Source organism: Notamacropus eugenii, chromosome Y (assembly GCF_028372415.1).
Source record: "Notamacropus eugenii isolate mMacEug1 chromosome Y, mMacEug1.pri_v2, whole genome shotgun sequence".
Classification (NCBI taxonomy): Eukaryota; Metazoa; Chordata; class Mammalia; order Diprotodontia; family Macropodidae; genus Notamacropus; species Notamacropus eugenii.
In genome coordinates this window covers 9,820,994-9,893,082 of record NC_092880.1, presented here as the reverse complement: position 1 = coordinate 9,893,082, position 72,089 = coordinate 9,820,994, and the positions used below count along the sequence as shown (strand labels likewise).

At 36.1% G+C, this 72,089-nt stretch overlaps 1 pseudogene; it reads left to right on the top strand.

Moving 5' to 3' along the window:
* The first annotated feature begins 45,337 nt into the window (after positions 1-45,337).
* LOC140516592 (olfactory receptor 4A47-like) lies at positions 45,338-46,289 on the top strand (annotated as a pseudogene).
* Positions 46,290-72,089: the final 25,800 nt, after the last annotated feature.

The window sequence follows — 72,089 nt, the reverse complement described above, 5'->3', positions numbered from 1 at the left end:
CATTGGACTTTAGAATATTTATAAAAATTCACCAGATAATATGGATGGAAAGGGACATTTCCAGAATCTGAATGTCAGCAAACTGTAGTCACATGAAAATATGAACAAGGAAAAGAGAGAAATCATCAGATTATAGATTATAATGTAGATATATTATAGATTATAGATAGATAATCTATCAGATTATAGATAGATTATAGATTACAAGAAGGTAACTTGGGGACTACTGAGCTCAGTTCCTCTTTTGAAAGATGTGGAAATTGAGAAATAAAGATGTATAAATATATTCTTCAGGAACATAAAGATAGTGTCTAAGGTCAAATTTAAACCAGGTGTTTGTGACTCTGGGCTCAAAGACTAATCATCATTATTCCATTCCACCCCTTGATTCGATCAGAGCATGGAAGGAGAAAATTAGTATGATATTACGTCAGTTAGGTGAGGTGGAAACAGATTATAGAATGCCTTGAATGCCAGGTTAGATACACGAACTTTGGTAAGAAAACAGAAACCACAGAAGGTCTTCAACCTTTACTCATTTGTTGTTTAGCCATTGCTCAGTTAAATCCAATACTTCAAGACCCATTTCAGAATTTCTTGATAAAGATATTGGAATGGTTTGCCATTTCCTTCTTCAGCTCATTTTACAGTAGATGAGACTGAGGAAAACAGGGGTAAGTGACTTGCCCAGACTAATACAGCTATTAAGGCTGAGGCCAGATTTGAACACAGTTTTTGCTTCCTCTTCGACCTAGTACTCTACGCACTCACCATCTAACTGTCCACTAATCACAACTAATTTTAGAAACAGAAAAGAAGCCTTTTCTCATTTCATAGTACACTAATCTAGAGATATACAGTAGGCGTTTAATCAACGTTTATTGAACTAAGGAAGGGAAATGAATGCAAGGGGAGGATAGGGGATGAAAATAGAGGTAAGGAAAGAGAAGTGAAGATAATAAGTGCCTCCTAAATTCCAGGCATTGTGGTAAAGATAAACATCATCATCATCATCATCATCATCATCATCATCATCATCATCATCATCATCATCATCATCATCATTATCATCATCATCATCTTCATTATCATAGTTAGCATTTATATAGCACTTAATTTCTGTCTAGCACTGTGCTATTCCGTATACAATTATAATTTCATTTTATCCTCATAACTGTCCTGCAAGGTTACTTCTTCCTTACAAGGAAGAAATCTGATACCAGAGATTAAGTGACTTACCCAGGGTCACATAGCTAGCAAGTATCTGAATTCAGATTTGAATTCAAACCTTCCTATTTTAAGCAAATTAGGGGAATGTAGAATAGTTTGCCTGTCAGATCTATGGATGAGAATAGAATTTATGACAAAATAAATGATAGGGAACATTATGAGATTTAAAATGGATATTGTTAATTATATTGAATGAAAAAGTTTCTGCACCAACAAAACCAATGCAACCAAGATTAGAAGGACAGTAGAAAGCTGAGGGAGTGCAGGGAGGTTATAGTAAGTGTCTCTTATAAAAGCATCACTTCTTCAATTTATTAAGAACTGATTTAAATTTCTAAGAAGTGATTCCTAAAATGATAAATGGACAAAAGATATGAGTAGGCAGCTTTCAGATGAAGAAATCAAAGTTATATTATAGCCACATGAAAAATATGCTGTAAATCACTGTCGATCAGAGAAATGCAAATTAAAACAGCTGTGAGGTACCACCACACATAGTTAGAATGACTAATATGACAGAAAAAGAAAACGATAAGTGTTGAAATGTATATGTGAAAGTTGGAATATTAATGCCCTCCTGGTGGAGTGGTGAGGTGATTCATCCATTCTGAAGAGCAATTTGGAATTATGCCAAAAGGCCTGTAAAACTGTATATATCTTTTAATCCAGCAATATCATAACTACGTCTATAGCCCAAAGAGATAAAAAAGACAAGATAAAGTATTTGTACAAAAGTATTTATGGCAACAGTTTTGGGTGACAAATAATTGAAAAATAAGGGGATATCCATCAATTAGGAAATGACTGACTAAACAAATTGTGACATGTGATTGTAATGGAATACTATTGTGCTATAATAAATGATAAGCAGGATGATTTCAGGAAGAAAAACAAACCTGGAAAGACTTATGTGAACTAACACAGGAGAACACTGTACACAGTGATATCTGTGATAATCAGTTGTGAATGAATTAGCTATTCTCAGCAATACGATGATCTCAGGTAATTCCAAAGGATTCATGATGAAAAATGCTATTCCACTGCAGACAAAAAACTGATGGCATCTAAATGCAAAAGGATGCTATTTTTGAATTTCTTTTTTTCGGGGGAGGGATGAGGGGTGAATTTTCTTTTCTAACATGACTAATATGTTATGTTTTGTATTGCATGAGTGTATGTGCCTAACCATTTCAGGTTGCCTACTGGCTCAGGGAGGGGTGAGGAGAAGAATGGAATAAGAGAATTTGGAACTCAAAATAAAAAAAATGATTTTACATTTAATTGGAAAATATAGCATTATTCAAACACAAAAATAAAAATATAACTCAGTTTTTCTTAACTTCAGGCCTACTGCTCAATTCACTGTGCCACCTATCTATATGACATTCCATGTTATATTAAAGGGGTAAGTCTATTCAGGAGGTCACCTCCTAAAGAGAATGATGAAAATTATAAGTGCAGAATGACATGGCCAGATCTATTTATAGAAGTGTTTTTTGTGTGACGATATTAAGGACAGGATGGATTGCTTCAAGCAAGAAAGTTGGAAGAACTGTTAAACTATTACATTTTTCCAGGCAGACTGTAATGAAGTTCAGTGTCGTAAAGTGGAGACTAGAAGTTTAGTCAGTGGACTTTGCTTTGACACCAGTTCCAATTCTTTGCTACCTTTCTGTCCCAATTTGTGTTTCAATTTCTCCATTTGTAAATAAGAGGGTAGGTCTCTATGTTATTTAAAATCCCTTCCTATTCTAAACCATATGACCTAGATAGATGGGGATAAGATGGATCATGGACTAGATGTAGAAGTTAGCAGTTTAAGTAGCAAGGTAGTTATGAAGACATTTCTATTGTGTCTTTCTACTCTCTTCCTTGTAGTCTCTCTTTTGTCTTTTATCATCACCTTCAGTTTCTTTGAATCATTTTCCCATATTTATGATCCATAAAAGGAAATTCTGATCAAAATGTTTTATAATGCAGCTCAACTCAAGGGCTTTTGACATAGATATTAAAGGAACTTCCCAAACTTCCAACTTCCCACATGTTACCCACATAAGTAAAAAAAAAAAATTAAATCATAATTAACATGAAAGTAATTAGCAGTCAACAAGCAAATTGAGATTCAGGCTCAGTTTCTTTATTTGACCTGTCCTTAAGACCCTTTTAGCAAAGTGTTATACTGTAGGGAAGTAAACACTGACTTGCTAACAGAAGGCTCATAATCAAAGAACTTCAGTGATAAGGAATCTCAGATGTCATTTCATGTGATTTATGTTTGACAAAGAATCCATTCTGCAAAAGTACCAACAAGGATTCATCCAGTCTCTCTTCGAACAATTCAAGTAAAGACAAACACACTACTTGCAAAGGAAGTCCATTACACCATGCAATAGTTCCAATTTTCAAGGTCTTTCACATTGACCTCCACAACCATGTTCCCGTAAATAGAATTTTGATTTTCCCATCTACATGTTCCATCCACTGTTTCTAGGTCAGTCAAATGGAGTCAAACAGATTAAACTTCATAGTACAATGACAGCCAAGAAATAAATGTCATTGTGGGCTGCACTGAAAGACATTGCTTTGAATAATAATGAAGCAATTGTGGTTTTGTTCTCTGTGATCTGGTCACAGCACCTCTCAAATACTGACTTTGGTTCTAGACATCATATTATAAAAGGACATTAATAAATTGGCGAATTTCCAGAAGAGGACAGTTAGGATACTTAACAGTTTCTAAGCCATATCATATTAATTTCTAAGCCATATCATATGAATTAATTGATGGAGTTTATCATGGAGCAGAGCAAGCTGTGATCCCTGGAACTTTAGCTAATGCAGATTTTTAACTGTGATTGGGAGTCTCCTTTCTTAATTTGACTTTTTAATATGTTTGCCCTCAGGGTCCATTGTGTTATAGTTGATCAAATGCTTTTAGTAGTAAAAAAGTACATTCATGTTGGAAAATCCCAATCTAGAGGGTTCTATATTGCAAAAATACATAGGAATGCAAACACACACACACATATATTCTTTACATGTGAGGGAACTGAAGACAAAAGATTTTAAGTGCCATTCTATAGTGATGCGTGTGGCCAGTGAGTGGCTGAGCTGAGAACTGAATTCAAGTCTCCTGACACTGAAGACAATCTTCTTTGCATTTTACCATTCTTCATGTGCACTCTATCATGCAACAGCCCTACATTTTAAAATTCTAGGATTTCCATGGTCTTCTGTCAGCTTTGTCTCTGGTCCTTCCCCCTCCCCATCATAACCCTCACCCTTAGTTTGTACCTCCTTTTCATCTTCAGAGTTTCTCTTCTGAGTACTGGAAACGTTTTTTTGAACCCACAGTTAAATAAAGAATCCTTCTTAGTCTTCTAGTCTTATCAAATGTAGAGCATCATTTTAAAAGTCTCTCTCTCTCTCTTTCTCTCACTCACTCCCTCCGTCCCTCCCTCCCCTCTCTTTCTCCCTCTCCCTAACTGCCTATAGTTATATAATCCCTGAACTCACACTTCAAGGGAATAATACTTGATAACAAGGAGGGACCTTATTCACATAAGTTGCCCACAATAGATAATAACATATGCCAAATAATTCTATCTCCACCCTACCAAGTGGGCCACAAACCAACTCAGTATTTAAAGTTTTGTCCTGACTAATTATAACTATACCGAAGTGCAGAGATAAAGAGGTGTTTCTGTGAAATTTAGGAAGGCATCACCTACCCAGACTGAGAACGAGGTAAAGAGTTTAATGATAACTTCTGTGGATAACAAGAAAGTGGTAGAATTTATGTAAACATCAACACCGCTAGAAAACTTACCGCGGTACTATTTGTAGATGGCAACACTCATCAGTGTATTTAGGGGAATTCTTCAGGATATTATCCTTATGCCATAAGCACCTTCTGTTGTGAAAGATATAATGCCCGCCTTGAGAGAGAATGTCAGGATTCCACAAACATCAATCAGCCTTTGTTTTCTTAGGATCGTAGGATATCCTGTTGGAAGAAATCATAAAAATTATCCAGATTATTTCTTTTAATAAGTAAGCAAAATGAGATCCAGAGATAGGTAATTTACACAAGGTAGAAATAAAAGCTTCAGGATTAAAAAAAAAAAGAGTCTGAATTTGAACCCTAACCACTGACTAGAAATACAATCCTATTTTCATGCAATGAAGCTAAGAAAACTAAGTTATTTCCCTCCTAATCTATAGTTATTACAATAATTACAAAGGAAGGTTCATTGACTTCATTCTCTACTTGGCTTTGTAATCTAACAGTGGCAGAATCTGGACTGAGACTATCTGTAAGTGGCTCTTTTTATCCATTTATCTATCCCTTCTTGCTTTCCTTACACAGTCTTTGAGAAGAAAGTTTCTCCGAAATCTGCAGTGTGACTTAAAGAAGATCTAAAAGTTCAGGGACTTATTTTCATAACTACTTCTGTAACCTCAGAGGAATTAATTATCTCTCACTTTTGGAAAGAGATCTTGTTTGGGTGATGTGCTTGTAACACCTGCATTCTTATCTAATTGGTTACTTGTTTTTTCTTTTGGAACCCAATCTGTGCCCATTAACTTATAAGTTACTAGATATCGAATCCAAAGTGACAAGGAAATGATCTATAAGGTTTTCCGTAACTCAGGTCACAGGGGATTGCTAGCAAAAATTGTCATCTTATTTGTAAATTCATCATGCTATTAAAGATTCAGTCCTTTTATTGACTTTCTAGATTGCAAAACCATTCTTCTACTACTGTATCACCCAGAAATTTCCCCCAGTGCCTGGGGCTCCTATGCATTGCAACAGTTTACCATTTTTTCCACCTGCTCATACTGGAATATCCTTCCACAAAGTCTGTCCTACATCACCCGTTTAAGAGTTTCTTCTGTATCCTCTATTATGGGAATGGGCTCAGGCCATCCTGCTTTCATTCTTTCATTCTTTCCCCAATCCTATTCCTGTATTTCTCTGCTTTGAAAATTTGCAACCACAGTGCCAGCTTTACCACCTTTGCCCCATAGCCCTGCTCCATCTAGGACTTTCTGAAGGAAACTTAGAAAACTAATCGAGGCGTTGACTCTGGAAACACATTTGTTTCTTTAAATAACAGAGTGCTAATTCAATGATAGAGATCCTCTGTACTTCTAGAAACCAGAAATGAATAGTCTAGAGGAAACCAAGTTTCCAAAAGCTTGAGCAATGTAGATATACCTCAACAATTAACCTTAGAAAGCTACGTTACTTCCTTCTTTGAGTCTATGGCCTAGCTGATAAAAAATAATGGACTTGGATTCCATGAACTCTTAGTTCCCATCCACCTCAGGTAGCATGTGTTTTGTGTCTTTCCAGTTCTTCTTTATATGAAATACTTTCTAATGTCTTGTGTAATTCTATAAGTCTATTGATCTATTTTCATCAAAAGGACACGCAACTTTGAAAAACGTTTTAGTCTCATTGAGGTCTCAAATTTTACCCAAATGTTTCCTTGGAATATGATAAGAATGTGGAAATCAGTGACTTGGCTTAAGTGAAACTCAGTATTGGGGAGTATCCGAGTTGGTTAGAATGAAAAGTGATGATTTGAGGTAGACAAGAGAAAGGTCATATGACAACACTGTATGCAATGATAAAATCTTGGACAAGAGATCTGGAAATTCAAATATAGATTAATATTCCATGGATACTATGGCTATAGTGAAATGGGAATCACAAAGTCAGACAATTTTAGATTTTGTTCCAAACTAAGCATTTTGTATAGTGGGATATAATCATCCCCTCCTTGATCAGTACTAAAATGCTCGAAGATATCAGATCAGAAGATGAGCCCTGCAGGTTGGCAGGTATCCATCACATTAGTAGAGGACAGAAGGGCTTGGGGGGATATGGTCCATGGGTTCATTAAGACTTGGACAAGACTAAACAACTAAACAGCAACAGATATGATCACACTGGCAACCATCAAAATGGAGAAATCATTCCATTAACAACAGTGTCATTAACAATTCTAATTTCAAAAGAGAAGAGAACGTGTCAGCCTTCACAGGGCTTAAGAGATTTATTAAGTTCAACCTTCATTCCTTCAGAGAAGACATACAGATGGGCAGATCAGAAAATGTTACAAGGAATCGGTGGTATTTATTATGCACCTTATGGCATAGTAGGATAGTGTTATCTCTTAAGACTGTAAAACTAATCCCATATTAATTTTAAAAATAATAGCCAATAGTTACATGTTATTTTAAAGTTCACAAATTATTTTTCATGTATATTTTCTCATTTAATCCTAAGCCGAGCCTCAAGGCATCAGAGACAACAGAAGACTCGTTATTACATTAACTAAGGCAGCACAGATCCTTAGGTTCATCACGCATTTGACAGAAGCGCTGATGTTCTGCTTCTGTGGACTAGAGACAAACTCAAAGATCAAGGAACCATTTCATTCTTCCTCAAGTGACATAATCACAGAATGATTAGAATATTTTTAGTTTATGGAAAGAAGGCTCGGTGAGGGCTCATGTTGACATCATGTTGAGTCTTTGTGAGATGTTAGATGGTGAAGGCCCTAATTAACTGCCCATTTCCCACGATCTTATAAATATAAACTCCTCTTTTTGATTTTCAATATGCTTATCAGCCTATCCCCAATACACCTTTCCATCCTAATTATGCATCACTCTTCTTCCTATGCAAAGTGCCTTTCTTTCTGTTCCTCACACGTGACATTTTATGTCCTGTCAATATGACCAGGTATTTCCATAAGCATGCCAACATACACAGGGGGAGCCTGCTATCACAGGTTCTTAGGTGTGCATTTATAAAAGGAAAGGGAACTTTTGAGGGGTTAACAATCACTATAAGGAAGAACATATATCATTAATTTTTTTCTTTTTATATTTTATTTTTTATTTATGGAATAAAACAAGCATTTCTGTAGCATGGTACAATAAAAAAGGTGATTGCACATGAAAATGCAAATCTATACGCAACTTGCTGTTTCTTCCTAATATACAAAAAGTTATTATGTAAATTTCTTTTTTCTTCCATTCTTTCCCTCCTTCCACTCTAGAAGTGGTCACCATTAGACACAAATGAATACACATACACATACACATATATGTATATGTAAAATTAATCTATACATGCTTCTATTTACCAGTTCTTTTTTTGGATACAGATAGCATCATTCTTCACGTGCCCTTTATAGTTACCTTGGATATCATAAAAGTCAAAGTAATTTATTTGCTCAAATTCGTTCTTAAAACAAAATTGCTGTTCCTTCATGCATTGTTGTCTCAGTTCTGCTAATTTCACTCTATTATTTTGTGCAAGTCTTTCCGTGTTTTCTAAGAGTTTGAATTCACCATTCCTTATAGCACAGTAGTTTTTCCATCACAAATATATACCACAGCTTGTTCAACCATGATTCTTTTTTTTTATTGCTTTATTTATTTTTTAATGTTCTACAATCACTAACATAGAACTCAGATTTTTAGCCCCCCACACCTACCCCCCACCACCTCTGTCCCTCCCCAAGATGGCATATAATTCTATATAGGATCTACATATACTTTCCTATTGAATACGTTTTCACTATGGTCATACTAAAATAAATGGAAGACATCGTATAACAAATCAAAACATAACACACACACACACACACACACACACACACACACAAACATGATCTGCTACATTCTGCGAATGAATTCCATATCTCTTTCTCTGAGTGTGGAAGGCATTTTGCCTTAGAAAATCATTGGGAATTTTTTTTAAAGTTCTTGCGTTATTACGAAGTTCCAAGTCTACCAGAAAAAGCTCTCGTACACTGTGGTCATTGATGTGCAAAAAGTTCTCCTGGTTCTCCTCCTTTCGCTCAGCATCACATCATATAAGTCCTTCCAGGCCTCCCTGAAGTCTTCTTGTTCATCATTTCTTATGGTGCATTAGTACTCCATTACATTCATATACCATAATTTATTCAGCCATTCCCCAAATGACGGGCATACCTTTGATTTCCCGTTTTTGGCGACTAAAAAGAGTACTGCTATAAATATTTTTGTACATGTGGGACCCTTTCCCATTTTTATGATCTCTTGGGGATACAGTCCTAGTGGTGATATTGCTGGGTCAAAGGGTATGCACATTTTTGTAGCCCTCTGGGCATAGTTACAAACCGCTCTTCAGAATGGTTGGATGAGCTCACAGCTCCACCAACAATGAATTAGTGTTTCAACTCTCCCACACTTATCATTTTCCTGTTCTTTCATGTTTGCCAATCTTATAGGAGTGATGTGGTACCTCAGAGTTGTTTTGATTTGCATCTCTCTAACCAAAAATGATTTAGAGCATTTTTTTCATATGATTTTAGATATCTTTAATTTCTTCTTCTGAAAATTGCCCGTTCATATCCTTTGACCATTTATCAATTGGGGAATGGCTTGTACAATGGTACATTTGATTCCGTTCTCTATATATTCTAGAAATGAGGCCTTTATCCCCGAGATTAGCCATAATTTTTTTTCCCCAATTTCTTACATCCCTCTGAATTTTGGTTGCATTGAGTTTGGCTGTGCAAAAACAATTCAGTTTAATGTAATCAAAATTATCCATCTTGCATTTCACAATGCTTTCTATTTCTTCTTTAGTAAAAAGTTCTTCCCTTCTCCATATATCTGATAAATACACTATTCCTTGCTCCTCCAGTTTGTCCATTGTATCAGTATTTATACCTACATCGTGTACCCATTTGGAATTTATTCTTGTGTATGGTGTCAAGCATGGGCCTATGCCTAGTTTCTGCCACAATTTATATAGTTTTCCCAGCAATTTTTGTCGAACAGTGAATTCTTATCCCAGAAGCTGGGGTCCTTGGGTTTATCAAACAGGAGGTTGCTATATTCCTTGCCTGCTGTGTCTTGAGTGCCAAGTCTATTCCACTTGTCTACCCTTCTGTTTCTTAGCCAATACCAAGTGGTTTTGATAATTGCTGCTTTATAGTACAATTTGAGATCTGGTAGCGCTAGGTTACCTTCCCTAGCATTTTTCTTCATTAGTCCCTTTGATATTCTGGACCTTTTATTCTTCCAGATGAATTTTGATATTATTTTATCCAGCTCCACAAAATAATTATCTGATACTTTAATTGGTATGGCAATAAAAAAGTAAATTAATTTAGGTAGAATTGTCGTTTTTATTATATTACTTCAGCCTACCCATGAGAACAGATGTTTTTATACTTACTTAAATCTGACTTCATTTGTGCAAAAAGTGTCTTGTAATTGTGTTCATATAGTCCTTGGGTTTGTTTTGACAGGTAAACTCCCAAGTATTATACAATGCCTACCCTAGCTTTAAATGGGATTTCTTTTTCTATCTCTTGTTGTTGGACTTTGTTGCTAATATATAGGAATGCAGAAGATTTGTGTGGGTTTATTTTTTAACTTGCAACTTTGCCAAAGTTGTTTATTATTTCAAGTAGTTTTTTTCTTGAGTCTCTGGGATTCTCAAAGTATATTATCATATCATCTAGAAAGAGTGATAACTTAGTTTCTTCTTTGCCTATTCTTATTCCTTCAATTTCTTTATCTTGTCTAATTGCTACAGCTAACATTTCTAGTACCATGTTGAATAATAGTGGCAATAATGGACATCCTTGTTTCACCCCTGATCTTATTGGAAATGCATCTAGCTTATCTCCATTGCATATAATGCTTGCTGAACGTTTTAGGTAGATATTGTTTATTATTTTATGGGAAGTTTCCTTTATTCTTGTGTTCTCCAGTGTTTTTAATATGAATGAGTGTTGTATTTTGTCGAAAGCTTTTTCTGCACCTATTGAGATAATCATGTGGTTTTCGTTAGTTTTGTTGTTGATACGATCGCTAATGCTAATATTTTCCTAATATTGAACCAGCCCTTCATTTCTAGTATGAATCCTACCTGATCATAATGTATTATTCTCATGATAAGATGTTGTATTCGTTTTGCTAAAATCTTATTTAAAATTTTTGTCTCTATATTCATTAGAAAAATTCGTCTGTAATTTTCTTTCTCTATTTGTCTCTTCCTGGTTTAGGTATCAAAATTATATTTGTATCATAGGAAGAATTTGGGAGGACTCCTTCTTCCCCAATTTTCAAAAATAGTCTATACAGTATTGGAGTTAACTGTTCTTTAAATGTTTGATGGAATTGACTTGTAAATCCATCTGGCCCTGGAGATTTTTTCCTGGGGAGTTCATTGATGGCTTGTTCAATTTCTTTTTCTGAGATGGGGTTGTTTAAGTATTCAAAATCCTCTTCTGCTAATCTGGGCAATTTGTATTTTTTAAAATACTGATCCATCTCGTTTAGATTACCAAATTTGTGGGCATAAAGTTGGGCAAAGTAATTTCTAATTATTGTTTTACTTTCCTCCTCATTGGATGTGAGTTCACCCCTTTCATTTTTAATATTAGTAATTTGATTTTCTTCTTTCTTTTCTTAATAAAATTGACCAAAAGTTTATCATTTTTATTAGTTTTTTCATAAAACCAACTATTGGTTTTATTTATTAATTCAATAGCTTTCTTAATTTCAGTTTTATTAATCTCTCCCTTGATGTTCAGTATTCCTAATTTGATATTTACTTGGGGTTTTTCAATTTGTTCTTTTTCTAGCTTTTTCAGCTGCATACCCAAGTCATTGATCTCCACTTTCTCTATTTTATTTATGTAGGTATTCAACGATATAAAACTTCCCCTACTAACTGTTTTTGCAGTATCCCATAAGATTTGGTAGGTTGTCCCATTATTGTCATTCTCTTGAATGAAGTTTGTTAAGTTCCCAAAGATCTCATGCCTGCATGAGATCTTTCTTCCATGTGTGAATGAATGACGCGGGAGCAAAGATGGTATGCACACCGTTTATTCTCAGTTAGCTCAGAGTATATATAGGCAATCTACTTCAATTCATGCAAAATGTTTGTAAACACTGTGTGCTGAGCTTATGTTGTTGCTCTTACTCAAGATAATTGTGAAGGTCAGTTTTTGCATAAGGGTGGTCCATCACGTAAGTCATGCAAGGACATGACGTCTCAAGAGATTTCTCCCGAGGGCACCATGACCATGATAAACTGAGAATTCCAAACCCCTTACAATTCCCCCTTTTTGTTTTCATGATGAGCTTTCCAGAGAACTTGTGTGTTATGATCTAGCCTCTTAACCACACCTTTTAAGATCAAGCATGCAAACTTAACAGTAAATGATACGATACATAAAAGAACTAATAGGCACATAATAAAAGCAATTCCAGCATGAGCTATATAACTGAAAATATATGGAATGGATAAATGTTGGAAGAAATCTATATATTTTGTGCAAATTTATCAGGAGTTAAATCTTGATCTGCTGCTTCATACATAGTTCGGGCAAGCTTATATAAATCTTCAATTTTCAGGGTCAAATTCTGATTATGAATAACCCCATTCAAATGGTTTTTGATCCTTTGTCAATAATAATCTCACTCATTGTACGTGTTATTAGACACACACAGGAAGATCCAGCGATAATCATATACCAATCATTGATGAAATTCCAACCTATCCACCTCATCACCAACTGCTACAATAGTAGCTCTTCATTCCTTTATCGCTGTATAAAAGTCCAAATCAGTTTTTCTTTGTTCTTGAAACCCTAAAAACACATTTCGTGCCAACTCTTCCGTACTGTGGGTTCTATACTGTAGATACTGATATAGCCAATGATAATGAGAAGGTAATCAATGAGATATTCCTAAGATTACACAACTAATACATCTTTAAACCCTTGGTTCCACCCCAATCTCTATCTTCTGCTCTAATTCCCAGGAAATGTGATCTGCTCTGGATCTATACCAACCCTTAGGCTTTACTGGAATATGTACATATATTGGTCGTGTTATAATGAACACTACACCGGAGGCTTTGTAATCTATACACTCTGAAACCTTGCAGCTGAAGCAGGTGATGCTATAAATGTCCTTCTTAGTCCTTTGTAAGGTACTGTTAACACTTTTTACAATACTGACCTTATCCTTTCGTCCCCACATAAATGCATATTGTCCTCCCAAACATACTCGAGCTGTATAAATGTGATTAGATAACACCCCATTTGTCCTGTTCTTATCAATATAGAATGTGGACCCTCCAATTGTTGCAAAAATCTTCCACTCCCCTGGCATTGTTTTTCCATTGATCATTATCCAGTGTTGTGTTGGAAATCCTTGAGTCTCGGAATCATTCTTAACCTTCATAGTAATATTGTGCCAGGATTGTAATGCATAACCTGAAATATTCAATGTCTGTCCCTCATTAGTATCACAGTCAATGCAGTTCGGCCAATGATGTCCATGTATCATGGGTACAGTAATGGGGGATATTTCAAAAATTGAGAGTATAGATATGTCTGAATCTAGGATATACATGACTGGTCAGTGAATAGTAAATGTCATTGTGACGCAGTACATAGTCAGTTCAGTACATAGCTGACAGTTGAGTTCTATAGGTGCAGCTGACTACTATAGGAGAAAGGGAGATAACGGGTGTTGCTAGAGCAGTCTGTGTCCTTGAGGGAGAAACTGCCTGAGAGAGTAGTTTGAGGCTAGAGAGAAATATGATTTTTGTTTTTGTTTTTTGTTTTTTTCCCCCTTCTTTCTTTCTTTATTTAACTTTTAACATTCATTTTCACAAAATTTTGGGTTCCAAATTTTCTCCCCTTTTGTCCCCTTCCCCCACCCCAAAACACCGAGCATTCTAATTGTCCTTGTCTGCCAATCTGCCCTCTCTTCTATCATCCCTCTCTGCCCTTGTCTCCATCCTATACCCCTTTACCTGTATTTCTTATCTCCTAGTGGCACGAACAGTACTGGATGGTTGTTCCTCGAACTTTGATTTCCAACTTCTCTTCCTCCCTCCCTCCCCACCCATTCCCTTTGGAAGGCAAGCAATTCAATATAGGCTAAATCTGTGTAGTTTTGCAAATGACTTCCATAATAGTAGTGTTGTGTAAGAACTAATTATATTTCCCTCCATCCTATTGTGTCCCCCACTACTTCTGTTCTCTCTTTTGATCCTGTCCCTCCCCATGAGTGTTGACCTCAAATTGCTCCCTCCTCCCCATGCCCTCCCTTCCATCATCCCCCCCACCCTGCTTATCCCCTCATCCCCCACTTTCCTGTATTGTAAGATAGGTTTTCATGCCAAAATGAGTGTGCATTTTATTCCTTCCTTTAGTGGAATGTGATGAGAGTAAACTTCATGTTTTTCTCTCACCTCCCCTCTTTTTCCCTCCACTAAAAAGTCTTTTGCTTGTCTCTTTTATGAGAGATAATTTGCCCCGTTCCATTTCTCCCTTTCTCCTCCCAATATATTTCTTTCTCACTGCTTGATTTCATTTTTTTAAGATATGATCCCATCCTCTTCAATTCACTTTGTGCACTCTGTCTCTATGTGTGTGTGTGTGTGTGTGTGTGTGTGCGTGTGTGTGCATGTGTGTGTGTGTAATCCCACCCAGTACCCAGATACTGAAAAGTTTCAAGAGTTACAAATATTGTCTTTCCATGTAGGAATGTAAACAGTTCAACTTTAGTAAGTCCCTTGTGACTTCTCTTTGCTGCTTACCTTTTCATGCTTCTCTTCATTCTTGTGCTTCAAAGTCAAATTTTCTTTTCAGCTCTGGTCTTTTCATCAAGAATGCTTAAAAGTCCTCTATTTCATTGAAAGACCAATTTTTCCCCTGATGTATTCAACTCGGTTTTGCTGGGTAAGTGATTCTTGGTTTTAGTCCTAGTTCCTTTGACTTCTGGAATATCCTATTCCACGCCCTTCAATCCCTTAATGTAGAAGCTGCTAGATCTTGTGTTATCCTGATTGTATTTCCACATTACTTGAATTGTTTCTTTCTAGCTGTTTGCAACATTTTCTCCTTGACCTGAGAACTCTGGAGTTTGGCCACAATGTTCCTAAGAGTTTCTCTTTTTGGATCTCTTTCAGGCATTGATCTGTGGATTCCTTGAATGCTTATTTTGCCCTCTGGTTCTAGACTCTCAGGGCAGTTTTCCTTGATAATTTCATGAAAGATGATGTCTAGGCTCTTTTTTTGATCATGGCTTTCAGGTAGGCCCATAATTTTTAAATTGTCTCTCCTGGAGCTATTTTCCAGGTCCTTTGTTTTTCCAATGAGATATTTCACATTATCTTCCAGTTTTTCATTTTTTTGGTTTTGTTTTGTGATTTCTTGGTTTCTCATAAAGTCATTGGCCTCCATCTGTTCCATTCTAATTTTGAAAGAACTATTTTCTTCAGTGAGCTTTTGAACCTCCTTTTCCATTTGACTAATTCTGCTTTTGAAAGCATTCTTCTCCTCATTGGCTTTTTGAACCTCTTTTGCCAGTTGAGTTCGCCTATTTTTCAAGGTGGTATTTTCTTCAGCATTTTTTTGGGTCTCCTTTAGCAGGGTGTGGACCTGCTTTTCATGCTTTACCTGCATCTCTCTCATTTCTCTTCCCAGTTTTTCCTCCACCTCTCTAACTTGATTTTCAAAATCCTTTTTGAGCTCTTCCATGGCCCGAGCCCATTGGGTGGGCTGGGATACAAAAGCCTTGACTTCTGTGTCTTTCCCTGATGGTAAGCATTGTTCTTCCTCATCAGAAAGGAAGGGAGGAAATACCTGTTCACCAAGAAAGTAACCTTCTATAGTCTTATTCTTTTTCCCTTTTCTGGGCATTTTCCCAGTCAGTGACTTAAATTCACACCCACTTGGCCTCCATATCCGCCCATCCAGTGCTTGGGGTTCTGAGATCCATATGCTGCTTCCCAGCCTCAGGGCTTTGGGCGGGGGGCAGGGCTGCTATTCAATGTGAGATTAAGCTCAGGTGCTCAGGTGGGGGCAGGGCCACCTCACAGGGCTCAGTTCCCTCAAGGGGTTTATGTGGAGACCTTCAACAATGAATCCGGGCTCCTGCCTGCTTGGGGAGCCCTGGTCTGCTCCTGCCTCCGCTGCTGCCTCCCAAGGGGGCCTGAGTTATGGGGGCATCCCACTCCCTTCTCGGCAAGCCGAGAAGACCCTCTCACCAACTTTTGCAGCCCATGTGTGGAGGGACCCGCGTGGCCACTGGAGATTCCGTCCCTGAAACCTGCTCGGATCCACTCCTCTCAGTGCTGCACGGCCAAGTCAGGGCTGGGCTTGGCTCCACGTCTGCAGTGTGATGGACTTTTCGCGTCAGGTTTTCAGGTCCCTCTGGAACAGAAATATCCTCTGCTCCGTTGTTCTGTGGCTTCTGCTGCTCCAGAATTTTTTGGGAGTTCTTTTTTAGAGATATTTTATAGGCTGTGGGTTTGGAGCTAGTGTATGTGTGTCTTTCTACTCCACCATCTTGGCTCCACCCTTCTATACATTTTTTTTCCTACGTATTCATCCATTTCACTTAGATTGTCAGTTTCGCTGACATATAATTGGGGAAATAATCACATTAATTTCATCTTCAGCTGCTACACATTTACTTTTTCACTTTTGATATCAGTAACTTGATTTTTTTTCTTTTGTTTCAGTTAAAATAACCAGTAGTTTAACTATTTCATCAGTTCATAAAGGCAGTGCTTTTTGTTTACTTACTGTTGCTTTTAGTCGTGCTTGACCCTACATGAAAATTTTTTAATGTGGTTTTCTTAACAAAGATACTGAAGTGATTTTTCATTTCTTTCTCCAGGGTCGCCTTTTTACAGTTGAGGAAACTGAGGCAAACAGATTTAAATGACTTGCCCAGGGTCACACGGCTAGCAAATGTTTGAATCTGGATTTAAACTCAAATTGTTCTGATACCAGACCATATATCCTATTCGCTGTGCCACCAAATCTTCATAAAATCAGCTTTAGTTTCATATATTAGCTATTTCTTTTTGACTTTCAGTTTCATTCATCTGTCCATTGATTTTCAGGATTTCAACTTTGATGTTTAATTGGAGAGAAGTTAATTTGTTTTTTTGCTAGGTTATTCCATAGTTGCATGATCAGTTCATTGATCTACCCTTTCCTCCTTTTGTAGTTGTATAAATGCACACACATAAACATATGCGCACATACAAATACACACACACACACAAGCACGCATATATATGTTTATATGTACATATTCATGTGTGTATATATAAGCCCGTATACACATACACACCCATATCCATGTAAAAGCACACATATACACACCTGTACACATTCACACATGTGTGTATGTATGTGATATATGGGTATATACATATATGTGTATATGTGTGTGTATATGTATATGTGTATATATATATATATATATATATATATATATATATATATATATATATATATATATATATATATATATATATATATATATATATATATATATATCACTTAAAGCCTCTTAATAGCCCTAGCTCTGTAATGAAATAGTATTTCCTCTTAAAAATGTCTCCTTTGTATCATTTTCTCCCATGACCAATTTTTGCTATTTTTACGTATGTGTTGTCATAAATGAAGAAATTAGATGATTCAGCTGATTATTTTAAGATGTAAGCTGCGTGGTACATTTTACAGATTCATATATTGTGAAGTGGTATCTTGGCGAAGAGATTAGAAAGGTAAAAAGATCAAGTTTAGCAAAATAATCAGAAACTGGCATATGTTATCACTTTCAGAATAGTACTTTAGTAATATAGTTGTGGCCGTTAATAGAAGACAATAGGCTTACAAAAACTGTAAAGTACAAAAAAAGCATTATCACTTTCACTTCTTCCCTCTCCATTGAAATAGCTGATAAACACGAGATAATAATAATAATAGTAACAATAATTTTATGGCATTTATAAGTTTCTTACTATGTGGTAGTTATATATTATTTCTATTCAATATAAATTACACTTACTCAATACATTTTCAAATTTATGATTAATTAAACTTATATTTGGTAAAGGGTGAATAATAATTTGAAGTGATTTCTTTGGAGAGATCAACTGCATTTTAATAAGAGTATTAGAGATAAAAATACTATTATAACACCATAATAAATCTCTATCGAATGAAAAAAAGGTGCATTTATCTCTTTAGTGATAGAGGTCATCAAAATGACCCTCAATTTACAGTAAAGATCCTAATGACTCAAAAAAAGCCATTTAATGTAGGTGATCAAAGGACCTTGAATGATGGTCTTACATTTCTGTGCATTTCCCTACTTTCCATTGGAATCACAAAAAAATAAATTCTTCTTTTATTAAAACAAATTAGCTTCTTGAAGTGGAAGTATCTTGTGAATTCTAGAAGAGCACTGATACCTCAGTGAAGAAGTTTGTGTTTCCAAAAAGAAACGAAAATCCTCATGCTATTGGAAATGGGGAAACGCATTGTTTCATAAACCAAAGAAAAGAAAAAAAAAACAAGAAAAAATAGATGTCAATTTATTGGGGAATATTTAAATATGGCAGACTAGAAGTATGAAAATATGGAATTTAGAGAAATATTAAAAGATTTTTTAATGAATTGAAACTTAATAAAATAAGCAAAACGTAGAAAACAATCTCCACATTGATGATAAGATAAAGAAATAGATAAATTTAACAAAAAGAAACTCAGTGTAATATAATATTCAAACTTGTCACAAAAACACTTAACAAAGTGTGTCTTCCTCCCTTTATTAAAAAGAATACTAACTATGGGTAAAGCATAGGTCTTATATATGGAGCAATATATTGAGAATGAACATGATATAAAAATGGGGTCAATAAAATATTTGTTTCATAGTTATCTTCATAGGTAAAGCTCTAACTGAGACCAATATAGAAGAAAAACCAAATTTTGCGTGAGATTAAAATTTGTGTATGGAAGAGTCATCCTCCCTCAGCTCCCACAAAAGCTGTGTGAAGCAAGAAATGTTCCACTATTATGATCAGTATACTGCAAACAAATTGATGCCCCAAAACATTAAGTACATTTTTCATCAAAAAGGTCAAATGTAAGACCAAAACTTAAGGCTCTGCTAACTACAAGTCTGGAACTGCATCCAATTAATGTTTTTCTCTGCCTTTCATTCACCCACAACACACACACCCATGCCCAGACTCCCCGCCACCGCCACACACAAACACATAGAAATTAGGAACAATGTCACCAAGTTTGTCCTCCTGGATCTCACTCAGAATTCAGAGGTACAAAAAACACTCTGTGTTGTATTCTTAATTATCGACATTTTAGCTATGGTGGGAAACAGCCTGATTTTCATAACTGTCATTGAAAGTAAGAGCTTGAGGTCCTCTATGTGCTTCTTTCTTGTCTTTTTGTCTTTTATGGATGACTATCTATTCTGTTATTACTGTCCCTAAAATGACCCTAGGTATACTCTATGAAAAAGCAACCATTTCTTTCCAAGCTTGCATGGTGAAGTTCTTCTTGGAACACCTATTTGGAACACCTGTGATTGCTATGTAGCCATTTGTAAACCCTCATATTACTTGGTCATCATGAGGTGGCGCGCATGTGTTCTGCTGGTAGTGGTATCCTGGATTGGAGATTTCATGCATTTATTAGTTCAGCTCCTTTTCATTGTTAGTCTCACATTCTGTAGACCCAATACCATTGATGACTTCATTTGTGACACGTAACATTTACTGGAAATTTCCTGTATAGATATCTTTATAATTAACATCTCTGTGGTTGCCAATTGGGTAGCAATATGCACAATTATCGTTGTACTCTTGCTTATCTCCTGTGGGGTCATTCTACACTCTGTGAAAACCCAAAGTTCAGAAGGTAGACAAAAAACCCTCTCTTATTGCACCTCCCACATTACAGTTGATGTCTTCTTCTTTATTCCTTGTATTTTCAAGTATGTTAAGCCTTTCTGTACCTTCCCCATTGATAAATCTCTAACTGGCTATTATACTATCATCACTCCTATGCTGAACCCTTTGATCTACACCCTGAGAAACGCAGAAATGAAAAAATGCCTTGAGGAAGCTTTGGAACAGAAAAGTGATGCCCAGGCAATGGATGTCCTGGCAAAGTGATGATGTTTCACAAGGGAAATGATAGAATATTGTTGCATTTCTAGAATTTATTTGAGGCTAAGAACGCAGATGTTGAATACGTGAAGAAAAAATAAGCTTTCTGTCATTAGCATTAAAAACTGACTTTTTGTTTTTGTTGGAACTATTTCTTTTAGAGAATGATGGTTTTATGAAACAATGCTATCCACATCCAGATAAACAGAAGGATTCTGACTGAAGACTGAAGAATATTTTTCTCCTTATTTTCTTCTTTTTCTGCAACGTGTCCAATGCAGAAATATATTATATATATCTTTGCATAATGGACATCACATCTCTTATCTTTTCAATGGGTGGGAGTGGGCATGCATAGAATAAGATAATTTGGAAAAAATAAAATTTTAAAAAGAGCATCATGGTTCATTAGGAAAATATCAATTCTTTTTAATTAGGTAAAACTTTTTAAACAACAGTTCACTCTTCTTTCAAAGATAATTCTGAGAATCACATTGTTTAGGAATGGGAATTAACATGTCACATGATAGGTTTGTGTGAGACAATGGGTATTCTGCAGAAGAGAAAAAACTAATCAATTTCTCAGTTAACTTGAAGTAATTACTGCTCCAAGTTTTTAAAGTAAATCAACTAGCTTCACATTTAATATTTAACTTTATCATTTTAAAACTACATCTCATACATCGTAATGTGATGTAAAATCTGTTAATATAGGAATATTTGTTTTTAATTAAGGAGATTTTTCATTATATGTGTAAAGCCTAAACATGCAAAAAGGTGTGTGACCTGATCTTTGTCAATCAAATAGCATATTCCAATTCTTTCAAATGGCAATTTCAAATTATAAAATCAATAAGTAAATTGTAAATTGCTGTTTATTATCTTATATTTTTCAATAAGAGAGGTAGCATGGCATAACGGATAGAGATTTTATACCTGTAGTTTACTGAAATGAAGCTAAAATCATATCTGACAAAATATGGATTATTTAACCCCTCTCAGACTTTAAAATTATTGTTGTTATTATGAATAGTGACAAAAATAGTCTCATTCCGTTTTTAAAATATGAGTTCTAGTAAAAACAATCCCTGGACAAAATGTGATATTTTTGTTTCCTTGTTTTTGCTTATATTTCATGAGACATAGATTCTAGTACAGCCGTAATTTTATACAGCAGATTGTTTTTAGAGTCACATAAAATGTTTATAAAGGTAAACCCATCTCCATAGCAATATCAATGAATCATCTGCATGTCAGTTCTAAAAGTTATAAGGACAACAGGGACGTTTATTTAAGTTGTCCTATTTCCAAAAAGTTTGGATTCTCTCGTCCTGTCCAGGTTTCCAAACTAAGGAAATTGATTGTTCTATGTTGGTAAGATATTATGAGTTTTTGAGATGTAAATATCTATCAGAGGTTTTTTTTCCTATTTTATGAATCAGAGATATATATCCTCCAAAAATGTGGGGTTCTCAATTTGTACTTTTTGCATTTGTCAATTCATGTTACATTTTAAATGGTTATTTCATGTATTCAATTTTTAAAGGCTTCTGTGAAATGCTTTCCCTGTTTCCATAATGTCCTTACGTGAGATCTTCATTGATTACTAAGTCTGGACATCCCGAGAGTTGGAATTATCATTCTTTGTTACTGTTTTCTCCTGTGGCAACAATATACAAATTGAGTTGAGACTTGATAAGATGATGGTGGTGGTGGCGGTGATAAGGGTATCACCAATAAGAACTAACATTTATATAGCACTTACTTAATTCCAGGCAAAATACTAAACACATTGTAATTATTATTTCATTTGAGCTTCACAACCTCAGGAGGTAAGTGTTATTATTATGACCATTTTACTGGAAACTGAGGCAAACAGGGCTTAGATGACATTTGTAGGGACCACAGGTAATAAGTACCTGAGGACAGATGAAAGACACATTTTCCTGATTCCAGGCCCTGAACTCTGTCCACTGTGCTAACTTGGTGCACTATCATATAATCTTTTTTGGTATCGTCATAATAATTGCTTTTTTTTATTCTATTGTATTTATATTTTATTTTCCAAGGATCATGACTGCTATTCCAATAGTATGTTGTGTGATTCTTTCCTAAGCCCTTTCGTGAACACTTCAAGGTTAATCCAATGAATAAAGTGAAGGTCTTCCTCTGGTACTTTTAATATCATGAGCTTATAAACACTGCATCTAGGTAGTATATTTTTTTCTCTCATTCTTGCTTCATGGATATTCCACTTCCACCTTCACCCAGTACACATTGCTTGATTTTACCACTTAAGCCATTTCTCACTGAAAATTCATTTTTGAAACAAGCTTTAGCTACCATATAATTTTCCTTTATTTTTTTGGACTCTCAAATTTGATTCCATTGATGAGGCAATATTCCATGATTCCCCATCACTGACTTTTGCCAGCAGAATATTCATGTTAAGCAGATGAATTTGTATAGCAGGGAATATTTTAGACTTATTCGAATTACCATGCGACTTCTTAGCAGAGGTCACACTTAATCTTCTCTTCTTGCCCATTTCTGACTCCAGCCTTTGTGAATTGTCAGTGCTTATCCAAAGTCTCTACATTTTGATGGATATATATCATTAAAATAATAATAATTAAAATTTTTATACTAATTGAAGATTTGCAGAAAGTCATTCTAAGTGCTACCCAATTTGATACTGTATTACAAGTCATATTTGGTTACCTCTGCTCCTTAAAAGTAGGATTGCTCCATATTTTTATTCATATGTCCACTACTTTGCACTCAGAATTCACCAGATCTCTTTCTGCAGATGAATAGTATTTTTCATTATGGACCACTGGAATTGTCTTTGATCATTTTATAAATTAGAGTAGTTAATTTTTCACAGTTGTTTTATCACACAATATTGCTTTTACTGTGTAGAAAGTTCTCTAAGTTCTACAAATTTCAGTTTGAATTAGCTAAAATAAAATTTCCCAGGTTTTTCTGCAACATCTCTGCTTATAATTTCTTATAGCACAATAATATTCAATTAAAATTATAAATCATATCGTATGCAGTCATTCCCAAACTGATGGACATCCCATTAGTGTCTCAATTTTTCCATACCACCTCCAGCATTTCCCATTTTCCTTTCCTTTCATGTTATTCAATCTGATAGGTACGAAGTGGGATCTATGAGTAGCTTTAACGTGCATATTTCTAATCAATGGTGATTTCTGTCTTATTGTCATGTGATTATTGGCAGCAATGATTTCTTCTACTGAAAACTACCTTTCAGGCCTGTCTTCCAAAAAACGTTGTATATCATTTGACCATTCATCAAGTCGATAATGACATTGTTTTATAAATTTTACTAACTTTCCTACTTCTTTGAAAAATAAAGCCTTTAGAAATTTTCTATGTTTTTTCTCTCATTTTAATGTTTTCCTTCTACCTTTGACTGCAATAGCTTTGTTTTTGGATTTCTTCTCAATTTTATATCATCAAAATTATTCATTTTTCTTCCACTGATCCTCTTGTTCCGTTTATTCATCATAAACATTCCCCTTGTTCATAGATCGGACAGGTACCTTGTTTCATGTCTCCACAAATTGTTATGCTACCACCTTTCATATCTAAATCATTCATCCGTTTTGAATTTACCTTTTCAAACATGTGAGATGACAATCTATGACTAGTTCCTTCCAACTTTTGTCAAATTGTGAATATTTACTCCAATATTTGGATCCTAGTCTTTATGAAACACTAGACTGTTGTAGTCGTTCACTGCTGTGTATTATGTACTTAATGTATTCAAATGATATAGCACTCTATTTTTAGCAAATTATCAGCTTGTTTTCGTGATTAACATTTTCTAATGCACTTTGAAATCTGGTCATTCTAAATTGCCTTCCTTCTCATTTTTTCATCAAATACTTTGACATTCCTCTCCCTTTGCTCTTGCAGAAGATTTATCCTGTTTTTTCTAGGACAATAAAATGATTCCTTAGCAGTAAATTGCTATAGCATTGAATAATGAAATTAACTTTTAAAAATATAGCGACTTTTTTTATTATTTTAGCCTACATATGAGCCATATGAGCATTTCTCCATCTGTTTAGGTCTGTCTTATCTTTACAATTTTTTTTTTGTAATTGTGTAAAATATTGCCTAGATTTTTCTTTCCCAACAGAACCCAGGTATTTAATATTGTCTGCAGTTATTTTAAATGGCATTTTTCTTTTTATCATTTGCTGTCGAGTTTTGTTGGTAGCATATGGAAAAACTAATGATTTTTGAAATTTTATCTTATATATTGCAATTTTGCTGAAAGTGATCATTTTTTTCAATGTTTAGTTGATTTTCTAGGACACTGTATGTATATCATCATATCATCTGCAAAGAGTAATAGTTTTGTTTCTATATTGCCTATTTTTTTTTCTTCAATTTATTTTTCTTACCTTATTGTTGCAGTCCATAGTTCTAGGTAACAGACCTCCTTCTTCCACCTCTGACTTTTGGGAAGGCCTCTGGTTTAATTTGGATTATGTTTGTTCTTGCTTTTAAATAGATACTACTTATGAACTCGAAAAAGATTCCATTGTTTTTTGTGAATGGACATTGTATTTTGTGAAAAGGGCTTTTTTTTTTTTTTGCATATTTTGGTGCAATGGGATTTTTTTGTTGTTGTTTTTGATATTAACGTGATTAATTATGCTTACAGTTTTTTTTCAATAAATATTTAACCAGCTCTCAATTCCTTATGTAAATCCCACCTGGACATAGAATATGATCACTGTAATATATTACTGTAATCTTTTTTGCTCATATTTTATGTAATTTTTTATCTATACTTCTTAAAAATAGGTCCGTTGTTTTCTTTCTCTGGTTTTGTTTTATCTAATTTTAGGTATCAAAATGGTATTTAGTCATAAAAAGTAATTTCTATGACACTTCAACTATTTTTTTCAAATAGCTTAAACGGTGTTGTGATAAATTGTTCTTTAAATATTTAGTAGAATTCACTTGTAAATCCATTTTGATGGTGGACATTTTTCTTAGAAAGACTATTGATGGTTTATTCTTTTTTTACTGGGTTAAGGCAAGGTTATTTATGTTTTCTATATCCTCTTCTGTTAATCAGATAAGCTTTTATTTATTTATTCTAAATTTTTATCCATCTCACTTATATTGCAAGATTTACCAGCATGTAATTAGGGAAAAAAATGACTCCTAACAGAAACTTTAATTTCATCTTCAGCAGTAGAACATTCACCTTTTCATTTTTTCATATTTGCATTTTGTTTTTTTTAATTTCTTTCCTACTTAAATCAACCAATGTTTTAGTTACTTTATTGGTTCATAAAACCAGCCCCTTTTGTTTTTGATACTCAACTGTTTTTAGTCATATGTAACTCTTCAAGGCTCCATTTTTAACGGGCTTTCTTGGTAAACATACTGGAGTAATTTACCATATATTCCAGGTACCCCATCTTAGATTTGAAGAAACTGAGGCAACCACACTTGCCCAGGATCACAAAGCAAGTTGGTGTTTGAAGCTGGATTTGAATTCAGATGTTCTTGACAACAGGCCCATCGATCTATCCAATACTCTACCTAGCCCTGTTAAAAACCAGATCCTAGTTTTATTTATTAATTCAATTACTTTTTAACTTTGAGTTATATTCATCTCTTCTTTGATTTTCAGGAGTCACGAAAATGGAAATCAATTTTGGTGTTGAATTGGGGACTTTTAATTTGTTCTTTTCCAAGTTTTATTTTTAGTTGCATGCACCATTCATTGATCTTCTCTCTCTTTCCTTTATACCTGTATGCATTTAGAGACATAATTTTCGCTAAATACTGTTAGGGAATTGCCAACCCTCAGCTCTCTTGGACAGCGTACACCAATCATGGCTCAGGTAAACTGAGGGGAGATTGGTAAGGCATGCACAAGATGGCGCTGGGAGGAAGGGTTCCACCCCTGTTTACCACCAGATACTTCCTGAAACGTGGCTGGAAAGCAGTAGCAAAACTTGCTTAAACTAGTTTAATCTTGCTTGTGCTGCTTATGTAACTAAGGCATACATGATACTGTATAAGTGTCTGAGCTAGTTTAAATAAACACAGTTGCCTCACATATTTGCCTCCCACCTCATCCGTTACTCACAGTGAGCTCCTTCAGGGTCGACAGGCCCTGCTGGTCAGATAAGACCTGTCGGCTCGGGGTGAACGGCCCCCACCAAATCCCATTCAAGTGGTGCCCAAATGTGGGGCAGCAGATAATAATTCCCAGCAACTGGCGGTGGAAAGTAGTTGGTAATGGTCGTAGGTTATCAGAGACTCGAGAGACAGAAGACTTCAGGGTCTCAAGATAACAATGGAGTGACAGTGCGGGGCCGAAAGCGTGACCTTGTAACTCGAGAAAAGACGTAGCCCGCATTCCTCGGACGGTGCCTCACGATAAGGGTGGGAAGACACGTGCTTCAGCTGTCCGAGACAGAGACAGAGAGAGAGAGAGAGAGAGAGAGAGAGAGAGAGAGAGAGGAATAAAAGAGAATTTCAGATTGTGAGTAACCTGCGCATATATATATATATATATATATAGGGAGCTAGGTTTTTTAGTGTAATGGGGCTAACAACATCAGCAGAAAAGCTAGATAAGAAAGCTTACATAAGCCTTATATACAAGAAAGCTAAGAGACAGGGAGTTACGGTGCAGTTAAAAGTATTTAGAAAATTCTTAGAACAGGTCCAAGAAGTCAGTCCCCTCCTATCAGAAAGGCAGATTGAATACTATTTTAATTATCTCATGCCTCACCTAAAAGAGAAAAGTTTTTGTGTATGGGATACAACTAAAAGATAGTTATTCTGGTCATATTTTAAGTGAAACATGTCACTCCTAATTGGGTGTTTAAGACGGGTCAGAATTTATTGTATCATTTGGCACTAAGGCAAATTAAGAATATGCATGAATCTAAAAATGAAAAAAGACACCTCAGAGATAAAGCTGTGAACTCCCAAGTGGAAAGGAGGGGACTAGGCGCCACTGGACTTTGTTCCAGAGTCTCCCTGACTTCCACTTGCAGTTTTACAACTTTTTCTTTCAAACACATTTTTAAGGAGTAGACATAGACGTGAAATTTTCTTGAGTAAAAATTAGAACCATTGTGATTTTTATTTTACTCTGTAATCCAGAAATGGTGTTAGAGAAAGCAATTTGTAATCTGAATCTTCTTGAAACTAAAAGATGTTGGAAAATTTATGTGTAGCCATTTATGTTACTTAAAAATTTTATCAGTCCTACTAACCTTATCTTATGATGTTTTGTAATTGCCATTTAGAAAACCAGGTATTTTCACCTTTGCCTGTTAAAGAAATTACAGCTAAAATAATTTGTTTATCATTTATAAAAGTTGTAAGATTGTTAAATAGTTTTTGAAGTTGCCGTTTTAATGCTAAACCTAAAATTATTAATTGATTACTGTGTATAGAAAGAAAAGAATGAAGTAAAAATTTTATTTGGACTGGTTCTGCCCATTCAGAACAGTCCTCCTGTATGTTTGGGGTTTGGCAAGCATGGGATTCGTGCCAATTCCTTTTATTTTGTAAAACTGCCAAGGCCTCTTTCATGTGGACAAGATCATCAGTCCTAAGGAAGAAATTTGTTTGGCTTATATAATTCATAAACAATGAATGTGACTTGCTCAAAAGTTGTAATAGATAGAAAAAAATTTTTAATAATTGGCCTTTATATCAGGACAAGTTTTTAATTTGAGAAGGAAGGATCTTAAATGAAATCTCATATGTATGTGAGTCCTGTTAAACTTCATTGCTTATTGCAACTCCATGGGAATACAAATAACTGTACTTGGCTTTAAGTTGTGATTAGTGAAATTTGCTGCTTAAGGTAAAAGCATTTGGTACCATAAATATTTTTGTTTAAGTGTGAATTTGGGTATAGTTGTCTGCATTAGATCAATATCTGAAAGAATATGCCAGAAATTACTCAGAGGGACTGTGATCCTGTGCTGGGGATGGAAGCTCAATTCCATGTGGACAGTCTCGGGCGGGTAAAGGTGGGAACTTCTAAATCTTAGAGTTCTCATGAGGCCCCCCATAAACACCAGGGAATCAAGGAGTGAGACCGAGCAATCTCGTGTATTTCCGCCTCTTCCCGTGAGAAACGTGATGGGAGGAGCATCCCCCTCGAGACTGTCCCGGATCTGGGCACACCTATTGTTATCTAACAGGCACGGTATTCAGGTGCAAACTATGGGGCCAGAGAGCTTAATTAGGATCAGGAAAGCCTGAAGGCGCTCTTAGCTCGGGAGGGGTCGTTACAGGACAGAAGGCTCCGTTTTTCCTCTCTTCGCTCTCCCCTCCCCCTCTCTCCCCACTTACACTTCTGCTTCCGAACTCTTATTATAAGATCTTTGCCTCCTTGGGAGATTCCTCGCTCCCTCCTAAGGAAGAATTCCCCCTGAACTTGTAACCAGGACCCTGAATAAAAGCCTAACCCTTGTTCGACTCCGTAAAGTCTCTTCTCTCATACGTTTATCCAGTTTGGCCAGCCGAAGACCTGCGATACAGGTAAGGTAAGACTCGGGTAGCCCTCAGGCCTCTAAGCCTGGCAATCCTGCATCCTTTACTGTTATCAGGTGAAATTTGTATCTGGAGTGGAAACACTGAGGGGACAATTCTAGACTCAATCTAGGATGGGATCATCCTGGTCAGTTTCCCCATTGTGTCCTTTTATAAAAGAATGCTTCCCACGTGACTGTTCCTGAGTCTGGCTATAATACAGATACTGCATGATTGGAAAATTTCACTCCTATCTGAATTCAAACAGAGTCAAAGATGTTTTATCCTATCATATTTGCTATATCACATGTCCCTATTTTTTCCTTCTATAGCAAACTTCTATGATCAATTACAAGTAGTCAGTAAAATATGTGAGCCCTTTTGTGTAATCTTACTGGAAAACTTAATACTATTTTTATCCAAAATTGGAACATGTTCAGAAATTTATGTAAATGACTTAAGACACACCTTAAGTTGTCCCTATTGTTTAAAGCAGTAATTTTTTTTTTTTGTAATCAGTCTCTTACTCTTACCAATGTGAGATTCTATTATGCACTTTTATTAAAACATTTTGTGATATCTAGGAATTCTGGAATACCTAAGAATTTGGTTTGTTATAATACTTTGGGAATTTATATTCCTTAGGACATTTTTACACCAACTAAGTTTTAATAAATTTTAATTTTAAAAGGTTTATTTTTGCTTCAATGTGAAAAGACAACTATCACTTTAAGAGATTTCACCTAATCTTCTTTTTAAAAAAGTTTAGTAACTCTCTTAACATTATGATAAAATTTCAACTGTTTTAAAAAAAGAACAAGGAATATTTTTAGAAGAAATATTTTTCAAAATAAGGTGAAATCCTATTAAAATTTTCATTTTCCAGATAATGTATTGCTACTTAATATGTAATGATCTATAAAGCAAAAAAGATCTTGTTTTAATAAGCAAAAGTTAAAATTAATGTGTGAACTTATTAACAACTTAATTTCTAAAGTTTTTTCTTCCAGAGTGAATATAATCAGAAAAAGATAAACAAGCCTATGAAACAACTATGATCATCTATTCAGTTGTAAGATTCAACTTAGAAATCTCTTTTGTTTAAGACAATATAGCTATGCTAGTTAACAGTAATAACTTATGCACTATCTTGTCTATGGTAGAAACATAAAGGAATATGAAGCAGTCTGAATGATCAATTCTAGAGATTTGGAAAGCTAAATACAAGCTTGATCAAAATATATAGAAAGCAGATAAGGAGGTTGGAGACAAATGTGAATCATCCAAACCCCTCCTATCCTAGATAGTTACTAAGTATGTCAAGAGAGTGTGAGGATGTCTGACAGTATTCTCACACTCACCTCGCTTCTAGTTATTTTATTCTTACTCCTTTTTGGTTCTTGTTTGTTTAATCTCTGTGACAGATTAGTGTCTTCTAGGTTTCTCTGTCCAAGACCATCACCTATCACCCTCTGAATCTTCAAGTTCCTCATATTGGTTAAAGACACAACTCCTCCAATGTTGGGACCCTGTGAGGCAGGGTCAGCTCTACATCCAGTCTCAGCAGGAAGCAATTTCAGAAGTCGAGACCTTCTTCCCTTATCCCAAAATATGTTGGATCCCACCTGTTTAAAGGGGGACAGAGTGGGGTGCTTGAGATGTACTTGGGCCCCAGTGCTAATACTACATTTCTCTTTACAAATCACTCATATTTCAGGAATACCATATAACTCTATGGGTCAGGCAATTGTATAAGGGAAGAATAAAACTCTCAACCTGTTCCTTCAAAAACAAAAAGGGAGAATGCTTGGTAGGTCCCCTCTGGAACAATTGGCACAGGCCATATATACAATGAACAACTTAACCTTAGATTATGACAACCTTACTCCTTCACAAACATTTCTTTTCATTTTTGTGCCGTAATGCTATCAGAATTATTAGTAAAAAGCAGATTGCATCCCAGCAACAACAGGTGCTGTGGAAGGATGTCAATGAGGTGTGGAGAGGGCCTGATAGGGTGGTAAGTGGAGGGAGAGGATTTCTTTCTGTCTCCACAAATGTTGGAGTCGTGTGGGTCCAAGAAAGAGATACGAGGCCTGTCCAAGCGGATACAGAAGCTGCACCTGCACAAAAAGACCCGCCGGGAGCACAGAAGAAGAGGAAAGGTTAAAGGAGATATCAAACAGACTCTCATTGGGCTCCTCTTTTTACTGAATTCCCTTAACTTGGTTAAGGCTGACAAAAATGGGACTATGACAGCACGAGGGGACAACACTTTCAATGTCACTTGTTTGGATTGCTCTGTGAATGCTTGCATAAATGAAAAACTAGGAAGTCAAAAGGTGTATTTCCTGTGTTATTTTTGGAGTTATTGCTTTAGTAGCCATTATTGCTAGTAGTGTAGCTTCAACAGAAGGTATTATGAGTGTACAAACAGAAGTTAAACAAACCAAATATTTAGATCAATTGTCCAGAAATATTACAAGGGCATTTCAAGTACAAGAAAAAATTAATAAGGATTTTTATCCATCCATTGATGAATTGCGACGGTATGTAATAGAAATTAATGAACAAGTTGAGATACTCACCTTATAATGTGATTATAAGTTTACCTACTTTTGTTTGTTAAATGTGAATTATAATGATACCTGTTATAATTTTACCAAAATTGCCAATCACTTAAGAGGATTATGGAATGTTAATAATGTAACTATGGATATGGATGATTTGGAACGAATTGTTCAGATTATTGATGATGCCAGAAGTCATAGCGACTTGAATCCACCCAAGGCTGCACAACAGATTGCAGATGTGATAAATAGAGTATTTGGGTTTTTAAGCGACTTTTTACAAGACCTTGGACTGTTGGTCATAGGCCTTGCAAGAGTATTTTGCATTTGTATCTGTGCTCCTGCCTTGCTGTCCTTAATCATCAATACTATACATAACCTGGCATTCAACATTGAGATGAATAATAAAAGGTCATATCATAACAAAAGAGTGGTATCAATCTAGCGCAGATCATGTATTTTATGATATAGAGGAGCAGATTAATGCTATATCAGTTCAGAGAGTAAAAAGATGTTTCAGTTGTGTGATTTTAGGTATTACTTTACTTATTACATTAATTACTCCTTCTATATCAATTGCTACGTCAATTTCTAATGCTCAAAATGAAATTACACAAGCAAATTTCTTGAATGAATTAGCAAGGAATGTGTCCATGGGATTTCAAGAACAAAGACAAATTGATCAGTAATTTTATACTACCATAAAAGAACTCTGAGATGCCATTGTGGCAGTAGGAGATGAATTGGATATTGTGGAATTTAGACAGAGATTGGTGTGTGATTATCGTTATTCTCATGCATGTGTTACCAACGCCTTGTACAATGAGAGTCATTACAATTGAGAACAGATTCGTAATCATTTGAATGGAGTGATCGATAATTCCAATGTTACTCTGGATATCAATGCCTTGCACGATATTTCCTGACACATTTATAAAGCTGCTGATCAGGATCTTAACCCAGATAAAACTGCTCAAAATATTATTGAATTTTTAAACATTTATCGGTTCCAAGTATTTTTCACGATATTGTTAGAGTGCTTATAACTGCAGATACAATGTGATTATAGGTAAAACACATTTTGCTTAACAAAGAAAAAATACAACGAGTCTCAAATGCGATGGGAAGAAATTAGGACACAGTTACATGGGTTAGTTGCTGACAATACTACATTGGAAATTCAACATTTGACAAAACTAGCACAAGAGATTGATGAAGAAGTAGACACTGATTTTGTACCTGAAAAAACAGCATCAAAAATTCATGGGAATCTGTCAAAAATTGGTTTATGCCGTTTATTATAGGCTTCATAGTATTGTTTTTAGGATGCATCATTGTATCTATATGTATTAAGTTTGCATTGCATAGTTTGAATAATGCTCTACTTTCCAGTAAGCAAAGTGTTCTTATCCTTAAAGGTCAGATGTATCAAAACAAAAAGGGGGAATTGTTAGGGAATTGCCAATCCTCAGCTGTCTTGGACAGCGTACACCAATCACGGCTCAGGTAAACTGAGGGGAGATTGGTAAGGCATGAACAAGATGGCGCTGGGAGGAAGGGTTCCACCCCTGTTTACTACCAGATACTTCCTGAAACGTGGCTGGAAAGCAGTAGCAAAACTTGCTTAAACTAGTTTAATCTTGCTTGTGCTACTTATGTAACTAAGGTGTACATGATACTATATAAGTGCCTGAGCTAGTTTGAATAAACGAAGTTGCCTCATATCTTTGCCTCCCGCCTCATCCTTTACTCACAGCGAGCTCCTTCAGGGTCGACAGGCCCTGCTGGTCAAATAAGACCTGTAGCCTCGGGGTGAACGGCCCCCACTAAATCCTGTTCAAAGTACTACTCTGTCTATAATGCACAAGTTTAAGAGTGTTGTCTGATTGTCTTTATTCTACTAAATTAAATTGTTGATTAATTCTGTGATTCTTCCTTTGACCCACACATTTTTAACGTTAGTTAAAAATATTTCCATAGCATTTTATTGAATGTAATTTTCATTGCGTTACTGTCTGAAAAGATACATTGAGTATTGACGCTTTTCTACATTTGGTTAGCAAGCTTTTATACCCTAATACACGTTCAGTTTCTATACAGGTACCACATATACCTGAAGGAAAAATGCATTATTTTCTACTCCCATTCAGTTTTCTGCTGAGGTTTGTCATGTCTAACTGTTGTAAGATTCGATTGCTCTTCTTAATTTCCTTCACATTTACTTTATGGTTATATTTATCTAGCTCTCAGAAAGGAAAGCTGAGATCTCCCCACCCCAATACAGTTTTACTGTATTTTCTCCTGTTATTAATTTAATTTTTCCTTTAAAAACTGAAATACTATGCCATTTGGCACATATATGCTTACTGTTGATACCACCGCATTCTTTATGGTGCCTTTAAGCAAGATGTATTTCCTCTCCTTATGTCTTTTAAATAGGCCTACTTTGCTTTTATTTTGCCTGAAATCAAGATTGTTACCTCTGCCTTTTGTTTTTACTTCAGCTGAAGCATAATGCATTCTGATCCCAGTCAATTATTTTAACTCAATATGTGCCTTTCTGTTTTAAGTATTTTTCTTACTATACACACATATTACCAAATATACTGCTAGATATTTTTTCTAACAGTTTCTGTTTTATAGGTGAGTTGAACAAATTTACACTCACAGTGATGATAACTAACTGTATTTCCTTCCCTCCCATTTTCTTTTGTTAATATTTTTCCTTCTTTTTATCCCATCCCTCTTCTAAAGTCTGTTTTGCTTCTAACCACTGTCTTCTGTTAATAGAAGTTTCATAACCACATTTTTTGTTTTTATAAGGATATCAAGAATTATTATTTTATTTATTTTCAGTGCTCTACAATCACTTTCATACAACTTAGATTTTTTTCCCTACCTACCACTCCTTCCTCCCTTTCTCCCCTCCCTGTTCATCATTTCTCATAGCAGAATATTGTTCCATTACATTCATATACCACAATTTGGAGGCAGCTAGGTGGTGAAGGGATAGAGCACCAGTGCCAGAGTCAGGAGGACCTGAATTCAAATCTCACTTCAGATACTTGATACTCACTAGCTGTGTGACCTTGGACAAGTCACTTAACCTAAATTGCCTCATCCTGGGTCATCTCCAGTCATTCTGATGAATATCAGGTCACTGGATTCAGATGGCTGTAAAGGAGAAGTGAGGCTGGTGATCTGCACAGCTTCCCTCACTTAAAACAAAGTCAAGTGCAAGTCATGTCATTATTTCTCTGATGGCATGGTGTTCTTTGGCAACGAAGGGCAAACACACACACACACACACACACACACACACACACACTTCAATTTATTCAGCCATTCCCTGATTGATGGGCATCCCCTGGATTTTCAGTTTTGGGCCACCACAAAGAGTGCTGCTATAAATATTTTAGTACTTGCAGGGACCTTTTCCATTTTATGATCTCTTGGGAATACAGTCCTAGAAGTGGTATTGCTAGGTCAAAGGGTATGGACATTTTGTAGCACTTTGGGCATAGTTCCCAATTGCTCTGCAAACTGATTGGATCAACTCACAGCTCCACCAACAATGAATTAGTATTCCAACTCTCCTACATCTTCTCCAACATTTATCATCATCTTATTTTGTCATGTTAGCCAATCTGATAGGTGTGATGTGGTATCTCAGAGTTGTTTTGATTTGCATCTCTCTAATCAATAGTGATGTAGAGCATTTGTTCATATAACTATAGATATCTTTAGTTTCTTCTTCTGAAAACTGCATGTTCATACCATTTGACCATTTATCAACTGGTGAAGGACTTGTATTCTTGTACATTTGACTCAGTTCTCTATGTATTTTATAAATGAGGCCTTTATCACAGACACTTGTTCCAAAAATTCTTTCCCAGATTTCTGCTTTCCTCCTAATCTTGACTGCATTGGGTTTGGTTGTGCAAAAACTTTTCAGTTTAATGTAATCAAAATTATCCATTTTGTGCTTCATAATGCTTTCTATCTCTTAAGTCAATAATTCTTCCCTTCTCAATAAATCTGATAAATACACTATACCATGCCCCACTAATTTATTAGTACTATCAGTCTTTATACCTACATCATTTGCCATTTGAACATTATTCTTGTGTATGGTGTCAAGCATTGATCTATGCCTGGTTTTCACCACACTGTTTTCAATTTTCCCAGCAATTTTTGTCAAACAGTGTGTTCTTATCCCAGAAACTGAGGTTTTTAGGTTTAACAAAAAGTAGATAGGTATATTCATTGATACTTTGTCTTAAGTACCTAACCTATTGTACTGGTCTACTCTTCTGTTTTTTTAGTCAGTACGAAGTAGTTTTGATAATTGCTGCTTTATAATACAATTTGAGATCTGGTAGAGCTAGGCCACCTTCCCTAACATTTTTTTCATTAGTTCCCTTGCTATTCTGAACCTTTTGATCTTCCAGATGAATTTTGATATTACTTGTACTAGCTCTAAAAAATAACTGTCTAGTAGTTTGATTGGTATGGCACTGAATAAATAAATTAATTTAGGTAAATCTGCTAGTTTTGTTATATTGGCTAGGCCTACACATGAGCAACTGACGTTTTTCGACTTACTTAGATCTGACTTTATTTTTGTGAAAAGTATTTTGTAATTGTGTTCATATAGTCCCTGGATTTGTTTTGGCAGGTAGATTCCCAAATATTTTGTAATATCTACTCTATCTTTAAATGAAATTTCTCTTTTTCTCTCCTGCTGTTGTGCTTTGTTAGTAATATATAGAAATGCAGGAGATCTGCATGGGTTTATTTTGTAACCTTAAATTTTGCCAAAGTTGCTTATTATTTCGAGAAGTTTTTTACTTGAATCTCTGGTATTCTCTAAGTACATCATCATATCACCTGCAAAGTGTGATAACGTAGTTTCTTCTTTGCCTGTTCTATTTCCTTCATTTTCTCTTTCTTCTCTTATTGGTACAACTAACATTTCTAACATTATTCTCTTGAATAATAGTGCTGATAATGGATATTCTTTTTTCACCCCGGATTTTATTGGAAATGCAGCCCTCATATCTCCATTGTGTAAAATGCTTGCTGAAGGGTTTAAGTAGACACTGCTTATTATTTTATGGAAAATTCCATTTATTCCCATACTGTCCAGGATTTTTAACATGAATGGGTGTTGTATTTTGTCAAAAGCTTTTTTTGCATCTATTGAGATAATTATGTTGCTCCTGTTAGTTTTTTTGTTGATATGATCAATAATGCTAATAGTTTCCCTAATATTGAACCAGCCCTACATTCCTGGTATAAATCCTACCTGATCATAATGTATCATTCTTGTGATAAGTTGCTATATCTTTTTTGCTACCATCTTATTTAAAATGTTTGAATCTATACTCGTTAGAGAATTGGTCTATAATTTTCTTTCTCTGTTTTGTCTCTTCCTTGTATAGGTATCTGAACCATACTTGTATCATGAAAAGAATTTGGGAGGATGCCTTCTGCAATTTTCACAAATAATGTTTCTAGTATTGGAATTAACTGTTCTTTAAATGTTTGATAGAATTCACTTGTTAATCCATCTGATCCTGGAAATATGTTCCTAGGGAGTTAATTGATGGCTTCTTCATTTTTTTTTTTTTTTTTTTTGAGAAGAGGTTATTTAAGTATTCAAATTCCTCTTCTGTTAATCAGGGCAATTTATATTTTTTGAAATAATTTTTCATCTCATTTAGACTGTTGAATTCACAGGCATAAAGATGGAGAAAATAATTTCTAATTATTGTTTTAATTTCCTCCTCTTTGGAGGTGAGTTCACCCTTTTCATTTTTAATTTTGATAATTTGGTTGCCTTCTTTCTTGTTCTTAAGCAAATTGGCCAAAGTTTTATCAATTTTATTGTTTTTTCATAAAACCAGCTCTTAGTTTTATTTATTAGTTCAATAATTTTCTTAATTTCAACTTTATTAATCTCTCCTTAGGTTTTCAGTATTTCTAATTTGATATTTACTTGGGGATTTTCAATTTTTCCTTTTTCGAACTTTTTCAGCTGCACGCCCAATTCATTGATCACCTCTTTCTCTATTTTATTCATGTAGGCATTCAAAGATACACAGCTTCACCTAAGAACTGCTCTTGCAGTATCCCATAAGATTTGGTGGGTTGTTTCATTATTGTCATTCTCTTGAATGAAAGTCTTAACTATTTTTATAATTTGGTGTTTAATCCACTCATTCTTTAGGATTAGATTATTTAGTTTCCAATTAATTTTTAATGTGTCTTTTCATGGCCTCTTATTACATATAATTTTTTGCACTATGATTTGAGAGGGATGCATTGACTATCTCTGTCATTCTGCACTATACTGTGAAGTTTTTATATACTAGTACTTGGTCAGTTTTTGTATATGTGCCATATACCCCTGAGACAAAAGCGTATTCCTTTCTATCCTCGTTCAAGTTTCTCCAGAGATCTATCATATCAACCTTATCCAGAGTTGTATTCACCTCCTTAACTTCGTTCCTGTTTATTTTAAGGTTAGATTTGCCAAGTTCAGAGAGGGAGAACTTGAGGTCCTCCACTAGTACAGTTTTTCTGTCTATTTCTTCGCGTAACTCCCTTAACTTCTCCTCTAACTATTTGGATGCTATTCCACTTGGAGAATATATGTTTACTAATGATATTGTTTCGTTGTTTATGGTGACTTTTAGTAGAATGTAATTTCATTCCTTATTTGTTTTGATTAGATCTATTTATGCGTTTTCTTGGTCTGAGATTAGGATTGCTACTCCTGCTTTTTTTACATCAGCTGAAGCAGAATATATTCTGCTCCAACCTTTTACCTTTACCCTGTGTGTATCCCCCCTACCCCAGTTTCAAATGTGTTTCTTGTATAGAACATGTTGTTGGATTATGGTTTTTAATCCATTCTGCTATTCATTTCTGTTTTGTGGGAGAGTTCATCCCATTCACTTTCACTGTTATGATTACTGTCTGTGTCTTTCCCTCCACCCTCTTTCCCACCATTTGTGCACTTAGTTCTCCCTTCTCCCTTCCCCTCCACAACTGAGTTTGAAATTTTGATCACCCCTCCCTCAGTCTTTCCTTCGTTTTTTCAGGTCCCTTCTCTTTCATTCCTCTTTACTTTTACTACTTCTTCCCTCCCTTTTAGCCTCCCCTCCCCTTTCTTTCCTTCTTCCCCTCATACTGCCTGTAGAGCTAGTTAGATTTATATACTTAATTATTTTATTACTCCATCCTTGAAACAAATAAGATGAGAGTACCTCTCAAACAATGCTCATTACCTTCCCCTCTTTCCCTCTACTCTAATATAATTTTTTGCCTCTTTCTTTGATGTAATTTACCATTGTCTGCTTCCTCCTTTTCACATCTCCTGTTACAGTCCCTTTGCACCCTTAAATCACATTTTTGTCATCACATCATTTACTTTACACAAGCTTTCTCTATCCATGTATATCCCTTTTATATTTCACAATAGATATACAATACTCAAGATTAACAAGTATCATCATCCCTTATAGGGAAGTTAACAGTTTGTCCATATTGAGTAACCAATTTTTCTTTTCCCCCTTTTATGCCTCTCTTGAGACCTGCGTTTGAAGTTCAAATTTGCTATTGACTTCTCACCTTTTTGTCAAGAAGGTCTGGAAATTCCTTATTTCATTGAATGTCCATCTCCTGGCCTGAAATAGTATGCTCAACTTGGCTAGGTAATTGATCCTTGGTTGTAGTTCCAGCTCATTCTCCTTAGGGAATATCATATTTCAATTCCTTTTGTCTTTTAATGCAGAAGCCATAAGGTCCTGTATGATACTGGCTGTAGCTCCTCGATATTTGAATGTTTTTTTTCTGACTGCTTGTGATATTTTATTCTTCACTTGATAGTTGTAGAATTTGGTAATGATATTCCTTAGTGCTTTTAGTTTCAGATCCCTTTCTGGAGGTGAACGATGGGTTTTTTGATGACTCTTTTGTCCTCTGGATCTAGGACTTCTAGGAAGTTTTCCTTGATGATTTCTTGGAAGATATTGTCCAAGTTCTTTTTTTTCATCATGGCTTTCTTTTAGGTCAATAATTCTTAGATTTTCTTTCCTGAAATTATTTTCCATTGTTTTTCCAATGATGTTTTACATTTTGTTATATCTTTTCATCCTTTAAAATTTGTTTCACTGATTCTTGATGTCTCATAGAGTCATTCCCTTCATAGAGTCATGCCCAATTCTAATTTTTATCAAATTGTTTTCTTTAGTTTACTTTTGCATCACATTTTCCATCTGTCCAATTATTCCTTTTAAGGAATTATTTTCTCCAGTTTGTTTTTGTACTTCCTTTTCCATTTGTCCAATTTTCCTTCTTGAAGAGCTGTTCTCAATCAATTCCTTTTCCATACTTTTAAAATCATTGGCCAGTTTTTCTTCTATTTCCTTCCTCAGCTCTTGTGCATACAACCAGTTCACATTTCCTTCTGAAGTTTCAGATGAGAGTACAGTCTCAAGGCTGACCTCTTTAGTATTCGTGTTTTGGTCCTTGTTTCCATAGAAAGATTCCATTGCCTTTTCTTTCCTGCTTTGCTTCTTACTCATGATGATGAGGTTTTCTGTCTTGTGACCTCTGATTCTTTCAGTTACAAGCTAAAGAATGTGGTGCTGAGATTTCTGGTGTGAGAAAGCAGAGGCCAGGTGAATTCTTCTTGTGTTTCCCTGGATATCCCTTGTAGCTAGCTTTTTAAGTGTGGGGGAGGGTTGATCTTGTCACTAGAGGTCTCTGTAGCTGAGCTACACCAAAGGTAATCTCAGCGGCTGGTGATCCTGGCTGCTCTACTGTCTTCCCATTTCCCCTGGGGTGCTGAGGCACTCCTGGTTTCCTGGTGTTGGTGATTGTGAAGTTCCATCCCCTGGGGCTCTGGATCTTCTCTCGTTTTCTTGATGTGGGATTGCCTGAGACAGATTTGGTCCTCTCCCACATTAAGAGGAATCCCCCTTAGCGATTTTCCTACCCTCACATGCTACTAGACTGTTTGTCCCTTCTGCTGATCCCACTGTTCCGGGATTTTTCTGGGGAAATATTTTATGGTTCTTTCAAGGTCACCAAGGGAAGCTGGAGAGAACATTTGCTAACAACTGCGTCATTTTGGCTCCCCGAATTTCAAGTAGGTGACTTACAGGCATTTAATCTGCTGGCTGATATTCTCAGAAGTACCTGTTGTAGATACCTGGGGCACTGTGGCTCTCACTCGCTCGATTCTTCTAGGCTTCCATCCTGGATTATTTTCCCCTGAGATTCCACCATGTTGCATCTGCCTCAGAATGCTCTGGGGCTTTGCTGCTTGACCCTGCTCTGTCAGGGACACCCTGCTCTGTGTGCTATGTGCTCTTCCACCCCCTTGGAATACGTCCTTCTCATCAAGCTAATGAAGAAGCTGTTAGATCTTGTGTTATCCTGATTGTATTTCCACAATATTTGAATTGTTCTTTTTGGCTGCTTGCAGTATTTTCTCCTTGACTTGATCAAACTCAACCATTTGACTGCAATATTCTTAGGGGTTTTTCTTTTCGTATCTCTTTCAGGAGGTGATCTGTGGATTTTTTCAATATTTATTTTGCCATCTGGTTTTAGAATATCAGGGCAGTTTTCCTTGATAGTTTCATGAAAGATGATGTCTAGGCTCTTTTTTCATCAAGGCTTTCAGCTAGTCCCATAATTTTTGAGTTGCCTGTCCTGGATCTATTTTCTAGATCGGTTGTTTTTTCAAGGAGATATTTCACATTATATTCTATTTTTTTTTCATTCTTTTGGTTTTGTTTCATAATTTCTTGGTGTCTCGTAAAGTCATTAGGTTCCATCTGCTCCATACTAGTTTTTAAAGAATTGTTTTCTTCAGTTACCTTTTGGACTTCCTTTTCCATTTGGCTAATTCTGCTTTTTAAAGCATTTCTATCCTCATTAACTTTTTGGACCTCTGTTTACATTTGGTCTGGTCTGTTTTCAAAGGTGTCATTTTCTTCAGCATTTTTTTGGGATTCCTTTAGCCAGCTGTTGACTCCCTTTTCATCATTTCATTGCATAGTTCTCATTTGTCTTCCCAATTTTTTTCAACTTGTCTTACTTGATTTTCAAAATCCTCTTTGAGCTCTTCCACCGACTGAGATCATGGCATGTTTTTTTTTTTTTAGAGTTTTTCAATGTAGAAGCCTTGGCTTTTATGTCTTCCTCTAATGGTATGCTTTGATCGTCATCATCTAAAAGGATGGAAGAAAATACCTTTCAACTACGATTGTAAGACTTATTTTCCCCCCTTTTTTGAGTATTTTTCCATCCAGTTACTTTCTTTTGAATCCTTTGTCACTTAGTCTAGGGACCCGTAAGTTCTCACTTACTCCAAGTTGGCACAATCAGGGGAGAGGTGTTTATGCTTCTGCTGGCCTGTGCTCTGGTTCAGGAGCAGCCACAAGCTTTTCTGCTCAGGATCCCTTCTAAAGCACCCACCAGTTCCAGCATGCCAGCATTCCTTCTCACCCTAGGACAACCAGTAAGACCTGAGACCCAGATCTGCCTCTCAATTCTGCCAGGTCTTTGGGCCCAGGGCTTCAAAACGTTATCCTGTTGCTGCAGTGGCTGCTCCCACCTTGGGACCAAGGCTACGGACAGACCCTGTTTGCTTCTCACGAAGGTGAAATAGTTTTCTCACTGACTTTTGAGGCTGTCTTTGGCATTTGTAGGTTGAGAAATCTGGGAACCACAGCTGTTACCCATGAATCCACAACATGATGCCTGTTTCAATCCTATCTGTGCCTTGTGGCCAAGGCTGGGTTGCGTTGGACTCTCAGCCCAGTGAGATAGACCTTTCCAGTTGGTCTTCCAGGCTGTCTTGGGCTGGAAATCTATTTCGCTCTCTCGTTTTGTGGTTTCTCCTTCTCTAGAACGTGTTTAGAGTGATTTTTACAAATATTTTATAGGTTATGGGAGTAGAGCTAGAGCAGGTCCATCCTTCTACTCCCTGTTCATCTTTTCAATGAGAGCAGTAGGGAGGAAGAAAGATAATTTGGAACTCAGTTTTAAAAATGAATGTTGAAAATTACATTTAAGTGTAATTGGGGAAAAATAAAACACTAAAAATATCCTTACATCTCTTTTCATTTACTACTTAAATAAAAGCATATTTTACTGCTCTTCCATCTATAGTCTTTTCTCCATTCTCTAACATTCATGCGGTAGAAAACTTTTTGCTTATAGGATACACTTGAAGTATTAAGGACAATATAAATTTCATTCCAGCAAGAAGTAGTAATAAATTTAAAAGGTAATTAATGTATTGTTACGAATTCCATTTTCTATCTTTCTATAGGACCCTTCAGAAAAAAAAAGTATTTTAGTGCATACGTTTTTGAGATGGAGACATTTTTTCATGTTTTTTTTCTAAATTCTGTAACAAATTAGCTATTCAAAAGACTGGAATCCTGAACCTGCAGCTGTTATTTGGTGCAACATCGAAGAAACCACATAAGCCTTAATAGGTCTAGCTCTGTAATAAAATAGTCATTTACCTTGAAAACAATTCTGATTTTTCCTTTAGACTCATTGTTTTCTTGACTCCACAATTAAGGTTATTAACTCTGAGATATCTCCAGAGACATTGAACTGAACAACTATGTGGACTTTCCCTCTTCTCTGGGCAGATTCCTCAGAGGATTTAATTAGAGAAGAAGGAGTTTTAAGAACACAGTATTAGAATGACTCCAAGACATGAGATGCTGACCTTACTGAATATGGGTAAAATTCTCTTTTGTGGCCAGAAATGTTGACAGACTCACATGGAATCAACTTCACAATCTAAGGAGGTTTAATTGCTTGCAAAAATACTGATTCGAGGAAACTGGAGAAGAATGATAAGTAATAAGATTCATATAGACCTTTTAAGCTGAAATGAATCACCATGAATTTTTCTGTCTCCTAGGTTACAACAGGGTGAGTGAGTGGTGAGCAGCGTTTCCACTGCCCCATTCTGGAGTTTCTCAACATCAAGGAAAACATATCAGAAACCAGGACTTGGAACAGTTGGCTTCATGGACAGGTAACATATTTATACAAGTAACTCGTATTTCTGATTCTATCCCAAACTATATTTTGCCTTAAGAGTATAAAGCTGATGCTAACCTAAACTGAATGGGAAATGGGAAAAAATAATATTATTAGAATAAATATGTAAACTATGTACCGAAATCTCTGTTCTTCTCACATGACCAACTGGATGATTCAACTGATTATGACACTTAAAATACATGGGACACATCATAGCACTACCCATTTTGAAGTGACAACTTTGCAAATAGGCTAGAAAACTATAAAGATCAAGCTTAGGAAAATATTCAGAAAGTGGCATATGCTACTAATTTCACAAGAGGATTTTAGTGATCTGATTCTGCCTATTAATAAGAAAATGGCTTCAGACAAACTCAAAAGCAAAAAAAAATGCATGATCTTTTCCATTTCTAACCTCCATATTGAAATGTTAGATAAACTCGAGATGATGATGATGTTGATGATGATGATGATATAGCAATAATAATTATTTTTATGACCTTTATATCATGCTTGTTATTTTCTAGTTCTATAATAGGTACCTTTAATAAAAAGAAAATTAAACATGCATTTATTTTTCTCAGTTTCAATCTTAGGATGTGATAAACGTATTGGGAAAGATGACAATTATAGTTTAAAGTGATACTGTTCTGATGGATTTTTTTATATTGTAATAAAGCTATTATGGAGAAAAAATATTATTATCACAATAGAACAAATCCCAATTGATGGAATGAAACAAGGTGCTATTAGTTTTTAACTATTCAGTGATGGAGGGTCATTTGGAAGACCCACAGTTTACTTAATGAAACTGCTTAATTACTTTAAAAAATACAAATCTTTTCACATAGGTGATCAGGGGACGTTTAATCAGTCTCACATTTCTGTGCCTTAATCTGGAATCGCTACTAACTATTTTTCTTCCTATGTGAGAACAAATTGTGTTATTGAAGTGGAAGTGACTTGGAAGTTTTAGAAGAACATTAATAGATAAATTGTAAAGGTTGTGTTTACAAAAAGGAACTAAAATACTCATGCCATTGGAAATGAGGAAACTCATGGCCAGGAAGTCACCTCAGAGGACACCAGTAAAACGATTTTATACCACAAAATATTCATTAAGGTATTTTTGTAGCAACAAAAATTTAAAATGTTGTAGATGTCCATTTATTGGGGCACACTCAAATATGACATATCATATCTGTATTATTAGAAAATATGAATATCTGGAATTTAGAGAAACATTCGAGGTTATTTTAATTACAGCAAGAGTCTAATAGGGAGAAAATGGAAAGCAATCTCCACTAAGTTGACAACAATATAAATAGAAAGAAAGACTGAAATGTAGTGTAATTATGGTGATCAATTTTGTCACAGGAAATATTTGAGAAAGTGTGCCTTATTCCCTTCCTTACAAAGAAGAGAAACTGTGAGTAAGGCTTAATTCATATACTTTCAGATGTAGAGGGGTGTATTAAGTAATGAAAGAGACATAAAAAGGGATCAATAAAATATTTATGCTTCATAATTATCTTTACAGGTAAAAATTTGACTGCTGAAGCTGCAGAAGATTAACCAACTTTTATGTGAGAGATTAAAATTTGCAAATAGTATATCCATCATTTCTTCTCTCCCTGCCCCAATTCCACAAAAGCTCAGTTTTTACTATTATTACCAGTGTTCTGGTACTTAAAATGATGCCCATAAAAGATATGAGATTGTTCATAAAAAGGGTAGATATGGAAACTGAATTCAAAGTTTTCTAACTACAATTCTGGTGCCATATCCGTTAAACAGTTACTCTTCCTCTCCCCCTGTCACTCCTTCAAAAATCATGGAAAACAGAAACAATGTCACTGAGTTTGTCCTTCTGGGGCTCACTCAGAATTATGAGGTACAAAAAATACTATTTGCTGTATTCTTAATTATCTACATGCTGACTATTGTGGGCAATATCCTGATTATCATAACTGTCATTGGAAGTAAGAGCTGAGGTCTCCTATGTACTTCTTTCTTGCTTTCTTGTCTTTTATGGATGCTACCTATTCCACTGTCATTGTCCCTAAAATGACCCTAGACATGCTTTGTGAAAAGGCAACCATTTCATTCCAAGCTTGCACGGTGCAGCTCTTTTTGGAACACCTATTTGGTGGGGCTGAAGTTTTCCTCCTCATTTTTATGGCCTATGATCGTTATGTAGCCATCTGCAAACCCTTGTATTACCTAGTCATTATGAGATGGCGTGTATGTGTTCTGCTGTTAGTGGTATCCTGGATTGGAGGCTTCATGCATTCATTAGTTCAGCTGCTTGTCATTGTTAGTCTCCCATTCTGTGGACCCAATATCATTGATCACTTCACTTGTGACATGAATCCTTTAGTGGAACTTTCCTGTACAGATACCTATATAATTGGCATTTCAGTGGGTACCAATGGGGGAGCAATTTGCACAATTATCTTTGTACTCTTGCTTATCTCCTATGGGGTCATTCTACGTATTTGAAATCCCAAAGTTCCTAAGGCCGACAAAAAGCCCTTTCTACTTGCATCTCCCACACCACAGTTGTTGTCTTCTTCTTTGTCCCTTGTATTTTCATGTATGATAGACCTGTCCGTACCTTCCCCATTGATAAGTCTCTAACTGTCTTCTGTACTATCATCACTCCTATGTTGAACCCTTTGATCTATACTCTGAGAAACAGAGAGATGAAAAATGCCATGAGGAAGCTTTGGAACAGAAAAGTGATGTCCAGGTGTAAGGTAATGGAGGTCCTGGCCAAGCAATGATGTTTCACAAAGGAAATGATAGAAGATTTTAACATTCTTAGAACTTATTTGAGTCTGAGTAAGCTGATCTTGTACATGTGAAGAAAAAATTAGCTTCCTGTCAGCATTAGAAACTACCTTTTTGTTGTTGTTGTTGGGTATATTTCTTTAAGAGCATTATGGTATTATGAAAAATGCTATACGTGTACAGATAGATAACTAATGTTTTTTTTGTACAGATTGAAATATATTTTTTGCTTTACTTTTTGACATTTTCTCCAATGTGTTCAATATGGAAATATTTTACATGACTTAATATGCATAATGGACATCACATTGCCTTTTCAATGGGTAGCAGAGGGCAAGGATGGAGACAGATAAATTTGGAACAAAAGTTAAAATTTTTAATAGAGCATCATGGATCATGAGGAAAATGTCAATTCATTTCAGTTAGGTGAAACTTTTTTTAAAAAAAACAGTTCACTCTTCTAATATAGATGCAAAGATCATGCTTACAATAATATTGGTCAAAAATATTAGTGAGGTGAATTAATATGTCATGTTATGTGCTTTTGGTGAGGCAGTGGATATTCTAGAGAAGAGAAAAAAGAAATCAATTTTTCACTTTACTTGAAGTTATTATTGCTCCAAGTTTTCAATGTAAATCAACCAGCTTCATAGTAATATTTAACTTTATCATCTTAAAACTGCATCTCAAAACTAATTATGTGATATAAAATCAGGTAATATGGGAATATTTGTTTTTTATTACGAAAATTATTTATCATATATGTAAAACCTAAACATGCAAAATATGTGTGACCTGATCTTTGTAAATCATATAGCATGTTCCAATTCTTTTAAATAGCAACGCGAAGCTGTAATATCAATAATTAAATTGTAAATTGCTGATTATTATCTTATATTTTTCAATAAGAGAGGTAGCATGGCATAGTGGATAGAGTTTTCTAGATGTAGCATAAAAGAAATTAGTCTTAAATCACTTTTGAAACTGTTATTTAACCCCTCTCAAACTTTAATATGCTATGACTAGTGACAAAAATAATCTCATTCCACTATTTTTTTAAAAAATTGGGTTGTCTTAGAAACAATCCCAGAACAAGATGTATATTTTTGTTTATTTGGTTGTTTTACTTTATATTCGATGAATTATAGATTATCGTACAGCTGCAATTTTATATAACAGATTACTTTTAGAGTCAGATAAAAATATTTGTTAATGTAAATATATCTCAATAATAATCTCAATGAATTATATTTAGTTCAATGCTAAAAGAAGCAAGGACAACAGGGACATTTACTTAAGCTGTTCTATTTCCACAACATTTTAATCCTTTTGTCTAATCCTTTTGTTCATACTAAGGAAGTTGCCTTACATTGGTGAGACATTATGAATTTCTGAGGTGTAAATATCTGTTAGACCTTTTTCCTAACTGTTTTATGAATCAAAATTATATACTTCCTCTAAAAATGTTGAGATCTCAATTTGTACTCTTCGTATCTGTCAACTTCTGCTACATATTTCAGACCAGCAGAATATTTCTCAATGATTCTTTCATAGGTGCATTTTTTAAAGGCTGCTTTGATGTGCTTCACTGTTTCCATAATGAGCTTATTCATTGATACCTAAGTTTGGATACCCCAAGAGCTGGAATTGTCATTTTTTCTTATTGTTTTCTGATTTCCCAACAATATAGAAATAGAACTAAGACTTGATAAGATAACAGTAATGGTGATGGCTGTGGTGGTGATGGTGATAATGAATAAAATAATGGCTAATGTTTATATAGCATTTACTTAAAACCAGGCAATGTACTAAACACTTTGCAATTATTATCTCATTTGATCTTCACATCACTGGGAGATAGGTGCTCTTATTATCCTCATTTCATAGATGAGGAAATTGAGACAAACAGGGCTTATGTGACATGCGCAGGGTCACACAGTTAGCATGTGGCTGAAGGCAGATTAAAGTCACATTTTCCTGATTCCAGGCCCTGAGCTCTATCCATTGTATTAACTTGATGCATTGTCATTAAAATCATGATCTTTTTTGCATCATCCTAATCAATGTTTTTGTTATTCTCTTGTAATTATGTTTTATCTTCAAAGGACCATGATTGCTACTCCAGTATCGTATTCTGTGATTCTCTCCATAGTCCTTTTGTGAATAGTGCAGAGATTATCCAGTGAATAAAATGGAGGCCTTCCTCTGGTACTATTACTATCTTGAGCTTATAAACACTATGTCTAGGTAGTATATCTATTTTCTCTCATTCTTGCTTCATGGACATTTCACTCCCCATCTCTTCCCCTTCCCCCAGGTCACATATTTCCTTGATTTTGCCTCTTAAACACCTCTCATTTGAAATTAAGTTTTGAAACATGCTCTACCAACCATATAACATTCCCTTATTTTTCTATAACTTTTAAATTTATTTTTTTTGATGAGGTATATTCCTTAATTCAATTTCATTGATTTTTGCCAGAAGGATATTCACGTTAAGCAGATGAATTTTAAAGCAGGGAATAGTTTAGGGTTATTTGAATTACCAGGTGACCTCTCAGAACAGATTAAGCTTAATCTTCTCCTCCAACACAGGTCTGGCTCCAACCTTTGTCAACTGTCCGTGCCTATTCAAAGTCTCTATATCTTGAAGGATATATATCATTAGAACAACAATAATTAAAATTTATGTAGCATTTGAAGATTTGTAAAAGGCCTTACATATGATTTGATATTTGATTATAAATCTCATTTGGATTACCTTTGCTTTTTAAAAGTGAATTTGTTCCATTTTGTTATTTCTTTAAGTCCTCTACTTTGCACTCAGAATTCATCACATCTCTCTGCAGATGGATAATATTGGATCATAATATTGATTAGAGTAGCTAGTCTTTCACAGTTGATCATCATACAATATTGCTATTACTGTGTACAAGGCACTCAAGGTACTGCTCATTTCTCTTTGAATAAGTTCATATAAGTGTGCCCAGGTTTTTCTGATACCTATCTGCTTATAATTTCTTGTAACACAACATTCAGTTAAAATCACATGCCATACCTTATTCAGTCACTCTCAAATTTATGGACATCCCTTCAATTTCTAATTCTTTGCTAACACAAAAAAGAACTGCTGTACATATTTTTGTACATGTAGTACCTTTTCCCATTTCTTTGATCTCTTTCTGAGTCAATGGAAATGAACAATTCTATAGCCTTTTACAGAGAGTTCCAAATTGTTTTCCAGAATGGTGGACCATTTCACGGCTCCACCAAGAATTAGTTAGTGTACCTATTTTCCCATATTCTAACTAGCTTTTATCAACTTCCTCTTCTGTCATATTTATTAATCTGATTGCTGGTATCGAGTTGCTTAAATTTGCATTTCTCTAATAAATAACGTTTTAGAGTGTTTTTTAAGTGACTATTGATAACTTTGATTTCTTTTTCTGAGAACTGTCTGTTGGATAGTATCCATTTTTATAAAAACAAATGACAAATACTCTTGTGATAGTAAAGAAGATTGTAACTTTCCTCCTCATCATTACGTATAACACAGTAGTATTTCAACACAAAACTTTTACCAAAACTTTTTATCCATTCCGCAGTCAATGGATATCCCCTCAATTTGTACTTTTTATCATATCAAAAAGAGCTGATTTAAATGTTTCAGAAGAAATAAGTTCTTATCTCATTTATGTCCTTATTACAGAGTAAAATGTGCTTTTGTTGGATCATGGGGTATATACAGTTTGATAGCCATATTAGTATAGTTCCAAATTATTCTCCAGAATGGTTAGATGAGTTTACAACTCAACCAACAGTACATTAGTGTTCCAATTTTTCTCTGTCGCCTCCAGCCTTTCTGTTTTCCTTTTTTTATCATGTTAACCAGTCTGATAGGTATGAAAAGGTATCTCAGAGTTGTTTTAGCATGAATGTTTCTAATCAATAGTGATTTATTTCTTATTTTCATGTGATTATTGGTAGCTATGATTCCTTCTACTGAAAGCTGCCTTTCAGACCTGCCTTCTGAAAACTGCTTCTATCTTTTGACCATTTATCAAGTAGGCAATGATATTTTTAAATAAATTTCTCACAAGATGTTGGAGTAGAAAGACACACATACTCTAGCTCTTCCCCCACAGCCCATAAAATACCTGTAAGGAAAGACAATCAACAAATTGTAGAGCATCAGAAGCCACAGAACGATGGAGTGGAATAGATTTTCAGCGCAGGGTGACCTGGAAGGTCAATGGGAAAGGTCTGTCACACAGGATGCGGAGCAGAACACAGTGCAGACTTGACCATGTGGCCCCAGGAGGAGCATGGCCAGAGCAGGTCTCGGGGGCGGAATCCCCAGCAGTGGTGGAAGTTCTCAGATCCCTCATCCTACAGCCGCCAAAGGGAGCTTCAAAGGTCAGTGAGAGAGCTTTTTCCTCTCCATGACATGGGAGAAGTGTCCTCCCCTAACCCCATTCCCAGGTGGTGGCAGTGGCAGTGGTGGAGGTAACAGCAGCAGGCAGAAGCTTTGGTGGCTCCAGTAGGCAGCAGCCAGCCTCCATTGTTCTAGCCCTCAGATTAAAGGCCCTGGGGAATTTAGCAGCTGATTTGAATCTCAGCGAGGAGTCTGGACAAGGAGTAAACTCCTCTCCCTTGATTGTGCCACCTTCGGGGAACTGAGAGTTTACAGGTCCCCAGAGTACACCCTACTCTTGACAAAGGATCCAAAAGTCAAGTGACTGGTTGGGGAAATTCTCAAAAAAGGGAAAAAAGTAGGACTATAAAAGGTTACTTTCCTGGTGAACAGGTATTTTCTCCCATTCTTTCAGATGAGAAAGAACAATGGTTACCATTAGGCAAAGACATAAAACTCAAGGCTTCTGCTTCTGAGACATGCAAAATAAATAGGCAATGGTCTCAGGCCATGAAAGATCTCAGAAAGGATTTTGAAAATCAAGTAAGATCACAGTATCTTTTCTGACTTTGGGTCAATATGACCTAGAGGGATAATGCCCTACTCCAGTGCCCATGGAAGACACTAGTTATGATCAGAAGCTTCTTTTTGACAAGCTTAGATCAGAACTGTAAACTTTTTTTAAAGTTCTTGAATGTCTGCATTGTTTGTGATATTAGTGAATATTTAAATAGCTACTTTCATTTAGTTATTTTAATCACATTCCAGTCTTCCACTGTTATTTTTTTTAACATTGTTACCCAACTCCTTCAAAAGTTCACCCCAGATCCATAGCAGCAAAAATCATAAAGACTGCTGACCAAGCAAGTTCTTACTATAGAATGTCACCTTATTACTCTGACCGCAGACTGACTGTTCTGGTTCTACTGAGACAGTCGGTAAAACCTTCCCCACTCTCTTCCAAGCTGCTTTCTGAAAGAAGATACAATGCAAAGTGGCCTTTTCTTTTTATTTTCTGTTTGGTGAATGGACCACTTAGTGAAAAATGGGAGTTCAAATAAGAACAGAATGATTTGGGTTAAAGGCAAGAGATAATGTATTATTTTCAGTACTGTATTCAAGAAAAAAATGGCACAGCTAGAAGCCTCTGAAATTCTACTGTCTTTTACATGGCCTGTTTATAAAATTCCCTTTTTCAGTTCTTAAGAATATTCATCTAATACAAGAAAATGCTGTAAATATTTGTAATGACACTTTTTAACCTGGCAAAAAAAAAGTTTTTGGGAACAAGTTAAAGTATAAAGTGGTTTTATATAAAAACACATCAATTGTCTTGTACATTTTGATAAGAAACAGCCCCAACTTTCATTTGTAAATCAATTTGTGGCATTGGAGAAGCAAAGGATTCCATGTCTGTTGAAATATGTTACAACTGCAAAGAGAAGATAAAATGTTAGAGAAACATATTTTCTAAAAAGAAAAGAAAAGAAAAGAAAAGAAAATGAAATAAGAGAAGTGGAGGAAAAATTGGAAAGAGAAATGAGAGTGGTGCAAGAAAGTCATGAAAAACCAGTCAACAGCTTGTTAAAGGAGAACCAAAAAATGCTGAAGAAAACACCTTTAAAAGTAGGCTAATTCAATTGACAAAAGAGATCTTAAAAGCCAATGAGGAGAAGAATGCTTCAAAAAGCAGAATTAGCCAAGTGGAAAAGGAGGCCCAAAAGCTCACTGAAGAAAACAATTCTTTAAAATCAGAATTGATCAGATGAAAGCTAAGGACTCTATGAGAAACCAAGAAATTACAAAGCAAAACCAAAAGAATGAAAAAATGGAAGATAATGTGAAATATCTCATTGGAAAAACAACTGACCTGGAAAATAGATCCAGGAGAGACAATTTAAAAATTATGGGACTATCTGAAAATCAAGATCAAAAAAGAGCCCAGACATTATCTTTCATGAAATTATCCAGCAAAACTGACCTGACATTCTAGAACCAGAGGGCAAAATAAATATTGAAATAATCCACTGATGACCTCCTGAAAGACATCCAAAAATAGAAACTCCTAGGAATATTGTAGCCAGATTCCAGAGTTCCCAGGTCAAAGAGAAAATATTGTAAGCATATAGAAATGAACAATTAAAGTATTGTGGAAATACAATCAGGATAACATAAGATCGAGCAGCTTCTACATTAAGAGATTGAAGGGCATGGAATAGGATATTCCAAAATTCAAAGGAACTAGCATTAAAACCAAGAATCACCTACTCAACAAAACTGAGTATAATTCTTTAGGGGAAAAATGGTCATTCAATGAATTAGAGGACTTTCAAGCATTCTTGATGAAAAGAGCAGAGCTGAGAAGAAAATCTGACTTTCAAACACAAAATCAAGAGAAGCATGAAATGGTAAACAGGAAAGAGAAATCACATGGGACTTAGTAAAGTTGAAATGCTTACATTCATACATGCAAAGGTAATATTTATAACTCTTGAAACTTTTCTCAGTATCTGGGTAGTTGTAGGTATTACACACACATATGCACGTGCACACACAGTTATATATATATATATATATATACATATATATATATATATATATATATATATAGAGAGAGAGAGAGAGAGAGAGAGAGAGAGACAGACAGAGACAGAGACAGAGAGACAGAGAGACAGAGACAGAGAAACAGAGACAGACAGAGAGACAGAGACAGAGACAGATACAGAAATAGAAAGAGAGACAGCGAGAGGGAGACAGAGAGAGACAGAGAGCAGAGGGTGAGTTGAATAGGAAGGGATCATATCTCAAAAAATAAAATTAAGAGATGAGAGAGGAATATATTGGGAAGGGAAAGGGAGAAATGGAATGGAGCAAATTATCTCTCATAAAAGAGGCAAGAAAAAGCTTTTTCAATGGAAGGGAAAAGGGGGAGATGATCGGGAAAAAAGTGAAGCTTACTCTTATAACATTTGGCTCAAGGAACGAATAATAGGCACACTTAATTTGGTATGAAAACCTATCTTAGACTACAGAAGAGTAGGAGAGAATGGGCCAAGCGGGGTGGGGGGGATGATGGAAGGGAGATCAAATGGGTGAAGGGAGCAATTAGAAGCAACCACTCTTTTGGAGGGACAAGGTCAAAAGAGAGAATAGAAAAACTGGGGGGCAGGATAGGATGCAGGGAAATATAGTTAGTCTTACACAACATGCCTATTATGGAAGTCATTTGCAAAACTACACATATATAGCCTATGTTGAATTGCTTGTCTTCTCGTTGAGGATGAGTAAGGAGGGAGGAGGGAGGAGCAGTTTGAACTCAAAGTTTTAGGAACAAATCTTGAGAATTGTGTTTGCATACAAATGGAAATAAGAAATGCAGGTTATGGAGTATAGAAATTTATCTGTCCCTGCAGGACAAGAGAGAAGATGGGGATAAAGGAAGGGAAGGGAGTTACAAGGGAGGGCAGATTGGTGGAAGGAGTAATCAGAATTCAAGGTGTTTTGGGGTGGGGAGAGGAGAGATTTGGGGACAGAATTTGAAACTCAAAATTTTATGGAAATGAATATTGAAAACTTTAAATAAAAAATAAATAAGAGAAAAAAAATAAATTTCTCTAACTTCCCTCTATATTTGAGAAATGATGTCTTAGAAGAATTAACTATAAGTTTGGGAGTTTTTTGCCTCTTTTTCTCATTTTCCTTCAAACTCCAACTACATTACCTTCGGTTTTTGGATTTTTTCTTTCTTTTCTATAATGAAAATTATTCATATGTCTTTCTGTGAACTTCTCTATTCATTGCTCATAAACTCTCCCCTTGTCCATAGATATGACAGGTACATTGTTTCATGCCTCCATAAATTGTTATGCTGGCACTCTTTATATCTAAATCATTTATTCATTTTGGTCTTATCTTAGGAAACAGTGTAAGATAATAATCTATGCCTAATTTTCCCCAAATTGCTTTTTAGTTTCTACCCCCATATTTTGTCAAATAGTATATTCTCCACAGTTTGGATTCTAGTGTTTATCAATCGTTAGATTATTATAGTCATTTATTGCTATGTATTGTGTACCTAATCTATTCAACTGATCTACAACTCTATTTTTAGCAAATACCAATTTTTTTTCATGATTAACATTTTGCAATACTCTTTGAAATCTGGCCATTCTAGACTGCTGTCCTTCACATTTTTCATAATTTCCTTTGACATTCTTGTACTTTCGTTCTTCCAGAAAAATTTTGCTATTTTTCTAGCTCTTTAAAATAATTTCTTAGAACTTAATTGCTTTGGTATTGAATAAGTAAATTAAATGGCAACGACATTTTTTTTTCTTCTTTTTGGCTCAACCTATGTATGACCCATTAATAATTCTCCAGCTGTTTAGATATGTCTTATCTCTATGAAAAGTTTTTTTCTTTTTTTTGTAATCATGCTTAATTGTTGCCTGGATTTCTCTTTGTAGTTAGACTCGCAGGCATTCAATATTGTCTTCATGTATCTTAACTGGAATTTTTCTTTTTTTTTTCCTGTAGAATTTTATTGCTAGTACATAGAAAGACTGATGATTTTTGCAGTTTTATTTTAGAGTTTTCCAACTTTGCTAAAGCTGATCTTTTCTTTTTCATGTTTAAAGTTAACTTTATAGGGTACTTAAAATATACCATCTTATCATCTGCAAAGAGTGATGGTTTTGTTTCTTCATTGCCTTTTATAATTTCTTCAATTTCTTTTTCTTACCTTATTGTTTTGGTTCACAATTCTACTACAATACTGAATAATAGTGGTGATAAGAGATATCCTTCAACTCTGGATATTATTGTAAAGGTCTTTAACCCTGTTTTGGATTATGTTTGTTCTTGCTTTTAAAGAGATACCACTTATGATCTCGAGAAAGACTCCATTGCTTCCTGTGCTTCCTTGTGTATATAATACTAATAGGCATTTTATTTTGTCAAAAGAAATTTTCTGCATCTTTTGATGTAATCATATGATTTTTGTTGTTTTCAACATTATATATTTCTTTTTGTATTTAATGAACCCTGCATTCCTTGCAAAAATTTTGCTGGATTGTAGTATATGATCACTACCACATATTACTGTAATCTTGCTCACATTTTATATAATTTTTTGCATCCATATTCATTAAAAATATGTCCATAGCTTTCCTTCTCTGGTATGCTGTTTTTTCTGTCTGTTGAAATAATTTGCCTTTGTTTTGGGAGCTCAGGAATTGGCCTACAATTTTCTTAACAGTTTTCAATTTGGGAACTTATTCAGGGGGTTATGGGTAGATTCTTTCAGTTTACATTTTACTCCCTGATTACACGATATCAGGAGAGATTTTTCTTAATGATTTCATGAAATATGTTGTCGAAGCTTTCTTTGAGGTTGGCTTTCAGATAGTCACATTTTTTAAAACAATATATTGATCCTTGATCCATTCTCCAGGTGAGTTCCTTTTTTAATGAAATACTTTTCATTTATTCTATTTTTTGTTCCCTTGCTTTTGTTTTATTTTTTCTTGATGTCTTATGGAGTCACTAGCTTCAATTTACGCAATTCTAACTTTTGAGAAAATAATTTCTTCAGAGGCAGAGTCAAAATGGTGGAGCAGAAGGATGGACCTGTAGAAGCTCTCCCCCCACAGTCCATAAAATACCTATAAAAATGACTCTGAACAAATTCTAGAGCAGCAGAAGCCATGAAACGACATAGGGAAAGAGATTTCCAGCCCAAGACAGCCTTGAAGGCCAACAGGAAATGTCTATCGCTGCTTGCTCAGAGGGTAAATGCACCCCACCCTTGGCCGTGCAGTGACAACACTGCAGCAGGCTACTGGGCACGGAATCAAGGTAGCAGCTGTGGTTCCCAGATTTTGTAACCCACAACAGCCAAAGACAACTTCAAAGGACAGTGAGAAAGATAGTTCATGTGGGTGAGAAGGGAGTAGCATCTGGCCCTACTCCCAGCCCCAGACAGTGGCAGTGTCAATTGATGGAGTCCTTGGCCTAAAGACCATAGGTGAGTTGACATGGTAATCTAGGTCTCAGGCCTGAATGGCAACCCTGTGGTGAGGAGGAGCACTAGCTGGTGTGGTGGACCAGGTGGAGGCCCAGACGAGGGAATTTTACTCACAGATTAGGGGTAGAAAAGCTTGTGGTTTCTCCCAGACAAGAGTGCAGACCAGGAGAGGAGTAACTCCTCTACCTTGATTGTGCCACCTTGCAGGAACTGAGACCTTACAGGTCCCTGGAGTATAGCCTCCTCTTGACAAAGGAATCAAAAGTCAAGTAACTGGCTGGGAAAATGCCCCAAAAAGGGAAAAATAAGACTATAGAAGGTTACTTTCTTGGTGAACAGGTATTTTCTTCCATCCTTTCTGATGAGGAAGAACAATGCATACAATCAGAAGAAGACCTAAAAGTCAAGGCTTCTGCATCCAAAACCTCCAAAATAAATATGGAATGGTCTCAGGACATGGAAGAACTCAAAGACAATTTTGAAAATTAAGTAAGAGAGGTAGAGGATAAATTGGGATGGGAAATGAGAATGATGCAAGGAAATCGTGAAAAACGAATCAACAGCTTGCTAAAGGAGACCCAATAAAATAATGAAGAATATAACACCATTAAAATAGACTCACTCAAATGACAAAAGAGGTCCATAAGGTCAGTGAGGAGAAGAATGCTTTAACAAGCCAAATTAGTCAAATGGAAAAGGAGGTTCAAAAGTTCACTAAAGAAAATGAGTTCTTTTTTTCTTAATTATTTTGGATAATTTATTTATTTTTAGTTTTCTGCATTCATTCCCACAAGATTTTGAGTTCCAAACTCTCTCCCCATCTCTCCACTCCAAGACATCGTGCACTCAGATTATCCTGTCCCCTAATCTACCTTCCCTTTTATCACACTCCTCCCTTCCCTGATCCTGATCTCCTCTTTTTCTTTTAGGGTAAAATAGATGTGTATACCCCAGTACCTGCATTTCTTACTTCCACGTTGCAAGTAAAAATAAATTTTTAATATTCATTTTGAAAACTCTGAGTTCCAACTTCTCTCCCTTCCTCCCTCCCCACCCACCCCTCCTGAGAAGGCAAGAAATTCAATATAGCTTATACATGTGCAGTTATGCAAAAACTTCATAAGAGTCATGTTATGAAAGACTAACTATATTTCCCTCCATCCTAACCTGCCCCCTCCATTTGTTCAATTCTTTCTTTTGACCTTGTCTTTCCCCAAAAGTGTTTACTTCTAATTACTCCCTCGTCTCATTTACCTTCCCTTCCATCCTCCCAACCAAACTTGACTTATGTCCTTCTCACCTACTTTTCTGTAGTCTAAGAGATTTTCATACCAAATTGAGTGTGCATATTATTCCTTCTTTAAGCCAAATGTGATGAGAGTAAGCTTCACTTCTTCCCTCCCACATCCCCCCTGTTCCCCTTCATTGAAAATTATTTTTTTTCCTCTTTCATTAGAGATAATTTGCCCTGTTTCATTTCTCCCTTTCTCCTTCCAATACATTCATCTCATCCTTTAATTTTATTTTTATAGGTATCATTCTTTCCCCTTTGACTCACCCTGTGCCCTCTGTCTAAATGTGTATAATCCCTCCAACTACCAAAATACTGAGAAAAGTCTCAAGAACTCCAAATACTATCTTTCCATGAAGAAATGTAAACAGTTCAACCTTAGTAAATCCCTTATTATTTCTCTTTCCTGTTTGTCTTTTCATGTTTCTCTTGATTCTTGTGTGTGAAAGTCAAATTTTCCATTCAACTCTGGTCTTTTTCATCAAGAATGATCGAAAGTCCTCTATTTCACTGAATGACCATTTTCCCCCTGAAATATTATACTCAGTTTTGCTGGGTAGGTGATTCTTGATGTTAATTCTAGTTCCTTTGACTTCTGGAATATCATGATCCAAGTCCTTTGACCCCTTAATGCAAAAGCTGCAAGATCGTGTGTTCTCCTGTTTGCATTTCTACAATATTCAAATTGTTTTTTTCTGGCTGCTTGCAAAATTTTCTCCTTAAACTGGCAACTCTGAGGTTTGGCTACATTATTCCTAGGAGTTTTTCCTTTTGTATCTCTTTTAAGAGGTGATATGTGGATTGTTGGGATATTTCTTTTATGCTATAGTTCTAGAATACCAGGGCAGCTTTGCTTGATAATTTCATGAAATATGATGTCTAGACTCTTTTTTTGATCATGACTTTCAGATAGCCCCATAATTGTTAAACTGTCTCTCCTGGATCTATTTTTCAGGTCAGTTGTTTGACCAAGGAGATATTTCACATTGTCTACTATTTTTTCATTCTTTTGATTTTGTTTTATAATCTTTTCATTTTTCATAAAGTCATCAGTTTTCATCTGCTCCATTTCAATTTTAAGGAATTATTTTCTTCAGTGAGTTTTTGATCTCCTTTCCCACCTGGCCAATTCTGCTTTTTAGGGCATTTTTGTCCTCATTGGATATTTGTTATCTCTTTTGCAATTTATGTTAGTCTATTTTTTAAAGTGTTATTTTCTTCAGCATTTTTGGGGGTCTCCTCTAGCAAGCAGCTGACTTGTTTTTCATGATTTTCTTGCATCACTCTCATTTCTCTTTCCAATTTTTGTTCTACTTCTCTTACTTGATTTTCAGAGTCTTTCTTAAGCTCTTCCATGACTTGAGACCAAATCATATTTTTCTTGGAAGCTTTGGATGGAGGACCTTTGACCTGGTTTTCTTCTGTTTACATGCTTTTGTCTTCCTTGTCACCAAAGTAAGATTCTGTACTCTCATTCTTTGCCCATCTTTTGCTCATTTCTCTAGCCATTTACTTGACTTCTGAGCTTGTTGTCAAGGTAATTCCCTGTTACATTTTGGAGGAAGTGTACTGTCAGTTGCTTGATCTCCCCCAGTCTGTGGGCCTTGAGCTCCAAAAACAGCCGCTTTCTCTTCCCCTCCTTCTGAGGCTGCCAAAGTTTGCTGTCCCCTCTCAACTCAGCTACTTTGGGGCTGGAGCCAGACCACTCAATTCTCCTAAAGGGGTCCCACAGACTTTGCCAACTGACTTTTTAATTTGTCCTAGGCGTTTTGGGGTCTTAAAGTGTGGAAACTGCCACAGGTCTGAGAGATACAGTCTCCCCAAGGCCTACCCAGGTCCCTTCTGGGCAGGCGCAGCCCACACTGGAGTGCACTCTGCCTTTAGCATAGCACAGTAAAAAATTGCTGGTGAGCATTCAAGCACTCTTGAGCTGGAGATTTGCTTGACTCCAACATTCTGTGTCGTCTGCAGCTCCTGAATTTTTTTAGAGCCATTTTTTCTATATATTTGGCTGGGCTTGGTGGGAGCTCTCTAGAAAATCTGTAATGTTGCTACATTGTACTTGCTCTGCCCCACTGAAAAGAGTTCTTTAAAAATTAGAATGGAGGGGGAAGAGACAAGATGGTGGAGTAGAAAGACACACATATGCTAGCTCTGAAACCCACAGCCCAAAAAATATCTGTAAAGAAGAACTCCCAACAAATTCTGGAGCAGCAGAAGCCACAGAACAACTGAGTGGACAAGATTTCTGTTCCAGAGAGACCTGAAAACCTGACACAAAAGGTCCATCGCGCACTGGACCCAGAGCAGAGCCCAGGGGAGTGGGGTGTGCCCATAGCTCAGGCCCCCTCAGGAGACAGCAGCGGAGGCAGGAGCAGACAGGGACTCCCACAACAGGCAGGAGCTTGAATCCATTGCTGAAGGTCTCTGCATAAACCCCCTGAAGAAACTAAGCCTCAAGTGGCGGCCCTGCCCCCACCTGAGCACCTGAACTTAATCTCACACTGAATAGCAGCACAGCCCCCGCCCAAAGCCCTGAGGCTGGGAAGCAGCATTTGAATCTCAAACCCCAAGAGCTGGCTGGGTGGATCTGTATATTTAATATATATTTTATGTTTAATCTATATATTTCTCTCTCACTGCTTGATTTCATTTTTTAAAGATATGATCCCATCCTCTTCAATTCACTCTGTGCACTCTGTCTCTAAGTGTGTGTGTGTGTGTGTGTGTGTGTGTGTGTGTGTGCATGTGTGCGTGTGTAATCTCACCCAGTACCCAGATAATGAAAAGTTTCAAGAGTTACAAATATTGTCTTTCCATGTAGCAATGTAAACAGTTCAACTTTAGTAAGTCCTTTATGACTTCTCTTTGCTGTTCACCTTTTCATGCTTCTCTTCAGTCTTGTGTTTGAAAGTCAAATTTTCTTTTCAGCTCTGGTCTTTTCATCAAGAATGCTTGAAAATCCTCAATTTCATTGAAAGACCATTTTTTTCCCCTGAAGTATTATACTCACTTTTGCTGGGTAGGTGATTCTTGGTTTTAGTCCTAGTTCCTTTGACTTCTGGAATATCCTATTCCATGCCCTTCGATCCCTCAATGTAGAAGCTGCTAGATCTTGTGTTGTCCTGATTGTATTTCCACAATACTTGAATTGTTTCTTTCTAGCTGCTTGCAATATTTTCTCCTTGACCTGGGAACTCTGGAGTTTGGCCACAATGTTCCTAGGAGTTTCTCTTTTTGGATCTCTTTCAGGTGCTGTTCTGTGGATTTCTTGAATATTTATTTTGCCCTCTGGTTCTAGAATCTCAGGGCAGTTTTCCTTGATAATTTCATGAAAGATGATGTACAGGCTCTTTTTTTTTTCGATCATGGCTTTCAGGTAGGCCCATAATTTTTAAATTGTCTCTGTTGGATCTATTTTCCAGGTCAGTTGTTTTTCCAATGAGATATTTCACATTATCTTCCATTTTTTCATCCTTTTGGTTTTGTTTTGTGATTTCTTGGTTTCTCATAAAGTCATTAGCCTCCATCTGTTCCATTCTAATTTTGAAAGAACTATTTTCTTCAGTGAGCTTTTGAACCTCCTTTTCCATTTGACTAATTCTGCTTTTGAAAGCATTCTTCTCCTCATTGGCTTTTTGAACCTCTTTTGCCAATTGAGTTAGCCTGTTTTTCAAGGTGTTATTTTCTTCAGCATTTTTTTGGGTCTCCTTTAGCAGGGTGCTGACCTGCTGTTCATGCTTTGACTGCATATCTCTCATTTCTCTTCCCAGCTTTTCCTCCACCTCTCTAAGTTGATTTTCAAAATCCTTTTTGAGCTCTTCCATGGCCTGAGCCCACAGAATATTTAGTCTGGATGTTTGGGATACAGAGGCCTTGACGTCTATGTCTTTGCCTGTTGGTAAGCATTGTTCTTCCTCATCAGAAGGGAAGGGAGGAGATGCCTGTTCACCAAGAAAGTAACCTTCTATAGTCTTATTTCTTTTCCCTTTTCTGGGCATTTTCCCAGGCAGTGACTTGACCTCTGAATATTCTCCTCACACTCACCTCGCCTCCTGATCCTCCCCTTATTTGATTTTCAAAGTCCTTTTTGAGATCTTCCATGGTCTAAAACAATTGCATATTCATTTTGGATGTTTGGGATGCAGAAGCCTGGACTTTTATGTCTTCCCCTGATGGTAAGAATTGTTCTTCCTCATCACAAATGATGGGAGAAAGTACCTGTTCACCAAGAAATTAACCTTCTATAGCCTTATTTTTTTCCCCTTTTGTGGGCATTTTACCAACCAGTTATTTGACTTTTGGGTTCTTTTTCAAGAGTATGGTATACTCTGGCGACCTGTATGTTCTCAGTTCCTCAAAGGTGGCGCAATCAAGGGAGAGGAGTTTACTCCTCAAGAGCCTCTAGCTCTGCCATGCCTGCACTTCAAATCAGCTGCTCAGTTCCCCCAGGGTCTTTAAGCTGAGGGCTACAACAATGGACACTGGCTGCTGCTGCTGCCTTCTGCTGCCTCTGCCCCGTGCTAGAGGAGGACCCTGCTCCCTTCTTGCCCTTTGAAATAGCCCTCTCACTGACCTTTGAAGTATCTTTTTCTCCTGTGTGTTGAAGAATCTGAGAACCTCAGCTGCAGCTGGTGATTCCACCCCTAAGGCCTGCTCCAGTCCTGCTCCTCCTGGTCTTGAATGGCCAAAGCTAGGCTATGCTCTGCTCCACGTCCAATGAGACAGACCTACCCCACTGGCCCTCCTGGTCACCCTGAGCTGGAAAACTTCCAATTCATCATTCTGTGGCTTCTGCTGCTGTAAAATTCGTTGAGAGTCGTTCTTTTCAGGTATTTTATGGGCTGTAGGGGAACAGCTAGATTACTTGTATTTTTCTACTCTGACATCTTGGCTCTGCCCTGACCTCCATCATTCTTAAATGTTCAAGATCATTTATTATTTTTGGCACAATACATAACAGTACTGGACTTGGATTAAGGAGGAATTGAGTTAATTTTTACCTCCAAATATTTTATAACTATTTAACCTTGGGCAAATCATTTAACTTCTCCTAGCTTCAGCTTCTGTGAAATGGGTATAGTAACAGCTTACTCAAAGAGTTCTTGTGAAGGTTAAATGACAGCATATATACATTACTTTGAAAAAGTTAGGAAACTTAAAAAATCTGAGTTTTATGAGTATATATATATAATATATATTTTAAATCATTGAATTGTTTTAAAACAGAGTGTAAGAGATTATAGATTAATCCCTGGATCGAATGGTATCTCTGTATATTCTAATACTGATAGTTATCTAATCATACTTTATGTAGAAAAAGAAAAACATCACGTATATGAGAAGAATAAAAGACATTCATTGGAATGGTCCAAACAATCACAAGATTGGTATTATGTCAAAGGAGAAACTTTCTTGTTCTATTTTTTCGTTACAAGACATATTAAAGGAAATTTGTTTTATTTGTTATTCTTATTACTGTGACTTTAACACAAAGGTAAAACCAGGAAGATATCCCCATAACAATAGACTAAGCATAGACAAGGATATTTAGGTTATTTCAAGGAGTAAGAGGTACGTGGGGATTTGATCTCGTATTTCTCAAACGGGCTAAGCAAAGAAAAATATTAGAAATCTAATATCATATTCACATGCTCACATAGACCCGTATCCTCCAGAAATTTAAGGTGAATATGAATTCTCAATTTACCTGGGAAAGTATGTGCACATCAACATGTGTTTTTTTCTTTACATAGCAATTTTCTTCTGAGAATCAAAGAAGGATAAATATGCTTCCCTCATTTTTGATGTACTTCAGATCTAAGTTTTTAAAATAACAGGAGCCTGTGAAAAGAAAAGATCAAAGACATTTAAGAACTCACTTCCATATATCATATTAAATAGGTCTTTTTCAAATTCTGTTTCTCCTAATTTAGAATTACTGTTCATCATAAAGGAAATCGTAGTTATTAATCACGAATAAAAAAATTCCAGTATAGTCTTCAAAGATGGTGAGAAGCATTCTCATTCTCATTCTCTCTCTCTCTCTTTCTCTGTCTCTCTCTCTCTCTCTGTCTCTCTCTAACATACACATACACACACACACACATACACACACACAAACACACACACACAGACCACACTCTTCATAAGGGATTTCCTCCTCACAAGAAATATGTACCTGTGTTGCATAAGGAGATTATTTCATCAAGTAGATTTTGGGAGCCAAAAGGGATCAAAGATTCTCCATATCCTCATTTCCTAGATAGTTACATCCCTTTTCTACACCCCTAAATACAAATAAATGCACATATATACACGTATTAAGCATATCTTCCTCTTTTTTTGTCCTAAGTTAATGTTTACTGTATGCAATACTGAGGGCAGGTGCTTGTGTTTTATTTTTCTCTTCTCAGATCATGAATAAAGTGACTTCTCCCTCAAAAGAGTTTTTGCAAAGTGAACAAAATTATTTTATAATCAAGCATTAATATTTTTAAAAATTTCCTTAAGATGATTTTTAGACAAGTGAAATAAATTTAAATGAGAGAGTGGGGGTGATTGGGAATGACTGTTCATTTTTCTAAAACGGTTTCAATTAATAAGTCATTTGGAGAGAATACTATGAAGATATGAAATTCATAATGTGTGTTTTTTTCTACTTTTAATTAAAAATATATTTGTATAGTCCTTATGAAGATTAGAATTTTTATTCCAACGTGTACTCACAGTGACAAGTCAGTTCTGAAAATAGCTGACTACACTTCTACTTGAGCATTCTTGGAGTGCTCTGAAGGGATTGAGACATCTTTTCATGCTACCAGTTGTAAGGACATTTAAGATATTTTCTCCCCAATATCAATTATTAACACATTCCCAATATCATTCCTACAATTGATATATTGATTTATACCTCAAATAATTTAAACAATTAATATACCTTAGCTTTTAAGAAAAAAGGATTGTGTGTATAAAAACTTATGTTCATATTATGCAGACCAAAAGCAATATCAGTTTCTTGAGAAAAAGAATGCTTTAATTTTTGTCTTTCCCTTCTCTCATCATAAAACAATTTTACTTTAAAAATTGAACAGTCTGTGTTTGGAAAAGCAATCTATGATTTTATCAACACCTCCTTTGCAACTAAATTTTGCTGTTAGAATTGTATAGAACATTTATAATTAGCGAACTTGATCAAAGTCATATGGTTAAAATGTGTGAGAATTGACATTTGATCCTATGGCTGATGTGACCTCTCTATTCATTATGTCATGGTTCTTCATCTTTCAAAGAGCACAGAAAGGAAATATAAAATAATTTCGGAGGGTAACATTAGAGTCTGGTGTTGAGGACAAATGTCCTTATGTATCATTTGGATAAAATTATTCAAATTTATCTAATACTCAAAGAAGGGAAGAAAAGGAAAAAGATAAAGAAAATATTAATATTCATTCATAAAATTTCTTTACTAAAATTGCCTGTAAAATAGTATGACATAGTTATACTCATATATTATGAGAGAGTTTCCTCAGATTAACTTCCTATATGTGCCATACCATCAAGGGCTTTTGTAAATGTGTCTAATTTGCATCCTTCTATGTGCTAATCAACTAACTTTAAATACCCTGACTGCCAATGGCATGTTCATTGTTATTCAAGGCACAGGGATCTTTTCTATTCTAGATAGTCTTATGTGGAGGCAGATTCAAAATGACACAGAGGATACAAGGACTTATGAGACTTGCCTGAGTTCTTCTCAAAACAACTCTCAAAAACTTTCAGCATTTCCCTAAAACACATTCTGGAGAAGAACCCACAAAAAGATGGAGTAAAACAATTATCTAGACGAAGATAATATAGATGGTTGGCAAAAAATATCTGTTGCATCAGGGTGACAGTGGATCACAGCTCAGTGCTGGCTGTACCAGTGCAATATACCAGGAACAGACCTTGGGAGTAATTGAATCAATAAACAGCAGCAGCTTCTTCTGGAATTCTCAGTCCACAGATGAAAGGAGGTGGCAGGTTGACCAACTTCTCAGGAGGAGATTAAAGGGATCTCTTTGCTGACACAGGGAGCAGGACTCTGATGTTTGCCTATATTCAGATCTGGATAGCAGTTTTGGGTGATAGTTCTAGGGTGAGAAGAAGCGGTAGTACACCAGAGCTTGCCAGTGAAGGAAAGCAGGGACGTTAGTCATAGATCTAGGGCCGAAGAATGTTTGTGGGCACTCACAGACCAGAGCACAGGCCAAAAGAGTAGTCAACACACCTCTTTTTAGATCATATAACCTTAAAAGAGCTGAAGAACTTACAGGTCCCTAAAAGCATCTCTGAAAGCAGATGAACACAATCCCTAAAGCTACGGTCAGTTTTTGCTCCACCAGACAAACAGAATCCTACTTTATCAAAAAGTGAGAAGGCAAAGAATAGGCTGGAAAAATGAACAAAAAACAGAAAAAAATCTAACCATACATAGCTACTAGGATGACAAGCAAGATCAAAACACACACTCAAAAGACAAAAAATTCAAAATTCCTACATCCAAAACCTCAAAGAAAAATAGGAATTAATCTTAGACCATGGAAGTGCAAAGAAAAAGGATTTTTTAAAGCAACTAATAGAGATAGAGGAAAAAATAATGAAAGAAAAATGAGCGACGCAAGAAAATCATTTTTAAAAAGAGCCAACAGTTTTGTAAAGAGGGACCAAAAATAAAGAGAAAGAAATCCTGAATAAAATAACACTTTTAAAAAAAGCCAGAATAAGGCAAATGATAAAACAGGTACACAAATCCAAAGAAGAGAAAAAATTCTTGAAAATCAGAATCAGTTAAATGGAAAAAGAGGAACAAAAATTCAATAATAAGAAGTCTTTAAAAAGCAGATTTGGCCTAATGGAGATGGAAGTACAAAAGTTCACTGTACAAAATAATTCCTTGCAGGTAGAACCAAGATGAAAGAGTAAAAGCAGGGTTGTGTTTGAGCTCTCACCCCAAAACCTTAAAATGCCTACAAAATTGAATCTAAACAAATCCCAGAGCAGCAGAAGCCAAAAAATGACAGAGTGAAATAGATTTCCAGGCACAGATAGCCTGGAAGGCTGACAGGAAGGGTCTATTTCACCTGGCTCAGAGTGGAGCACAGCCTAGTATGGGCTGTGCTGACATAGAGAGGAACAGAGTAGGAATCAGGATCCTGAATCATGGGCAGCTGCTGTGGTCCAGATTTCTCAACTCACCAAAGACAGCTTCAGTGGTCAGTGAGAAAGCACTTTCACCTGAGTGTGAGGAGAGTGTGGTTCAGCCCCAGCCCCAGCCCCAGGGTGGCTGCAGCCACTGCCTCAGCAGAGGCCACTTCTGGAGCTCTCCACGTACAGACCTTGAGGGAATCAAGCTGCTAATCTGAGTCCCAGTTCTGAGTGGTGGGATTGGGGCGAGCTGGAGTGCTGGTGTGGAGAAGCTGGTGGCAGCTGCAGAGAGGGAATTCTACTAAGGGTTCCAAGTCAGAAAATAGTGCTTTTGGTTGTTTACAGACAAGAGTACAAGGAGGAGAAGAGCAAACACTTCTTCACTGAGTATGCCACTTTGAAGGAACTGAAAACTTAAAGGTCCCTGGAGATATCTCAGGGAACAGCATCACAAAATATCTGAGACCTGGAGCAGAATACTCTCCAGTTGACAAAGGACTCAAACATCAAGAAATTGACTGGGAAGATGCATGCAAAGGGGAAAAATAAGATTATAGCAAGTTATGTTTTCCGTGAAAATGTATTTTCTTCCATCTTTTCAGATGAGGAAGACCAAAGCATTAAATCAAAGGAACACTTGGCATACAACTGTAGGAAGACAGCAAGGTCAAGACCCCTACATCCAAAGCCTCCAAAAAATATGTAATGCTGTCATGGACTGGAAAAGCCCAAAAAGGATTTTGAAAATCAAGTAAGAGAGGTGGAGGAAAAATTGGGAAGATAAATGAGAGCAATGCAAGAAAATCATGAAAAAAGAGTCAATAGCTTGCCAAGGGAAACCCCAAAAAATGAGGAAGAAAATAACGCCTTTAAAAATAGACTAATCCAAATGGCAAAAGAGCTCCACAAAGCCAATGAGGAGAAGAATGAATTAAAAATCAGAATTGGTCAAACGGAAAAGGAGGGCCAAAAGTTCACCAAAGAAAATAGATATTTAAAAACGCGAATGGAGCAGATTGAAACTAATTACCTTATTAGAAAAGAAGAAATTATAAAGCAAAAGCAAAATAATGAAGAAATAGAACACGAAGTGAAATATCGCATTGGAAAAACAACTGACCTAGAAAATAGATTCAGGAGAGAAAATTTAAAAATTATTGGTCTGCTTGAAAACCATGATTAAAAAAGGAGCCTAGACACCATCTTCCAAGAAATTATGAAGTAAAACTGCACTGATATTCATGTACCTGAGGGTAAAATAGAAATGGAAAGAATTCACTGATTACCTCGTGAAAAACACTCCACAGATAAAACTACTAGGAATATTATAGCTCAATTCCAGAGCTCCCAGGAAAAGAAGAATATATTACAAGGAGCTAGAAAGAAATAATTCACAAAGTGTGGAAATGCAGTCAGGATAACATAGGATTTAGCAGCTTCTACCCTAAGGGAACAGATGGCTTGGAATAAAATATTCTAGAGGTGAAAGTAACTAGGAGTAAAACCAAGAATCACCTAGCCAGCAAAGCTGAGTAGAATACTTAGGGGAATGTAATGAAATTTCAATGAAATAGAGGACTTCAAGGGGCGCGGAGCCAAGATGGTGGAGTAGATAGACACACATACGTTAGCTCCGAACCCACCGCCCATAAAATATCTGTAAAAAAGAACTTCCAACAAATTCTGGAGCAGCAGAAGGCATAGAACAACGGAGCGGACAAGATTTTGCACTGTAGACCCAGAGCCCAGCCCTGCCTTCGCCGCGTGGTGTCGAGAGGAGCAGATCCAAGCAGGGAGCAGATCCTAGTAGGCTTCAGGGACAGAATCTCCAGTGGCCACGTGGGTCCCTCCACCCACAGGTGACAAAGGTCGGTGAGAGAGTCTCTTTGGCAGGTCGAGAGGGGAGTGGGGTGCCCCCATAACTCAGGCCCCCTCAGGAGGCAGCAGCTGAGGCAGGAGCAGACCTGGGCTCCCACAGCAGGCAGGAGCTTGGATCCATTGTTGAAGGTCTCTGCATAAATCCCCTGAGGGAACTGAGCCCGTGAGGCGGCCCTGCCCCCACCTGAGCACCTGAACTTAATCTTACACTGAATAGCAGCCCCGCCCCCACCCAAAGCCCTGAGGCTGGGAAGCAGCATTTGAATCTCAGACCCCAAGAGCTGGCTGGGTGGATCTGGAGGCCTGGTGGGTGTGGAAAGAAAACTCAGAAGTCAAGTCACTGGCTGGGAAAATACCCAGAAAAGGGGGGAAAAAATAAGACTATAGAAGGCTACTTTCTTGGTGAACAGGTATTTCCTCCCTTCCTTTCTGATGAGGAAGAACAATGTTTACCATCAGGGAAAGACACAGAAGTCAAGGCTGCTGTATCCCAGCCCACCCAATGGGCTCGGGACATGGAAGAGCTCAAAAAGGATTTTGAAAATCAAGTTAGAGAGGTGGAGGAAAAACTGGGAAGAGAAATGAGAGAGATGAAAGAAAAGCATGAAAAGTAGGTCAACACCTTGCTAAAGGAGACCCAAAAAATGCTAAAGAAAATAACACCTTGAAAAATAGGCTAACTCAATTGGCAAAAGAGGTTCAAAAAGCCAATGAGGAGAAGAATGCTTTCAAAAGCAGAATTAGCCAAATGGAAAAGGAGGTTCAAAAGCTCACTGAAGAAAATAGTTCTTTCAAAATTAGAATGGAACAGATGGAGGCTAATGACTTTGTGAGAAACCAAGAAATCACAAAACAAAACCAAAAGGATGAAAAAATGGAAGATAATGTGAAATATCTCATGGGAAAAACAACTGACCTGGAAAATAGATCCAGGAGAGACAATTTAAAAATTATGGGCCTACCTGAAAGCCATGATCGAAAACAAAAAGAGCCTAGACATCATTTTTCATGAAATTATCAAGGAAAACTGCCCTGAGATTCTAGAAGCAGAGGGCAAAATAAGTATCCAAGGAATCCACAGAACACCGCCTGAAAGAGATCCAAAAAGAGAAACTCCTAGGAACATGGTGGCCAAATTTCAGAGTTTCCAGGACAAGGAAAAAATATTGCAAGTAGCTAGAAAGAAACAATTTAAGTACTGTGAAAGTACAATCAGGATAACACAAGATCTAGCAGCTTCTACATTAAGGGATTGAAGGGCGTGGAATAGGATATTCCAGAAGTCAAAGGAACTAGGACTAAAACCAAGAATCACCTACCCAGCAAAACTGAGTATAATTCTTCAGGGGAAAAATTGGTATTTCAGCGAAATAGAGGACTTTCAAGCATTCTTGATGAAAAGATCAGAGCTGAAAAGAAAATTTGACTTTCAAACACAAGAATGAAGAGAAGCATGAAAAGGTAACCAGCAAAGAGAAGTCATAAGAGACTTACAAAAGATGAACTGTTTACATTCCTACATGGAAAGACAATATTTGTAACTCTTGAAACTATTCAGTATCTGGGTACTGGGCGGGATTACACACACACACACATGCATACACACACATACATAGAGACAGAGTGCACAGAGTGAATTGAAGAGGATGGGATCATATCTTTAAAAAATGAAATCAAGCAGTGAGAGAGAAATATATTGGGAAGAGAAAGGGAGAAATGGAATGGGGCAAATTATCTCTCATAAAAGAGGCAAGCAAAAGGCTTATTAGTGGAGGGATAAAGAGGGGAGGTGAGAGAAAAACATGAAGTTTACTCTCATCACATTCCGCTAAAGGAAGGAATAAAATGCATACTCATTTTGGTATGAAAACCTATCTTACAATACAGGAAAGTGGGGGATGAGGGGATAAGCAGGGTGGGGGGGATGATGGAAGGGAGGGCATGGGGAGGAAGGAGCAATCTGAGGTCGACACTCATGGGGAGGGACAGGATTAAAAGAGAGAATAGAAGTAATGGGGGACAGGATAGGATCGTGGGAAATATAGTTAGTCTTATACAACACGACTATTATGGAAGTTATTTGCAAAACTACACAGATTTGGCCTATATTGAATGGCTTGTCTTCCAAAGGGAGGGGGTGGGAGGGAGGGAGGAAAAGAAGTTGGAACTCAAAGTTTTAGGAACAACTGTCGAGTACTGTTCTTGCCACTAGGAAATAAGAAATACAGGTAAAGGGGTATAGAAAGTTATCTGGCCCTACAGGACAAAAGAGAAGATGGAGACAAGGGCAGAGAGGGATGATAGAAGAGAGAGCAGATTGGTGATAGGGGCAATTAGAATGCTCGGTGTTTTAGGGTGCGGGGAGGAGAGAAAAGGGGAGAAAATGTGGAACCCAAAATTTTGTGAAAATGAATGTTAAAAGTTAAATAAATAAATAATTTTAAAAATAAAATAAAATATAAAAAAGAATAGAGGACTTCCAAGCATTCTTGTTGAAAAGAACAGAGGTGAACTGAAAATTTGCGTGTCAAATACAAGAATCAAGAAAAACATAAAAAGGTAAAGACGAAAGGGAAGCCATAAGGGTCGCATTAAAGTTGAAATGCTTATATTTCTGCATGTAGAGACGATATTTGTAATTCATGAGACCTTTCTCAGTATTAAAATGATTAGAGGGAATAGATAGGTAGATAGATAGATAGATAGATAGATAGATAGATAGATAGATAGATAGAGACAGATAGATAGATAGAGACAGATAGATATGGAGATACTTATAGACTGATATAGCTATATAGATGTAGGTAGAAACAGATACAGATAAATTGATATAGATAAATATAGATATATGTATGAATATACACACATAGTACATATGTATATCTATCTATATGTAGGCATAGATATACACATGTCTATATGTATGTATGTGTGTGTGTGTGTGTGTATATATATATATACACATACATACAGACAGAGAGCACTGAGTGACTTGA